The sequence below is a fragment of the Pseudophryne corroboree genome, chromosome 4 (assembly GCF_028390025.1).
Source record: "Pseudophryne corroboree isolate aPseCor3 chromosome 4, aPseCor3.hap2, whole genome shotgun sequence".
Taxonomy (NCBI): Eukaryota; Metazoa; Chordata; class Amphibia; order Anura; family Myobatrachidae; genus Pseudophryne; species Pseudophryne corroboree.
The window spans coordinates 232,842,171-232,914,259 of NC_086447.1; the positions used below are offsets into that span (position 1 = coordinate 232,842,171).

Below are 72,089 nucleotides of genomic sequence, written 5' to 3' on the forward strand. Positions count from 1 at the left end.
TGCCTTCTTTTCTAAAAGAAAGCAATCATCTATCTATCTATCTATCTATCTATCTATCTATCTATCTATCTATCTATCTATCTATCTATCTATCTATCTATCTATCTATCATCTCCATCTATTTATCTGTAACTTTTTTAATAACTCCACCCCACTTTGGACCCTATGTGCACACACCTATGAGCTCTATAGAAGCAGGGAAGTGATGCAACAGAGAAATCTCCGCTAGTACCAAGGAAAGTAGGGGAGAGGGGAGGGGTGTAAAGTGAATGGAAGAAGGTGAGGAGTGGGAGGGAGGAATGAATCATGGAGCTGATCCACAGCTCAGCATTTACCATACAATGTCTAATCGAGTGGAAATGCCATTACACTGATCATTACATTTGTCGGTCTGTGTGCAACTGCGTTTGAATCTGCGTAGGCAGGACTCTGTTGCAAGTCGAGTTCCAATGTGTTTAATCTGCTACTTTGTACATGTGTAAAACCAATTCCTGTGTGGTTGATGTCACAGCCTATGAGAAATTATTCTGCGATGCGCATGATATGCAAAATGTACAATTAAGTACAATACGCTACTGATCTTGGACCATGTCAGTCACGTCGAGTGTATGTATTCTGGCCAAGCCCAAACACCTCAGTCTCTTCTGATGTTTTTGGAAGTGTGAGGGGAATGGCACACCTCTCCCCTCAATGGACGCAGCCAGGGGTTAAAGTGAGACGGAACAGGGCTGAACTGCGTTCCGTCAGTTCCACTTGGAGATGAAATGCATTTCTGCCATCTTCTGCTCACCTAACCCGATGTGTGCCGGCTCCGCATGGAGATGCTGGGCGCCCGCTGAGATTGTGTTATCAGCGGCGCCCGACTCTCCCTGCACAGCCGGCGGCAGGAGCTCACTACGGAGCTCCTGCTTCCGGCTCCCGGCTCAGTGCGCGCTATGAAGAGAGACGCCATGAGGTCTCTCTCATAGTGCTTGGGAGCGGAGTGAAGCGGACGCCAGGAGGATCACAGCGGGAGCGGGGATTGGTAAGCATGTTTTTTTTTAAACGTGTGACTACTACTGGGGGCATAACTACAAGGGGGGTAACTATAAGGGGGCAAGCTACTGGGGGCATTACTGCTTGGGGCAAACTACTGGGGGCAAACTACATGGGGCAAACCTACAGGGGCGCATTACTACTGAGGGCATAACTACAGGGGCACATTACTAGTGGGGTCATTACTACAGGGGCGCATTACTACTGGGGGTATAACTACAGGGGCATTACTACTGGGGGCATAATTACTGGGGCTAAACTACTGGGGGCATAACTACAGGGGCTAAACTACTGGGGGCATTACTACTTTGGTCAAGCTACTGGGGGAAAACTACATGGGGAAAACCTACAGGGGCGCATTACTACTGAGGGCATAACTACAGGGGCACATTACTACCGGGGGCATAACTACTGGGGCACATTACTACTGGGGGTATAACTACAAGGGCATTACTACTGGGGGCATAACTACAGGGTCTAAACTACTGGGGGCATTACTACTTTGCGCAATCTACATGGGGCTAAACTACAGGGGCGCATTACTACAGGGGCGCCTTACTACTGGGGGCATAACTACAGGGGCATTACTAGGGGCAAACTACTGGGGGCAAACTACATGGGGCTAAACTACAGGGGCGCATTACTACTGGGGGCATAACTACAGGGGTGCATTACTACTGGTGGCATTACTACTTGGGGCAAACTTCATGGGGCAAACTACATGGGCTAAACGGCTGGGGGCATCACTGCAGGCGACATTACTACTGAAAGCAATACTACACAGGGGCAATTCCTATTAGGGCATTGCTAATGGGGGCACTACTAATAAGGGCATTGTAAAGGGGGCACTTCATAAGGGGCATCACTCCAGGGGACATAACGGGCACTACTACTGGGGGCATTGCATAAGGGGCACCACTACTATGGGCTCTATATAAGGGGCACTACCACTGTGGGCACTACCAGTACAGTGGACATTGCATAAGGAGCACTACTACTGTGGGCATTGAAAAAGGGGCGCTACTGCTGTGGGCATTGTGTATTACGGGGTGCTACTACTGTTGGCATTATGTGTATTGGGGGTGCTACTACTGTGGTCATTATTACTATTGTGAGACCATGCCCCTTTCTTTTTAGACCATGCCCCCTTTTTGGGGCGCACGTGCAATACCTTTATTGCATGGGCGCCAGGGGGGGTGAGTTCCACCTCCTCTCTACAACCACTTTAAGCACTGGATGCAGCAGTACTTGACTAATGCATGACGTGCTCATGCTCTTGTAATCAGGGACATAGACAGCTCTGTTGGGCCCTGGTACTGAGAGTGGGCATGGCCAACGGGGGAGGTGTAACCAGCCTCCGCTGCTTCTAAAATATAAAAAAACAATGTCTCTGCGGCCACGAAGAGACACGCTGCACCAAGGATGGGGGTCGGAAGTCAGTGACAAAACCTGTGGGTGGCTGTGGGTGGGCGGTAGGCGCGATTGCACCCCTTCTTCATGACTGCTGCTGCAGCCACCTTTCTCCCCAGCACACTGCAGTGTGCACTGTGTGTTGGGCTGGGGAGAACGGTGCTGCAACATCTGTCAGTCCTCTCTCTCTGTCGGCAATGGGAAGGGTCAGGGCAGCAGGCCCCGTGCCCAGATAAACAGTACCACTGCATGTAATGAGACACATGCGTATGCTGGGAGACTGAGGCGTGGGTACTAATTACACTAATTACTTGAGCCCACGCTTGCCGGTGGGGCTCTGTTAGGGAGAAATTGCCCTCCTTTCCAACTCTGCTGAGGGAGACAAATGTCCCCATGCGTGGCCGCCCGCACCCCCTGTGCAGCCGCTAGTTCCACTTGTGTGGTTGCCACCACCAGATTAACAATTTGGCCATGGATTTTGCCATGCACCCCCCGCCCCTACCCCCGGCCCCCTGGCCTCTATCTGCTCCAAGTGGCCCTGTGCGTATACTTCATTTTGCAAACTCATACTGATTATTGTGCAAGCACTTGCATGTCATTATACAATTGTGGGTGTTAATCCAGTCCTGCGGTGTCCATTGAGGGAGGGGGGGTGGTCCTCTTACAGTTCCAAACATACACAAGCTCTTAACACTACCCCTTCCATCGCTGTCAGCACCCAGAGCCAGCCCCCACCCATTGGGGGGATAGATTATAAAGAGACGTAAATGGGGGGGATTGACAGGACATAGATGAAAGATGCAGACAGAGAGGTAGGACTGGGATGAGTGAGATTTTCAGTGGCTGATGGGAGAGAGAAATTGAGGCACAAAACAGATATATGAGGGTCGAAAGACATGGTGGGATAAAACTTTTTCCCTTCTTATACATATCAACAATAGTTTTTATTACATAGTTATATAGATCAGTAAATAAAGATTTTTTCTTATTACATTATCCAGAAGAATGATGGGAAAGAAAATGAAAGCCGCAAATGTAATACTCTGTACTCTCTTAATACAGGAAACATTTCACTGCTAATGGGAACGACTAGCTTGGATAATATTTTAGCTTAAAATCACTGCTCTTTAAAATAACTATTGACTACAACATAGGGAGCTTTTGTTTTCAGATTAATTTCCCACTATGTATTTTTTCCAATAAACACCTTCATGAAAACTTGACGTGTCTGCAGAATTACATAATGAAAAACGAAATGTATTACCACATTGTAGACTTTAATCACTATTATAAGGATGCAGTGTATATTTTTCCTTACAACTGTTTCCCTGTAAGCTTGCTAATGTATTAATACTGAATGTGGATGGATCATCAGAATCAAACAGTAAATAGAATTACCCATGAGTTCAAACACAGCTCCAGCATTACATGTTGTTTTGTTGTTAACTAGACGCCCTATTAGCCAAACTTGCTATTATGAGAGTCAAGCAATTTTGTTTGTTGGACTTCTTCCTATTAGTACACAAAATGAATACTTTTGGGGTAAAACTTAAAAGGGATCTTTCATTTCTATGTACGGTGTATAAATCAATTTTTGAAAATACATTTTGAAAATAAAAAAATATATACTTTGTTCAGTCTGTACTGTAGTACAAATTCAACCCTTATCTTTAAATCTAGACCATCATTTATAGTTGCATAAATCAACTCAAGAAATAAGCAATATACCCAATGTATACCTTTTATCAATGCATAATGTTTTTATATATAACTAAAATGTTGTTGTTGTTTTTTGTAAAATGTCCTGTAGTATTTTTGTAGCCTGGGCAACACATTTACTTTTGTTACCAGTTTACTTCTGGTTTCAATGGGATTGTATGAAGGTTTTTATTTCCTTTTTGCCATAATTCCTGCCAAATTTTTATCAGTATAATCAAGTCATAGCCAAAATGTTTTAGGGGTATATTCAATTAGGGTCAAAATGCATTTGTCGGAATCGATCCGACAAGGGCTATTCAAAACCCATCTCAATTTGACTTTAAAAAAGTCGAATTGAGATGAGGGGGGAGGAGGGGGGAGAGGCGCGGGCAGACGGGGGACAGCCGTGAGCAGACGGGGACAGCAGCGCTGCAGGAGGATGTGGCACAGCCGCCAAACCTCACGGCAGTGTTCACCCGGCTCCAGCAAGTGGGACCTCACTTGCTGGAGCCGGGTGGACACTGTCGTGAGCGGCGGCTATTACACATCCTCCTGCAGCGCTGTGCTGTAGCGCTGCTGTCCCCTGTCTGCTCGCTCCTCTCCCACGTCTGCCCGCGGCTCTCCCCCCTCTCCTCCTCTCAGATCCCTCATCTTAGTTCAACTTTTTTTTAAGTCGAACTGAGATGGTAGGAAACAGGACCAAAACCTGTTGAATTTGACCCCGTTTCCCTCAGAGGTACGCGAATCGGCAGATATACCACCGATTCACGTACTATTCGACAAGTCGAATCTCCCAACTTGTCGAATAAAAATGCTCAGGACTGAATAGGTCGGAAACCCTTCCAACATGAAAAAGTCGAAAACTGACGTCTTTTCGACAAGACGGCAGTTTCGACCTTAATTGAGTATACCCCTTAATCTCTATTTGCAAAATATAACAACCATAAATATAAAACAAACTTGTACATTTTTATATTTGGAGTGTCCATCTGGTTTGTTAGGTCTTGTTTATTTCTCCTAAGGAGAATATTTCCTTGGACTCCTCGACTGGCTCTTTATGCATATATTACACACTTTGTTGTCAATGTCACTCTGAAATAGATTACAAAGATCTAACCTTTAATATACATTTCTTACAGACTGTTTGTAATGTTGATTGCCTATAGAATTGGCAGTCATTGCACTGTCTGTGAGTCTGTAGTCATTTTCACTCATTAGTCTTTGATAAACTCTGTGATAAGGGGGCAGGGTAATTTTGGGGAAATAGAGTTTTGTAGATATAGTTCATGGAGTAGGAAGTGTTTTTATAGATTACAATTCCCAAATCCGAATATCCAATATACAAAATGTTCTGGGATACCAAATTCTTTGAACACGACTGAGATAATGTCACGTTGGCTTTCTGATGGTTCAATGTACATAAAGTTTGTTTCATGCACAAAATTAGTACAAATATTGTATACAGTGACCTTCATGCTATGTGTATAAGGTGTATATGAACATAAAATAATTTTGTGTATGTACAATTATCTTCAGGCAATGTGTATAAGGTGTATATGAATCAAATGCAATTTGTGTTTAGATTTGGGTCTCTTACCCCAACATGTCTCATTATGGTATGCAAATATTCCAAAATATGGAAAAATCCAAAATACTTCTCGTCTCAAGCATTTCGGATGTGAGAGACTTAAACTATAATGCTTGTAAAATGGCAGCTGTAAATTTTCATGTCTGCTTCTAGATGAATTTGCAAGACAGAAGGCATTTTATATACCTGGCAGAAATTAAACTACTAGATTATCAGAATACATTATGAGCAAGGGTTAAAAATGTAAGTGGTGTTCCTGTTTATGGTCTGATTTGTATAGTTCTATTACATTTAAGGGGTGAAGTTTTGGGGCTGAGCTGCTAGTTTATAGTGATGATTCCCACCTCCCTCCTGGTTATTGTGAATGCCAAATTTATTGTTTTGCATGAAAGATTAATAACAGTGGCTGTCTTGCTGTAGGTCTTGAGGTGCTCTCTCCACCAATACAAGGGTTTAGGCTGATTCTACTCTAATGGGTCAAGTGCTAGCACCAGTCCTGTTGGGCCTCTCTGTGTTATTGACAGAGGAGTTTGGATACCTTGAGTTGTTGGCCATGGCCTAGCAGTTTGCCCTATTTAAGCCTTGAGTTGTTGATGATGGGCTGGCAGTTGCCTCCTATTTACACTTTTTATTGGATTATCTGGAAAATGGTATTACTGTGTGCAGGTCCATTCTTTTTCCGCCAACATCTCTCCTTCAATAAATAAATAAAGTAAATAAATAAATTAATAAATAAATACAGCCAATGCTTTTCCCCATAAATATGTCTCTGTATCTTTATTATAGATATATTTTTCCCCCTCAATTCACCTCTTGTATAATTGTAGGCTGACATCAGTCAATAGGAAGTTTAATTATTAACCTGTATTATTATACTTTATTTTTAATGCAGAATAGTGTGCAATATGGGGAATTTGACAAAAATACATACAGTACATTAACATGAAGATAAAGATGGCAGTACCCAAATGATCTTACATTGTAAAAGTTGGGGGAACACCAAGGGCTCATGTCCAGTATATGTCCAAAAAAAACTCCAAAAAGCTGCATGTAAAAATAGCCTCGGGGTCCTCTAAAGATGCTTGTAGTTCAGATCAGGTTTTATTAGAACTTGTACCTGTTAGTACTCTACACTCAAATTGTTAAACTGAAATTGTTTTGTACACTAGTCCAGTGTGTCGAAGTCAAAAATATTACATACAGAAAACATACAAACCCCACACGGATGAGTCGCTATGCTTGCGAATACGCGCAGCGAGCACAGCAATACATCAGTAGTAGGGAAATTGATGGAAACGCTCTTAAAAGAAAGAGTTGTAGATTATCTCAAATCCGGCAATTTACAGGATCCCAAACAGCATGGATTCACTGGGGGGAGATCATGTCAAACAAATCTTATTGACTTTTTTGATTGTGTGACTAAAGTGATGGATAAAGGTGGAGCCATGGATATAGCTTATCTAGACTTTAGTAAGGCTTTTGACACTGTTCCACATCGCAGACTGCTAAATAAACTTGAAAGTTTTGGATTGGATATTAGGATTATTGAATGGATAAGATCTTGGTTGAAGGATAGAAAACAGAGAGTTGTGGTAAATGGAGTGCATTCACAGGAGGGAAATGTTACCAGTGGAGTACCCCAGGGATCTGTACTTGGACCAGTGCTTTTTAATATCTTTATTGGTGACATTGCAAATGGCATTAAAGGGAAAGCATGCCTTTTTGCAGATGACACAAAGGTATGCAACAGGGTAGACACACCAGGTGGGGTAAAACAAATGATTGAGGATCTAGGTAGACTAGAGGAATGGTCAAGAGTCTGGCAATTACAGTTTAATGCCAAAAAATGCAAAATCATGCACTTGGGTCTCAAAAATCCTAAAGCTAAATATAGTATTAATGGCACTATACTGGAAACTACTGAGGAGGAAAGGGATCTAGGAGTCACTATTTCAGATGACTTAAAGGCAGGTAAGCAATGTAACAAGGCAATGAGGAAGGCTAGTCAGATGCTTGGCTGCATTGGGAGAGGAATCAGCAGCAGAAAGAAAGAAGTAATAATGCCACTGTATAAGTCATTGGTACGGCCTCATCTAGAATACTGTATTCAGTTCTGGAGGCCATATCTTCAAAAGGATATTAATACATTAGAAACTGTACAAAGGAGGGCAACTAAAATGGTGCATGGCCTACATCACAAAACATACCCAGAAAGACTAAGAAATCTCAATATGTATAGTTTGGAGCAGAGAAGGGAAAGGGGGGACATGATAGAAACTTTCAAATATATCAAGGGTTTTAACAAAGTCCAGGAGGGAAACATTCTCCAAATGAAGAGAAGCAATAGGACACGAGGACATGCACTGAGGCTGGAGGGGGGGGAGGTTCAGGGGAAATTTGCGGAAAAATTATTTCACAGAAAGGGTAGTGGACAAGTGGAATAGCCTCCCATCAGAGGTGGTAGAGGCTAAGACAGTAGAGCAATTTAAACATGCATGGGATAGACATAAGGATATCCTTACAAAGAAATAAGGATTAAATAAGGTTAGAGATAAAAATAATGTAAAAAAAAAAAAGGGGCAGACTAGATGGGCCAAGTGGTTCTTATCTGCTGACAAATTCTATGTTTCTATGTTTCTATGGCAGAATATGCATTCACACAGACAAGCCACAAGGATATATTCAACACATATTTCATGCCACACATAAATCAAACATATCAAGCACTAGACATTATAATGTTTTAAATTATATAATGGAGTATAACGTCATGTATGTGTATTGTTGGAGCGGAGCAAGATGGACATGTCGTGCTTGGTGTCAAAATGATCGGAGGAATGTGTGGATTGGTTTGATACATGTGGTTACGTTGTAGCTCATTGCAATGATTAGTTATGATTAAATGTAGGAATATGAAGTCACTCTTATTGGAACAAAAGGACATTCCTGAAAAGAAGCATGTTGCCAGGAAGCCAGAGGCCAACCCCTATGATGTCATCTTCAAGGCTTGCATATGAACTGATCAATGACTCATCATGAATGAGAAAGTTCCCTCCCCTGGACCAATAACAGAAGACATGTACTCCCCCAACATACACAGTGTATAGCTGATCCCAGACACAAGAGTTTCTGTTTTGCTGGGTGCTGTTCGAGATGCTGTCTGTTCAGTTGCTGTTAGCTGGTGTTGAGGCAGATCCAGAGATGGAGGAAATGGCGTGAAGTGTGCATAGAGGGACAGGGAAATGGTAATTGTATGCTGTGGCTGTAACTGTAAGGATTCTTGCTTCCTATGTAATTGTAAATTTGTAACCATTTATATACTGTACATGTGATATATTGTATACATATCCTTTTAATATCAAATATATATATATCAATGAGCTTTGGAACTCATAAATGTGTCCGTGTACTTGTTTTCTCTTAAGGGATGTAGTATTTGCGATGTACAGCGCACTTTTAACGTATATGGTAATTATATGCGCCTTGCGTCCGCAACATATATTAGCGCTGGCATTTTAAATATTTATTAGACATTAATTTGAATCTAACAGTTGGGGGTTAGGTCCGCGATATCACGTACTTAATGATGCGCTGTACAGACATGCTGTGGTCTACCAGCTAAGGATGGAAGCATCTAGATGCTGCTAAATCACATGCGTTGGTTTTTTTTGTGTTATCAGTAATGCGCTGATATGAACCAAGGGACAATATATTTCTTTGTTGTGGGAGTGTGACATGCACAATATTTGAAAATGCTACAGCGTATTTTTATTGTTGCAAAACAAAGTTCAAATAAGTCATATTGTGTTTGATTCAGATTGGATTGTTTATCTGTTAAGTAAATTTAAAGAGCATTTAAAAGTTGGTGCATAGCTATGATATAGCTGTGTTAGCATGCTGAGTCCAATTCGCATACTGCAAATACAGGCATAAAGTAACTTCCGGTGCTTGTATAAATTGTGATTTCTTTGTGACAAAAGAGCTAACCACATGGTGTCCTCCATTTTGGTCAAGCACATGGCTGGGAATAAGGGGGAGGAGCAGTGGCCATTTTAGGAAGGTCACCCTATCCATCTTAGCTAACAGCTGACTTTCAGTGTGTTTAAAACAATCAGTTTCCTTTGTCACAAAAAACAACAACATATATGTACAAATCCAACACCATTTAAAGGCTACTAATGAATTTATTTAACCCATGCCATAGTCAATTACAAATAGTTTCAATTGGGCCTAGTGAGAGTTAATAGTGAAATGAATACTTGATGTAAGAATTACACACAGATATAAAGATGTTTTTTTTCTTTTTCCTCCAGGATTTAGTTAACTCTGTTTGCTAAAAGATAGTCATTGAAATGTTAATTAACTTGTTCAACCATTAGTACAGGCAGGCAAACATATTTGATATGCAAATTAGAGGCACTGAATGGGTGAAGGAGTTACATAGAAGTGCAGTAAATGGTGTATATATACACTGCTCAAAAAATAAAGGGAACACTTAAACAACACATTCTAGATCTGAATAAATGAAATATTCTTATTAAAGACTTTGTTCTTTACATAGTTGAATGTGCTGACAACAAAATCACACAAAAATTATCAATGGAAATCAAATTTATTAACCCATGGAGGTCTGGATTTGGAGTCACACTCAAAATTAAAGTGGAAAAACACACTACAGCCTGATCCAACTTTGATGTAATGTCCTTAAAACATGTAAAAATGAGGCTCAGTAGTGTGTGTGGCCTCCATGTGCCTGTATGACCTCCCTACAATACCTGGGCATGTTCCTGATGAGGTGGCGGATGTTCTCCTGAGGGATCTCCTCCCAGACCTGGACTAAAGCATTCGCCAACTCCTGGACAGTCTGTGGTGCAACGTGGCGTTGGTGGATGGAGCGAGACATGATGTCCCAGATGTGCTCAATTGGATTCAGGTCTGGGGAACGGGCAGACCAGTCCATAGCATCAATGCCTTCATCTTGCAGGAACTGCTGACACACTCCAGCCACATGAGGTATAGCATTGTCTTGCATTAGGAGAAACCGAGGGCCAACCGCACCAGCATATGGTCTCACAAGGGGTCTGAGGATCTCATCTCGGTACCTAATGGCAGTAAGGCTACCTCTGGTGAGCACATGGAGAGCTGTGCGGCCCCCCAAAGAAATGCCACCCCACACCATTACTGACCCACTGCCAAACTGGTCATGCTGAAGGATGTTGCAGGCAGCAGAACGTTCTCCTTGGCATCTCCAGACTCTGTTATGTCTGTCACATGTGCTCAGTGAGAACCTGCTTTCATCTGTGAAGAGCACAGGGCGCCAGTGGTGAATTTGCCAATCTTGGTGTTCTCTGTCAAATGCCAAACATCCTGCACGGTGTTGGGCTGTAAGCACAACCCCCACCTGTGGACATCGGGCCCTCATACCACCCTCATGGAGTCTGTTTCTGATCGTTTGAGTAGACACATGCACATTTGTGGCTTGCTGGAGGTCATTTTGCAGGACTCTGGCAGTGCTCCTCCTGTTCCTCCTTGCACAAAGGCCGAGGTAGCGGTCCTGCTGCTGGGTTGTTGCCCTCCTACGGCCTCCTCCATGTCTCCTGATGTACTGGCCTGTCTCCTGGTAGCGCCTCCATGCTCTGGACACTACGCTGACAGACACAGCGAATCTTCTTGCCACAGCTCGCATTGATGTGCCATCCTAGATGAGCTGCACTACCTGAGCCACATGTGTGGGTTGTAGACTCTGTCTCATACTACCACTAGAGTGAAAGCAACGCCAGCTTTCAAAAGTGACCAAAACATCAGCCAGAAAGCATAGGAGCTGAGAAGTGGTCTGTGGTCACCACCTGCAGAACAACTCCTTTATTGGGGGTGTCTTGCTAATTGCCTATAATTTCCACCTGTTGTCTATTCCATTTGCACAACAGCATGTGAAATTGATTGTGAATCAGTGTTGCTTCCTAAGTGGACAGTTTTATTTCACAGAAGTGTGATTGACTTGTAATAACATTGTGTTGTTTAAGTGTTCCCTTTATTTTTTTGAGCAGTGTATATTATATTATTATATAATATGTGTATATTTATATCAGTGTATGTTCTGCAAGATAGCTATCCAATCTGAATCATAGCATTTAAATTATAGTCAATAGTCATTATAGATCTGCATAAGAATCGGATACGTTTACTTGTTATATATTTGATATATTTTGTTAAGAGAGTAATTATAAAACATAAGACACAGTTCCGGCCTAAAAGTTTAGGTAAACACTCAAAGGAGGATTACCCTTGTGGGAGACTTCCAGCGGGTGTAAGGAACAAAAGTGGATTGTGTAGTGAGCAGCAGAATTTTTGCTTACATTGATCGTGATAAGTGTGATATATTGGGTTGCAAACGCACGGTGTACACTTGGTACAGTAGAAAGAAGTACGTGAGGTAAACGTATGAGAATGTGCACGGTTGCGTAAGCACGCAAGGTTGCGTGAAGTAGCGAGTGCAAGTTTAACCACACAATAGAAATAAATTTAAAAGTGGGATAGAAGACATCTTTATACAATTAACAAGTAACTATCCAATTTTAAAAACAGATTACTATAATATTTTGTTTAAAGTGTACTACCTCTGGGACAGGCTATCAGTCAAAGGGAGTGATATTTTTCTGTACAGAAAACCTGTGTATTAGTGTAGGTTGAAAACAAGTGTGAATGCATTGAACTCCATGACCAATTCGGGATCCCGTAGAAGACTCTAAGTTAGCAGAGGCTCAGTGGCGTGAAGGCTAGCGACCTTACGTTTTAGAGAAATACACAAGTAGTGAGGAAACTTACGGAGGAGCGTGATAGAGTATAGATTGTGAAGTATTGAAGTTAAGGTTTTTGATGTTACGCTCCAGCTGTGGAGCGCAGCTAGTTGAATTCAACTCCTGTGATCGTAGGGCATATAGATAACAAGTATCTATAGGCCGTGCGATTGGACCGCATGTCTGTGTATGTGATACGCGGCGCAACGTGATACCATTTGCGTTCTTTTCTAATTGCGTCATCATACGCGCTGTGAGGAGCATACGCAGACGTGATTTCTGTAAAGTAGATGAAATTTTTCGCTGACTCTCTCTCAGGAATATTCCGGGTGGAAGTACATAGGATGGCTTGGTGATGTTTCCCAGGCAGAATTACTGTGGAAAGAAACCACAAAGATCAGGCTGATTTTTAACCTCCATTGAAAAAGGCGGCGTATTGATTATTGCGGTTAATACATCAATACTTACAGTGCAGAGGGGCCTGGTAGGGATCCTCACTGGGTACGCGAAGGTCACTATTGGAGTGAGTCGTGATACTGCCAGCAGAGAAGGAGCAGGTGAAAAGTGCTCAGAGGACTTTTCACCGTTTGCTCGCATTGTTCACTTGGTGATCATGTAAAAGAAAGCCCACGATGGGAGCCAAGTGCACAAGCGAGAAGCGAAAAGCGGCCAGGGTTCAGGCTGATGAGCAGAGACCAAGTGGGTCTGCTCAGGTGATAATGTGTGGGAAATATGGTCCACATGCAGAGGCTTTCTGTGATGAATGGGTGAGAATGACAGTGGATGATAGGACATCATTTCCTAGGGTTGGTGGGTTTTGATCCTGAGGTATTGCAGGTAATATAAAAACAAATATGTTTAACCAAAGTCTTATAAGAAAGAAAACACAATAACCGTTTGAACTTGTAGCAACAATAAATAAGTAGAAAAAAGATAGAAAGCAAGTACACCGCCATATGTAGATGTGGAAGCAGTTACAGCCAGCATACAAACTATAGAAAATAATAAAAATAAAAATATGAAACATATGAATGTAACCTATATATGTACTAATGAATGTCAAAGTTTTATTTAGGAGGAGAAGGCGACCTCACTGGTTTCAGCCATTTCTCATGCACCCAGAGGAGTATCCAACCATTAAAAGAGGAGCAGTAGCCTGCAGGGGAAGTGGCTGAGACCAGTGGAACTGGTGAGTATGGAGTCATTCGAGACCATATATAGTAAAAAACAAAAATAAAATAAAATCAAGAAAGTAACATCATAAATGGAGAATATCCTGTCCGCACATTAGTATGTACCAGTAGGAAAGTGGACAGAGATAGGGTAACCCCAGGGTATTTCTTTTTAATTACCACATAAGGTTTGGAGAGAAAAAAGAAACAGAAGAATCTGTAATATTGACGCACTTACTAGAACTATTATTAAAATATAACCTTTATTCGATATTCAGTAAATGAGATTTGTATTGTGAATAATTGATCCAGACTACAGCGAAACATAGAATTAAAAAATAACAAGGACTAACATATATGTGAATTAAAGAAATGAAGAAATGTGAATAAAGATTTAAAAAGTGTGTCCACGTGTGTGTTTCAATATGAGATCTTATCAGATAGCTGTGTGGGCATATGTATTGCCAATATCTGTAATTTTTATTATCCCAAATGATCTATCCCCACTGAGTCTCTATTTAAATGCGTATATCACAAATCGCTGGGAAAGGATCCCCATTTATTGGGGAGATTCCTTCTATTGCGGTTTGTCTAAGATGAAAGTTATGGTCCTGACATTGGAGTGATGTTCCCTCAATTTAAGCTGATAAAGTTGTTTTTAGGATGTTTATTAAGGATTAAGGCAGTTCCTGTTTTCAAATTTCACAGCCCACATTTATATCGATGTTTGGCCAATATTCAATTAGGCTGGAGATATCAACAATGTATATTGCTTTCATTAGGGGTGTACCAACCCCAATTTCGTTAGAAAGCCTCCTATCTGTTAGCACAGATTTTCTTCTAGTTCGAATAATATCACTAGAGAAAGGGTTTGCATACGCCAAAACATCAAAACATCACTTACATTACTCACATTATCGAAATTGGGGTTGGTACACCCCTAATGAAAGCAATATACATTGTTGATATCTCCAGCCTAATTGAATATTGGCCAAACATCGATATAAATGTGGGCTGTGAGATTTGAAAACAGGAACTGCCTTAATCCTTAATAAACATCCTTAAAACAACTTTATCAGCTTAAATTGAGGGAACATCACTCCAATGTCAGGACCATAACTTTCATCTTAGACAAACCGCAATAGAAGGAATCTCCCCAATAAATGGGGATCCTTTCCCAGCGATTTGTGATATATGCATTTAAATAGAGACTCAGTGGGGATAGATCATTTGGGATAATAAAAATTACAGATATTGGCAATACATATGCCCACACAGCTATCTGATAAGATCTCATATTGAAACACACACGTGGACACACTTTTTAAATCTTTATTCACATTTCTTCATTTCTTTAATTCACATATATGTTAGTCCTTGTTATTTTTTAATTCTATGTTTCGCTGTAGTCTGGATCAATTATTCACAATACAAATCTCATTTACTGAATATCGAATAAAGGTTATATTTTAATAATAGTTCTAGTAAGTGCGTCAATATTACAGCTTCTTCTGTTTCTTTTTTCTCTCCAAACCTCAGTGAATACATACTGTAGTTGACAGCACCCCCTGTAAATATAGGATATTATCCAAAAAAGAGGGGTTTTCTCCCAATGGATGTGTGGTGATGAATCTCACACACCTATAAAATCTTGATATTGCATTGAGTGTGCAGATACCAAATCTGTGTAATTACCACATAAGAAGTATTCATTTCTAGTAATGCCTCTACTCAAGATAAGCTCGGAAATGTTTGTTGGACCATGTACAGACCCTTAATACGGGATGAGGATTGAATGAATACTTCGCATGACCTAGAAGCTTGTTTTTTTTTTTTTTTTGCAGAACTAGAAAATTCTTCATCAAGATAAGATCACTGGTAAACACTAATTCGGCAAATGGGAGGAACGAGAGAAGTGCAACATTACCCTTTGACAAAACCTGCAGAAGTTACGATTGGGCCTCTATGATGCTAAACCCTTTCATCTTTTTTCCTAGCAGCAGTGGCCCCTGACTAACTTAATCAACAGATATTTTGTTATGTAAATTGAAATGTGAAATACATATATTGTACTCCCGCTCAGGAAGTACAAGGTATGTTAGATACCCTCAAAGACTAATGTTGCATTCCACTGTTCTAGATTCATGCCCATCACAGGTAGAGGAAATTATCTCACAGATACTGGGTTCCCTATGAACTTAGGATGGACAGGACACTGGATTGATGGCTGAGGTAGTCCCAGTAGTGACACAGCAAGCACAAGATTTAAGGGGGTAGACCAAGTAGTTAATCGATTCCCCGTAGTGCCCAATCCAGTTGTAATTTTAATAAAATCCTCTCCACCGCTACAAACTTATGTGTCACCAACCTCTATTCTGTTTTTCTTCACAGTTTCCTCTTCATCTTTTGCGTTCACACAGGGGGTAAAATACATGGACCCAATTCTTTCAAGATTTCAAGTGACAGCCTGAGTATTGTCTCCCAAGCCCTGCATGACTGTTTACAGTCCTTTCAGTCTGAGAATGGGTCGGTGCTGATACAATATGTTGATGACTAGCAGATGCGAAGCAGTTTCTGTTTCATCTTTTCCAGACAGGACATCAGGTCTCAAGGGATAAACCGCAGTTGAGTAGGACAAGGGTCAAATACCTGGGACGTAGTACTGGTACATGATTTGACAGTTCATACACCACATGTCGTATTGGTCCTTCAAAGTTCTGCCTGAACCCAGTATGTCTCATAAGCACGATGGCACCAGTATATTACTGCAGTGTGCCTTGTCATGCACAAAGGGTGGAGGATGAGAATACTGGTGAAGGGAAATTTTGTATAGACACTGATATGCATGATGGTATGGAATGTCTGAATCAGACCTTTACTACAAGATCAGACATAAGTGACAGCCCGTTGGCGAGCGCAGACCTGATATTTTCTTCTTCTTTTTCTCTCCTCTAGAGATGTTTTTTGTCTCCTTTTTTTTGAGTGATGCTCATGGTACTCTACATTGCGAACACACAACAGTTAAATTAAGATGCAAATTTGTGTTCCCTACAGGAAAAGGTAACACAAATCGACTTCGTACAGTTAACATGCTGTAGGATTTGAATTTTGTATTGGTGTGCACTGATATTTTCTCAAACTGGGTAGAAGCATTTCCTGCCGCCACAAATATTGCCGTGTTTACCGCAAAGAAAATTGTGCAGAAATTTATGTGTAGATATGGTAGCCTTTGGAGTAGGAGCAAAGTGATAACTTGAAACTAGATTATTGTGGTCATAGACACTACCACTACTGTTATATAGCATTGGAACCATTCCCAGATCCCCACTTAACGAATCACCCTCTTTGAAATTTTTTTTTGGAAGACATCCTAATGTCATGATCGATCCACACAATGAACAGAAATACACCAATGAGGTGACAGTACAGTACCTTATTGAGATGAGCCAGCATTTGAGAACTTGACAAAAGAACTTGAAACTGTTGATTCCTGGTATGCCAAATACTAACTGTCTTACTTGTGAACCAAGAGACTATGTGATTGTTCTTACGCTCAGGTTGCCTAATAGACAGGTGGGAAGGACCATACCAAGTTTTGTTGACAGCACGATCCCAGTGAAAGTAGCCAAGAGAGAGACTTGGGTCCACGACTCCCATCGCAGGAAAGTCGGTAATCCGGAAGGAACTCGTAAATGGAGTGAGATCAGAGAAGTATCACCAGAGAGTCTGTTCCGTGAAGACTGAGAGGTGGCACTGTTGAACACTACCTGAGCGTACTAAAGGATTACAGAAAGACCAGTCATTGTAATTGATTTGCTATGGACAAGATTTGTTTTGTTCTTTCTTTCTTTTTTCCTGTTGACAAACATTTTTTTCAGTACATTCAATTTTTGTGAGGTTTTTTCATGAGGAGTCGAGTGTGGGACTGGAACTGGTTCTGGAGGAAGGAGTGATGTCTTTATAGGATCCCTGGATCAGCCTATCACTTTGTTAAAGCCAGAGAAAATTAAAGGTCTAGTAGTTACAGAGTTCGGAGGTAACGCAATAGGCTATTGTCTGAGGAATACTGTATTTTGTAGTTATTGTGACCCCATAATTGAAGATGAGTGCATGCAGAGATGTCAGTCTAGCAATAAGGCAGCATTTGACAGACATCCATTGAGTGATTACCACTCACTAGTGGGTAAGGTCTTAAACCAAATGGAATGTTGGATGTGCTCACAGGTATCTCTAAGACAAAATGATGCAGGATTAGTGCCATATTTTTTTAGAGTTAGCTGAGGTACTTGAATAACACAGAAAGAGGGGGGACCGGTGGACAAGGAATAGAATATAACCAGACCCCCTAGTCTTAAGATCCACCAGTACCATAGAAAAATCCCTGGTATGTTTAAATCTCACCAATTTCAGGACATCAGGAAAATGGGAGGTAATCAGGAACAATCAGACAATGGCTATTCACACATAGCAGATAAAGAGCTCATTAATATATGTGGAAGAAAAGTTTATGAGTGGCTCTCCCCGAACTCCGAAGGTTCATGTTATCTAGGAAGGACACAACCTGAAATAATAACCCTTGTTCAGTGATGAAACAGACCTAGCATACGTTCCAGAAATGGAAACAATATTCAGAGAGTGATAGGAATAGATACCATGAAAATTTTATATATGTCTCTTTCACGATTTGTTTGTGTTTTCTCCCTCTACCCAGCAAAACCTCTATTGAAATCTGAACATCAGTGTGCAAAGACGTATGTGCATGTACGTGTGACACGTTTGTTCAAATCAGACATCATAGGCCATAGCACTGTCCCAGCATACTCTATAGGTTGAATGTTGTCCCACACCCAACCAGTGGTCCCGTGACCACCGAGTGCATATAGAGGGTGTCTCGTCCTCCTCCCTGTCTTCCCCAAATATAGTTAATGTCTGATTTGTGAAATGAATACATATGTGTGTCTAGGTCACCGATTATGTGTTTGAAATATTTTTCATCTGTTAATTTATGGCAGTTATTGTTTACTGCCAAAGGGTGGACTGTCGAAGTAAAAAATATTACATACAGAAAAAATACAAACCCCACACGGATGAGTCGCTATGCTAGTTAATATGCGCAGCGAGCGCAGCAATATATGGTAGCATTCACACAGACAAGCCACAAGGATATATTCAACACATATTTCATGCCACACATAAATCAAACATATCAAGCACTAGACATTATAATGTTTTAAATTATATAACAGAGGATAACGTCATGTATGTGTATTGTTGGAGCGGAGCAAGATGGACATGTCATGCTTGGTGTCAAAATGATCGGAGGAATGTGTGGATTGGTTTGATACCTGTGGTTAAGTTGTAGCTCATTGCAATGATTAAATGTAGGAAAATGAAGTCACTCTTTTTGGAACAAAAGGACATTCCTGAAAGGAAGCATGTGGCCAGGAAGCCAGAGGCCAACCCCTATGATGTCATCTTCAAGGCTTGCATATGAACTGACCAATGACTCATCATGAATGAGAAAGTTCCCTCCCCTTGACCAATAACAGAAGACATGTACTCCCCCAACATACACAGTGTATTGCTGATCCCAGACACAAGAGTTTCTGTTTTGCTGGGTGCTGTTCGAGATGCTGTCTGTTCAGTTGCTGTTAGCTGGTGTTGAGGCAGATCCAGAGATGGAGGAAATGGCGCGAAGTGTGCATAGAGGGACAGGGAAATGGTAATTGTACGCTGTGGCTGTAACTGTATGGATTCTTGCTTCCTATGTAATTGTAAATTTGTAACCATATATATACTGTACTAGTATATTTACAGGTAAAGTCTAGACTGTCCAGCAAGGTGACAAGTATAATTATGCAGAGTGCCCACTATATGTGTTTGTTGCGTCCCCTTCCTTTTTTCCTGGGCTAGTCACAATACCTGCTGCAAACCAATGCAGAATTTCACTTGTATTTACACTGTGTGAACATAAGTGGTAGAATGGGGTGATTGAGGCCCTAGGGCTTGTAATGGTCATTCATTCATATGGTTAAGATCATTGCCCCTCCGATTGATGTGTACTGATGTAGAAAATATACACCCTCTAATCTGATATTCTTTCTTTCTTAGGGTGGAATTCAATAGAGGGCAGGAAAGTGAAAAACACCTGCGGTGCAGGATTTTTCCAGCAACCACATTGTTTTTCTTCTCAATTAGAGGACAGTAAAAGAGATACTTCTCGTACCTCGCAGAGCACGTCTGATTTTTCCTAAATTCTTTATTTTTAGGAATAATCACCAGGATTTCCTCTGGCACCCTGGGAGCACCTCTCTGATGAGTAATTAAGCAATTGGAAGTTTCCATTTAGCTTAATGAGTCATTAATTACTCACCATGCAAAGTGGTGTCTTCTCCTCCAGTGTTGGGATTCGGACTCCCGCAGCAGTGGTGAGTGCTGTAATGTGTGTGAGTGTGTGTACGTGAAAGTGTGTGCATCAGTGTATGTGAGTGTCTTTGTGACCCCTTTGTGTGTGTGTGTGTGTGTGTGTGTGTGACCCACTCTTTTCATGTGTATGATCCCCACTGGAGGCAGCAGCCCCCAATAACCCCCTCCCCAGTGCAAAGTTGAAGGGGAGACCACCAGATGAGTATCTTTTTTTTTTTACTCTCATGCTGCAGGGTCTTCAGCTTATTTTTTTAAATTGGATACTGTGGGTATCGAGAGCATGTAAAGTTTTTTTGCTCAATAAACCTCATGCCCAATTGAATTCGCCCTTAGTTTCCTTGATGCCATTAGTGAGCCTTGTTGACACCTCCCCAAGAGAGCTGTCAGGCACTTACTGTTGATGAGTGTAGCCTGTTTCCATTTATCTACTTTTGTCACAAGTACTGACATCACCATGCAGTTCTGTTTCCGTTCCATTACACAAACATGCATTTACTGTACTTACTATGAAATTGCACATTGGCCCTTTCCCCCATTGTGCCTCTCCAGGGGTAAGGACGTAAATGTGTATTTTTTGTGGGTGTGGCCAGTACAAATGTATGTATTTTATTCTAAACAAATGAGCATATATCCCACTCAGCATGAGCCCCTTCATGCATTAGGTATTTGAATAACAATTGTACAATTGTTATTTTTTTATTTTTGTAAATCTTGTGTGCACTCAGGGACCGCATTAATAATATAAGCGCTGTTTAGGTCATAGTGTGAAGTTGTTGTCATTTGTTTAAAGCCAGAAAAAAACGTTGTTTTTTGTAAAACTTGAGTGTGTTCAGGGCCAGACAGTGGCACTCTGTAACAATAATGCTCACTAGGTGCTGTGACAATATGTTAATAATATAAGTGGTGTGAGTCGATATGGATCTTAATTGGTCAATGGATTGAGTAGGAGCACTAAGCAAGTACTAGTGCTGTGGCTGCTGCCAGTCATGATAGTACTACAACATCTACTAGGTGGTACAGGGGGACAAAGTTTAAAAAAGGTGCACCTGAAATCGAAATATTTCACAATGTTAAAAAAGAGGTAGAGGTGTCACTTTTAAAACTGACAAATCAGTGTCCAAAAAAAGAACACTAAGACAAACTGTGTTTCACACATCCCTGAAGAGAGTCTAGGAGTGTCCATGTTAGCTATGTGTGAGTTTGACATTTCTCACACTGTGCTCATAGTGAAGCCTCCTTCCACCATTACTGCACCCTCTACAAATGTAGGGATGAGCGGTACAAGTAAAGATGGTGATAATGACAATAGAAATTGGGTATGCCAGTGTGGAAATGCAACAGGATGAGAGGGATATTTGTGTAGTATTTGTGTAGTATCTGATGCTAATGAGGATATGGATGATGAGGGTATTGATGATGTTGTTTGTGTAAGTCAGCAAGTGAGAAAAAGAAAGTCATTGTCATGCCTGGGCATAATACCAAAAAAGGCACCTCCTCCATGTTATGTCATTTGCAGCGAGTTCATGAAATTTATTTTACAAAATTATAATCATTTTAAAAATAATAGCAATCAGTCCAGTATCAGCTAAAATTAGTTTGTGGGGGCCCAAACATGCCAAGCACTTCAGCCACAAAAGTGGCAGTCCCTGTCGCTGAAGTTCTTGGTTTGTTAAATTGTGCATTATCTTTTTAATATACAAAATAAGGACGGGAGTGGGGTGATTGAGGCCCTAGGGCTCATCTTGCACCACTTTTCTTTCCATAATGGGCTGTATTTTTGGGGGCATTGGGAATGTTATTTTTTTTGCATAGACATTTTTATTGGTTACTGCTCTCATACTGTACATTACTATTTTTCGCCACATTTTTAAACAAATAACACACGTGTCTTTGTGCTGCTGCTCTATTGCTTAGTTTAGCCATCCAGTCTTTGGCCAATATTGGGGAAGAATATTGTGAGCTGTGAGGTAGCATAATTGACTGAAAATTACTGGAAATGAATGTTATTGTAGTTAATAACACTGTGGAAACAAAAACATTGCCAGATTATATGATTTTAGCTGTTTGTAGCATTTAAAAAAAAAAATCCAGATCCAAAACTAAAACTCGGGGGTCGGCGCACAGCTGTAGAAGTTGGTGGGTTCCAGGTGGGTAGTCAGAAAGTCTCTCAGAAATTCTGGGAGAATAGGAAAGTACTGTGTGAGTTCAATAGCTATGCCCCAATAACACAAGATCTGTCAGAGATCAACTGGTGATCACTCAGGTTATTGCCTCAACCCGGGTTGAGGTGCAGTGAGAAAGTGCCTAAATGAATAACCTGGGTCGAGCAACCCGGCATTTCAACCCGGGTTAAAAGAAGGGTTAAACACTGGTCAGACTTGGGTCGTTGTGCAGTGTGAAGGCCTCTGACCCGGGATATTCAACCTGGGTCTCAGAAAAAGGTGCTGACTGGCTTTTAATGTATCTGTTCAGTGCAGTCCTAAGCCCTTCCTTTTATTTCCTTTGAAACCTCATCAATGTGGCCAGAAAAGTCCATTTTAAATCACATAACAGTGTTTAACATGGGTGACCCGAGTTCAGTGTAAAGGCACCAACCCAGGAATAACCCGAGTCGAAACTACAATGTGAAAGGGTCCGACCCAGGTTCAAAAGTCGAGTCCAACTTGGGTTTGCGATCTGAAAGCGGTAATACTGAGGACATTACTTATATTTATATATAAGATATGTCTTGGTTGCCTAAAAATATATTGTGTTTACCATTACAGGTATCTGAAACATAGTAGAGTATTTACATTATATTTATTTTATTTGTGTTTTATCTTGTTTTCTACATCAGTGGCATTGAAAGAGGAATCTCAGGTGTGGTATGTTTTGCAAAGAATATTATGAATGATTAAGGTTGTATTAAAAAAAAATCCTAGCAGATTTAGTCAATGTCAGGTGCATTTTCATGCTCCCCCTTAGCTATGTACTGTACATGAATGTTGTCGACTTTTGTTAGAAAAGGTCAATTTTGAGTAATTTGTTAATGGCATAATTAAGCCTAATTACAAACTAGTTCATGTAAAGTGCACCATTATGAAAATTACCTTATTTTATACAGAGCAGAAATTTGGATTTGTTTTTTTTTTTGAAGTGTAGTAATTTATTATAACTTTATAGAAGAAAAAAAGTAAAATATTAATCTTATTTTGGTAGTACTGTATGATATTTCATGGTCACATGCACAAATTCTAGTACAGCAGCAACTAAACAATAACCTGTAACAGTTTCTACTTATTCTAGGGTTTCATAAAATAGTTTCAGGGTTATTTTATAGTTTTTAAAATTGTGTTTTCTTCACTGTGGGCCTGATCTATTATGGGATGCAATATTAGTGAATTATAGTATTGATACATTTAATTATTTTATATACACCTGTAAAGCTGCTATAGAAGCCAATTTGACACTCATTTGCGGGATTTGTGTGGCATTGGATAACCCAGTGGTGGAGAGTTGTGTACATTGGACATCCCAGTGGTGGAGAGTTATGTGGTATTGGACAGGCCAGTAGTGGATAGACTGGGTTCTGGCTAAAACTGGGCATACACTATACAATTATCTGGCAGATCATCATGGAATGAAAATATGGTAATGGATGAGAGCAAATAACATTCAACCATTTGCTATCAAACACTGGAAAATGGACAAAATCTGTCATTCAGACCAATTGGTTAAATCACAGATTTTGTTCATATGCATGGCAAGCAGCTCCCCTTTAGAAAGAATGGGAGCACGTGCGTCTCCTATTTACTTCAGTTTATAGCATAGTGTATGCAATGCAAACATTACACTATGCCGGGCACATCTGTAGTTGCATCTGGCACACATCTATTTGACAGTCTGGCCCCAGTGTGCTGACTTTTGGCTGATTAATGGCAAACCTGGGCACTTATATTTGACAGTTATGAACATTACAATTCGAAACGCCTTTTGGTGGATGCAGTTTTTCAAACATGGAATTAAACCTTAATGTAGCTGCTGCTATACGCAGTGGTCTCGGTGGAACCAGGTTCTCTGGATACACAGGTATTAATGAGACACACAAGGAGGCATTAGTGCCAATAAATGCAGTTGATTGAGAAAATTACTTAGCTTGGTGTAATATAACAGTTTGGTATAGCAAAGAGTCCCATCACTTTCTTCAGTGTCTGGAATTAGTTATATATGGTCACACAGTTGCATGCTATCTCAGGTCCGAAATGAAGCTGCTGTTAACTTCCAAATAGCTTATGGGCCTAATTCAGAGTTGATCAGAAAAGCTAAATCTTTCTCTAATGGGTAAAACTATGTGCACTGCAGGTGGGGCAGATATAACATGTGCACACAGAGTTAGATTTGGGTTGGATATGTTCAAACTGAAATCTAAATTGCAGTGTAAAAATAAAGCAGCCAGTATTTACCCTACACAGAAACAATATAACCCACCCAAATCTAACTCTCTCTGCACATTTTATACTTGCCCTGCACCTGCAGTGCACATGGTTTTGCCCGTTAGAGGAAGATGTTGCTATTTCGATCAACCCTGAATCAGGCCCTATATACCCTGCTCTCTGGAATAACTCCTGAATAAGAATTTTAAAATATACAAAGTTCAACTAGAAAATATACATGAATACTAACAGACAGTAGGGGGCAGTGCTGCATCAATTACTATAAACAATAATACAAACAATAGTTGGGATCAAATTAAAGTAAATTTTTTGTTGACATATCCCAATTAAAATATGTTCTTGAATTTTTTTTGTATCATTAAACTAAAGTTAGTATGGTGGTGGAGAACAAAAGGTATGGCGAAATACAACAATAACGTGTATGCAAATCATTCATTGGTATACAACTCTCCTGAAAAAGCACAACCAGACAGGCTGTGTTATTTTCTAGCAGGGACTGATTGGCCTATAACTGAATAATGCAGAGCGCACCCAGCTAAAACATCTAACTAATCAACTAAAAACTTCCATTCTTTCTGCCACAATACAAGCAACCACTCAAACCAAAAGGATTGGAGGGATTTTCAGAGGAGAAGCTGCAACACAGTACCAGACACTTAGAGGCCCCCTTATCAATGAGGGATAACTGTTTTTGTGAATAATAAAACTTGTTGCGTATGATAAATGGTGATTCAGCCAATTAGCTCTCAACTGTAATTTTTCAAACACATGACAGTTGGGAGTTGAACACATGACAGTTAGGAGCTTAATGACTGGAGCACATTTTATCGTATGCAAAGTTTTATCATCAACAACACGTTTTAACACTCTTTGATAAATGAGCCCCATAATATAAAAAAGAAACATGCCACTAGATACCCTATATGTTTAAATCAATTCAGTGCAAAATACACTCATGAAGGGGGTTAATATAACTCTTAATGGGCCACTGCTCCTCCAACTTTAGGGTTTAGCCCGGCTTATGCATAATACAGTAAATATGCCTTGCCCTACTCTTAAATTCAAAGTATCAGGAGAAAAAAAATGGTGGCTGAGAAATACACGGCAAATTTCAACTACTTCCTCAAATCAAACCATCAGGGGACTTATTTACTAAACACAGTTGGCACCTCCTGTCGTTTTACTTGTCCTTGCACCTCCAGGGTCATCAAATTCTCAGTGTAGTTTACAATGTGGCCACTGATTGCTCTCACATTCACCACCTGTAATGTTGACTGTTGATAACCCAATACAAAGCACAGCTCTAATCCAATTCAGTTGAAGGCCGCTACCTCAGGGATTAATTCCTCTCATGCCTATTCTGCATTCAGTTCTTCCTCACTCAAGTGCCAGGAAGATCATATTAACTGTCATATTTGAAGCCTTGATTGATTTTACTTTCATGTACCAGTTCCATTGTGACTAGATGTCTCACTTTGGCATTTTTAACACAAATTACTAGTACTTCTTTGATCCAGTATTTAGCATGCAAAATAACCACACTTCCCTTTCAAATCCATATATAGCTTTATACAAAATAAATTAGCTGCTTTATGACAGAGAACACTCAAAGAATTTTATAATAAAAACAAAACAAAACTGTCACATATGTTAAACTGTCACAAATATATCATATTCTAGAAGTGAATGTGGGCTAGCCAAAGTGTTTATTCCAGGCCTGATCTATTCTAATAGTATTTTTTACTCCAGTAGTTGCTTTAATAAAAGGTGAAAAATCTGTAGGTATCTTATTGGGAGATATAGTTAACATACCGGCTATTGGGATCCCGGCATTCAGGATTCCAACAGCCGGTAAAATGCCGGCATATGGAATACTGGCCGCCCCCCCCCCCCCCCCCCCCCGTATTTCCACTTGGGTGGTGGGTCCACGCCACCGCCCGAGGGAGAATAGCACTGGCATCCCGTCAGCCTGCATATAATATCTGACCCCTTATTTTGGACCCCTGATTGTCAGATAATGTAATGCATTTTATTGCCTCTTTTGGAGATCTAAAAAATGTACCAGGGTGGCTTCAGGTAAAACCACAGCAAGTTAACTTAAAACCACATTCTAGTTACATTGAGCGCCTTATGATTTTTAAAATATCTTTATTGTTTTATCATGTTTTAAGAGTTTTACCACACTTTGTACAGTACTTAAAACTGATAGACTGTGCACAGTCAATGGCAGAACTAGAGCCGGTGCAGCTGGTACATTGCACCAAAGCTCGCTGCAGTAAAGGCATTACAGTGAGTCACACTGATGCGATGTGCCTGCTGCCAGTGTCCCAGAGTCTCTGTGCATTAACGGAGTGCAGCTGCTAACAGAACCTAGAAGGCACAATCTCTCAATCAGTGTTTGGGTCCTAACCGGAGCGGAAAGTAGGGGTCGCTCTCCCCTCTCCTCTCAGGCTCAGCTTCTCCCCCAAGTAGCACTGCCTGTGCCTTATATAGTTCTTCCTCTATTGCTGATGTGGATGGCCTAGCCGGTGGGGGAGGAGGGTCTCACTCAGCTCCTCCCCTTTCCTGTTTATATTCTTGACCCCTCTCAGAGGCTGTTTGTGGGCACTGGGGATCTGTTATTGGAGCCTTATGGGAGGGAAGGAGGATCAGATGTACTGATAGCCATTATCTGTGCAACACCCCCTGGTAGGGAAAAAAACAACACACTATTTCAGATGTTTTTATCCTTACATCTGTGTTTCGCTGCATATGTATCTATATAAAATTCAGTCTCTATTACTAGGGCCATCTTAATAGCAGTTTAGGCACCTGGTCAAAGCAATGAACTGGGGCTCCTACCCAGAGGCATCACAACTGGGGTGTGGTCCGCACCTGAGTGTCACCCGCCGAGGAGTGACACCAAAGTGCCAACGCCTCTTCAGTGAAATGAGCTGGATGCTGCACTGTGACATTACATGCAGCACTCAGCTCCTGTCACTGTGTAGGAGCCAGCACCGCACACACACTAGTCCCTGGGTGCAGCCCACATCTCTGGGACCCCCAGAGTAATGAAGAGGGCCACAACACCCTTTTACCTGCGCACTGCCCCCCCCCCCCCCCCTTGCTCTGGTTGTCACCACTGGCAATGGTACCCTACCCATCCAAGTAAAAATGTAAACAGTCAATAAAATGAAAACTCCAGCATTTGGGAGGTGGTGTGCTACTTTCTGCTGCATCAGCCTCCAGCGGGGAGTGCTAGTGTCCGCTACCGAAGACTTCAGTGGGGAGAGTGTCCACAGCGGCAGTCTTCAGGGGGGAGGGTGCTAGTGTCCGTGGCTACAGTCTCCATTGCTAATGTCCGCGACTGCGAAGAATCAAGCGTGTGTGTGTGTGTATGTGTGCGTGCGCTTGTATCCGCAGCAGCAGCCTCCAGTGGGGGTATGCTAGTGTCCATGGCTGAAGCCTCAAGCAGGTGTGTATGTGTGTGTGGGGGGGGGGGGTGCGTGACCGATGCCTTCAGTGAGGGGTGTAGGAGAGGGTGCCAGTGTCCACGGTGGCAGCCTCCAAGGGGGGAGGTGTGCTTTGAAACAATAGAGAGAGCGAAATGGGTAAAAGCGAGATTGGAGAGTACAAGAGAGAGATAGGTGATGATAAGAGAGAGGCAAGGACAAAAGAGACAAGGAGAGGTAAAGACAAGAGAGAGAAAGGATGGAAGAGAGAGATGTGAAGATTAGAGAGAGAGGAGAGAGAGAAAGGTGAGGATTAAAGAGAGAGAGGCACTGCTTTCAATATACAAGCACCAACAATCACCTGTCTAGCATCTGTTCCTCTATTTATAAAGTCTAGTGGCAGTCTATTAACCACATAACTAAACAATTTTCTTCCCCAAAAACCGCTTAGAAATTGTTGGGGGTTTTATGAGTGAATTAGGTGAAGAACATGAATTTAACGCTATCCCAAATGATTTTAGTAAGAAAAAATAAAAAAAAATTATTTTGTTTTTAATTTTTCAAACATTGAAACATCAATCAGTAACATCGTGATCATCGGAACAGCGGTAACATCGCGACCATCGCGACTTTAGTTTTTAGAACCCGGACAGCTACCAGGTACACTGGAGGGGGGATCTGGGGGTGGCTTGAGGGTGATGGTTTACACTTACCAGCAGCTGCTATTGTCTGCAGCCACTGGGGGTGGGGAATCCTGCCGTGCTGTCCGATCAGCAATGATCGTCAGCACGACAACAGTGGGGGCTGGGTTCTGGAAGGCAGAGGGACCGGACAGCTGCAGCGGATGGAACTTTTCCTTCCCTGCGCTGCTAACACAGTTTATCTGACTGGTCGCATCCTGTGTGACCAGGTCAGATAGAGCACTTGCAGGCATGGTCGCATCTGATCCGACTATGCCAGGCAAGTGGTTAAGTTACACAACTGATTATACAAAACAAGAGCAGGCAGCAGTTACGTGTTGGAGAAGTGCAGGCAGGGTGCAAGGAGAACAATACGATAGAGGGGGAGCAGGGCAGAGGGAATTTACAGAACAGCAGAGATTGCTCTGTCCTATCTGCAGATGCTCAGCTCTATAAATGCACAGGAGATCAGAAAGACAGCAAACGAGGTGCTAGAGAATCAGGTAATTTAATGTTAATAACAAAATACACTAATACCAGCTGGATCAAAAGTGAGAAAACTTTTATTTGCATTAGGTATGACAGTGCAGCAACGCAGCAGAACAATTAAATAAAAGCAAACACTATGGCATTGTATTAGCAGCTTGTTAGTAAATATCAAACTTAAGGGCCCTACACATATCACGATGCGCCGCCGAGGTGCCCGACGGCCGATACGGCCGACGAGCGACCCGGCGGCGGGGGGCAGTGACAGGGGGAGTGAAGTTTCTTCACTCCCCCCCGTCACGCGGCTGCATTGAAGTGCAGGCAAATATGGACGAGATCGTCCATATTGGCCTGCATGCACAGCCGACGGGAGACCAGCGATGAACGAGCGCGGGGCCGCGCATCGTTCATCGCTGGAGTCTCCACATTGAAAGATATGAACGAGTTCTCGTTCATTTATGAACGAGATCGTTCATATCTTTCAGAAAATCGGCCAGTGTGTAGGGCCTATTAGATTAGTGAATCTGAATCAGTCACTTAGAGCAGGTAAAGTTTGTTTTAACTCCTCAATACAGCATGCAGAGTAATTTTGCATTTGCATAATTGAACTCCTAAAGCTCCACAACAGTTTTTATAAGCTTTCCAAGTGCTTGATATAATAAAATAAATTAAATGAAAGTTAAATTGGCTTGTATTTACCGCCTTTGAAATAGATTCCTGGCCAGGTAATGCATTATAGCAGCTGCATATGTGTGCACTATTGAGAAGATTGGGCCCTGTTATTGTCAATCAAGCAGACAGTGCTGGATGCAAAAATGGCGACTCCCGGCTGCTGGTACTCGGCCAATGGGGGTAATTCCAAGTTGATCGCAGCAGGATATTTTTTAGCAGTTGGGCAAAACCATGTGCACTGCAGAGGGGGGGGGGGGGGGGGGGGGGCAGATATAACATTTGCAGAGAGAGTTAGATTTGGGTGGGTTATTTTGTTTCTGTGCAGGGTAAATACTGGCTGCTTTATTTTTACACTGCAATTTAGATTGCAGATTGAACTCACCACACCGAAAATCTATCTCTTTCTGCACATGTTATATCTGCCCCACCTGCAGTGCACATGGTTTTGCCCAACTGCTAAAAAATTTCCTGCTGCGATCAACTTGGAATTACCCCCCAATATTGCAGCCTTCCTCTCAGAAGCCGTTAAGACTACCAAAAGGCGGGGGAATGCATTAAGGATACTCTGAGGACATTGGGGGTTATTCAGTCTTGTTAGCAAACCAACAAAGTTAGCAATTGGGCAAAACCATGTTGTACTGCAGGTAGGGCATATGTAACATGTGCAGAGAGAGTTAGATTTGGGTGGGTTATTTTGTTTCTGTGTATGGTGAATGCTGACTGCTTTATTTGTACACTGCAATTTAAATTTCAGTTTGAACACACCCCATCCAAAATAGGATTTTAAATACCTTACGGTAAATCCTTTTCTAGTAGTCCATAAGGGATATTGGGGACAGATTAGTACGATGAGTATAGATGGGTCCAAAGGAGCCAGTGCACTTTAAATTTCTTCCACTGGGTGTACTGGCTCCTCCCCTCTATGCCTTCTCCTACAGCTCAGTTATAGGTAAACAGTGCCCAAAGGAGAGTGACATACTTGAGAGAAGGAACATAACAACAAAAAGTGTGGTGAGAATTTCACACCAGCACACCAATATATAACTTAGCCAGCAACATCTGTCAACATTGACAGCAACAGCTGAACTGGAACACATAACAGAGAACCTACCGAAAGTCACCGCACAGAGGCAGGCGCCCAATATCCCTTATGGACTACGAGAAAAGGATTTACCAGTAGGTATTTAAAATCCTATTTTATCTAGCATCGATAAGGGATATTGGGGACAGATTAGTAAGATGGGGATGTCCCAAAGCTTCCAGAATGGGTGGGAACATGCGGAGACATCTGCAGCACCGCCTGCCAAAACTGGGTATCCTCTTTGGTCAGGGTATCAAACTTGTAGAACTTCACAAAGGTGTACTTCCCTGACCAGGTAGCAGCTCAGCATAGTTGCAGGGCCAAGACTCCATGTACAGCCGCCCAGGAAGAGCCCACCGATCTTGTAGAGTGGGCCTTCAGAGACTGTGGAACCGATAAGGCTGCTGACACATAGGCCTGTTGGATAGTAAGCCTAATCCAAAGAGCAGTGGACTGCTTAGAAGCAGGGCAACCCTTTTTCTGTGCATCATAGAGCATGAACGAAGAATCCTTCTTTCTGATCTGAGCAGTCCTTGTGATACAAATTTTCAAGGCTCGCACAGCATCCAATGCCTCCAGAGAAACAGAAGTGTCAGAACTGGACGGAATCATGATAGTTTGATTCAAATGAAATGCGGAGACCACCTTCGGCAGGAACTGCTGTCTAATCCTGAGCTCCGATCTGTTCTCGTAAAAGGCCAAGTATGAACTTTTGCACGACAAGACCCCCAATTCTGAGACACGCCTAGCATAAGCCAGGGCCAGTAACATCACCATTTTCCACGTGAGGTACTTATCTTCTACTGTCATCAGAGGTTCAAACCAGGAGGACTGTAGAAAACGTAACACTACATCCAGATCCCAAGGTGCCGTAGGCGGCACGAATGGAGGTTTTATGTGAAGCACCCCTTGCAAGAAGGTCTGAACTTCAGGCAAGAGAGCCAACGTCTTCTGGAAAAAGATGGAAACAGCTGAAATCTGGACCTTAATGGATCCCAGACGTAAGCCTTTATCCACTCCAGACTGCAGGAATCATAGGAACCTTCCCAAGTTGAATTCTGCAGAGGGATATGTGCGTTCCTCGCACCAAGAGACATATCTCCGTCAGATATGATGATAGTGTATTGACGTCACAGGTTTTCTGGCTTGTACCATAGTGGCAATGACCTTTTTGGAAAGCCCTTTGTGAGCTAGGATGTTCCGCTCAACTTCCATGCCATCAAATGTAGCCGCCGTAAGTTCGGGTAGACGAACGGTCCTTGTTGAAGAAGATCCCTTCTTAGCTGTAGAGGCCAAGGGTCCTCTATGGACATGTCCAGAAGAGCCATATAACATGGTCTTCGGGGCCAATCCGGGGCAATCAAGATTGTTTCCACTCTTTGATGTCTGATCCACTTGAGCACCCTTGGGATAAGCGGAATTGGGGGAAACAGGTAGGCCAGCTGGTAAGGCCAAGGTGATGTCAGCACATCCACTGCGTTTGCCTGAGGGTCCCTGGTTCGTGAGCAATAGCAGCTAAGCTTCTTTTTGAAATGAGATGTCATCAAGTCAATCTGTGGGCATCCCCACCTGTCGATGATTTGCTGAAACACCTGAGGGTGTAGTCCCCACTCCTCCGGATGGAGGACTTAGGAAGTCCGCTTTCCAATTGTCAACCCCCGGAATTGCATTTCTTTCTGGCAAGAGTAGTATTCTTGACACTTCTCGCATGCAGGCCTTGCTTTTTGTCCCTCCTTGTTGATTGAAGTACGCCACCGCCGTGGCGTTGTCCAACTGCACCTGGATCACCTTATTCCCAGAGTAGAGGGGATGTCTGAATCAGAGCATTGTAGATAGCCCAAAGTTCCAGAATGTTGATTAGAAGCAGGGCCTCATGGGCAGACCAGCTGCCCTGGAACTGCACCCCCTGGGTGACAGCCCCCCATCCTCGCAGACTCACATTCGTTGTGAGGAGGATCCAATCCTGAAACCCAAAGCGTCGACCTTCCAGCAGGTTGGAAGACTGTAGCCACCACAGGAGAGAGATCCTGGCCTGGGGTGACAGCCTAATCATCCGGTGCATCTGAAGATGGGAACCGGACCACTTGTTCAGGATGTCCAATTGGAACGGTCTGGTATTAAACCTTCCAAATTGAAGTGCCTCGTACGAGGCCACCATCGGTCCCAACAATTTTATGCATAGACGAATGGAGACTTAAGCAGGTCGGAGCACCATGCTAACCATTTCTTGAAGTGTTCTTACTTTTTCCTCTGTGAGGAACACTTTCTGAGCTAAAGTATCCAGTAGCATCCCCAGAAACCGGAGCCATTGAGACGGTTCCAGATGGGACTTCTGCAGATTGAGGATCCACCCATGGTGTGACAGAAGATGGATAGTGCGATCTATATGGAGCAACAGAAGCTCCCTGAAGCTTGCTTTTATCAGGAGATCATCCAGGTATGGAATTATATTGATCCCCTGGACCCTGAGTTGAAACATAATTTCCGCCATCACCTTCGTGAATACCCTTGGAGCTGTAGACAGGCTGAAGCACAACGCTTGATACTGGTAGTGATCGTTCAGCAGAGCAAACCTCAGATAGGCCTGATGAGGAGGCCAGATTGAGATATGTGGGTAAGCGTCCTTGGTATCCAGGGACACTAGGAATTCCTGTTGTTCCAGGCCTGTGACCACCACTCTCAAAGATTCCATCTTGATTTGAAAACCTTCAGGTAAGGATTCAAGGACTTTATATTCAGAATGAGTCTCACAGACCAGTCTGGTTTTGGTACTAAGAACAGACTAGAGTAGTAACCTTGTCCTTGTTGTAGAAGGGGTACTGGAACAATGACCTGGGACTGGACCAACTTGTTTATGGCCAGGAGTATCGTACCATGCATATTTTCTAAAGCTGGTAAGCTGGATTTGAAAATTTGTTGGGGAGGAGTACCGTCGAACTCCAGCTTGTAACCCTGAGAGATAAGGTCCCTTGCCCAAGCATCTTGGCAGGAACTGTCCCAGATGTGGCTGTAGTGATGTAACCAAGCTCCCACCACAAGATCCTCTCGGGGTGGGTAGGCACCGTCATGCTGAAGTCTTTGCTGAAGCAGAACTGGTGTACTGGTCCTGAGATCCGGCAATGGCTGGTTTCTTAGGTTTACCTCTGGAGCCTTTAGCTACGTTGGAGGCCCCTCTGGCCCTAGATCGAAATCTGGAGGACCGAAAGGACTGAGTAGATGGTCCTGGGTAGGTACGTCTAGCAGGCGGAGCCCCCGAAGGGAGAAACGTGGATTTTCCAGCAGTAGCTTTGGAAATCCATGCGTCCAATACACCTCCAAAGAGCTATTCACCAGTGAAGGGAAGAGATTCCACATTACGTTTGGAGTCAGCATCTGCAATCTACTGACGCAACCATATGGCTCTGCGTGCAGACACAGCCTTAGCCATGGTACTAGCATTAATATTGCCAATCTCTTCAAGGGAGTCACAGAGGACTCTTGCCATGTCCTGAATGTGATTCAGAAAAGTAACAGTATTAACTATGGTCATATCACCCTAAAAAGACCTTCCTTAATTTGATTAGCCCAGGAATGAATTGCATGTGTCATCCAGCAACCTGCAATGACCGGCCTTTGAGCAACACCTGATACACTAGATTTCAGAGTGGTCTCAATTTTCCTATCTGCCGGGTCCTTTACCGTAAAGGAGCCCGGAGCAGGGAGTACTGCCTTTTTAGAAAGGCAGGAGACTGAGATGTCCATTGCTGGAGACTCTTCCCAGAATTTCCTGCCTTCAAGGGTAAAGGGAAATGTTTGCAAAAACCATTTTGACACCTGATATTTCTTATCTGGATTCTTCCAGGCTATTTTAAATATGTCATCCAATTCCATGGAATCAGGAAATGTGGCTGTCAGTTTGTCTTGCGGGAGGAAAAATAACTGCTGAGTAGTTGCATCCTCCAGAGGGCACTTTAACACATCCCTAATAGCCAATATGAGGGGTTCAATACCCTGGGTAGGGGTGGAATCCCCAGTTATGGGGTCCACATCATCCCCATCATCCAGTATATCATCATCAGTATCTGATAGGAGTGCAGGTAGAGCACGTTTTTGTGCACCTGTAGTAGACAGAGGGGGATGTTTAGCAGTTAGACTTGACACTGCTTGTTGCAGTTCCTGCGTCTTCTTTGCAGTGAGCTGAGATGGCATATCAGACATCATACTTTTGATAGCCCCCAACCAGGAGGGCTCTGGACTCTCCCCCACATTGATAGCAGTATTCTGAGATGGCTGACTACACTGCTCACATGATGTGGAGCTAGATGAACTAGGAGAGAATTACACACACTGCATAACTTCTGTTTTACCATATTGAAGCAGTAAACAGTAAGAATACACACACAAAACAGTCTTTTATATATATATATATATATATATATATATATATATACAGGTTGAGTATCCCATATCCAAATATCCGAAATACGGAATATTCCAAAATACGGACTTTTTTGAGTGAGACTGAGATAGTGAAACCTTTGTTTTCTGATGGCTCAATGTACACAAACCTTGTTTAATACACAAAGTTATTAAAAATATTGTATTAAATGACCTTCAGGCTGTGTGTATAAGGTGTATAAGAAACATAAATGAATTGTGTGAATGTACACACACTTTGTTTAATGCACAAAGTTATAAAAAAATATTGGCTAAAATTACCTTCAGGCTGTGTGTATAAGGTGTATATGAAACATAAATACATTCTGTGCTTAGACTTGGGTCCCATCACCATGATATCTCATTATGGTATGCAATTATTCCAAAATACGGAAAAATCCCATATCCAAAATACCTCTGGTCCCAAGCATTTTGGATAAGGGATACTCAACCTGTATATATATATATATATATATATATATATAGAAGCCTGCCCTATTGCATGTGAGAGGAGACACAGGAGAGAGGACCCTAGCGCACCCAGCCCTGTGCAGCCCCAGTGAGGCTGTCAGTGTTTTTTGTGTAAACAACAGTGGGACTGTAATATGAGAAATCCCTCAGAGGGATGTTACTTGTGCACAGATATAGCGGCTCTCCCCTTCTACACCCGGAACCAGTGATCCAGGGACTTATATGGAGGAGCTGTGAGGCTGCTGCTGCTGCTGCTGCTATGCAGAGGAATGCGCCAAAATGCCACTGAGATCGCTCTTGTGTAGCCAGTCTCATGCAGGGGCTACAGCGGGTACCCCCCAGGAGGAACCCGTATGCCTCACTCCCGCTTCTGCCGCACAGTGAACCGGGGGACTCACCACTGAGGATCACCTTCAGGCAGCATTAGGGGTGTGCGGCATACTGGGGCTGCGACAGCCAAGGCACCATGCTCCGCTGAACAAACAGCCCCTCAGGATGGTGGTCCTGCAGCGGGGAAGCGGCTCTGCACATCAAGAGGTCGGTGACCCCCCCATAACTCCCATGGTGCAGGTATGCTGTTGCCCAAACAGCATACCGAAAGACATAAAACTTGAAAATAAATTGAATAAAAACTCTGTAGCTTGCCGAGTGTGCATCCTCTCCTGAGGGCTCTTTTTTCTAAACTGAGCTGTAGGAGGAGGCATAGAGGGGAGGAGCCAGCACACCCAGTTGAAGAAATTTAAAGTGCACTGGCTCCTTTGGACCCATTTATAACCATCGTACTAATCTATCCCCAATATCCCTTATGGATGCTGGAGAAATATCTCTCTCTGTGCACATGTTACATCACCCCCACCTGCAGTGCACATGGTTTTGCCCAATTGCTAACTTTGTTGGTTTGCTAACAACTCTGAATAAACCCCATTATACCATAATACCAGCTGAAACCTACTGATGTCACTTATCATCTGCATATAGTACCTATGACATAGACACTCCATAAGAGGCAGCAATATTGGCCGAGTATAAACCTTCTGTACTTTTATTTGCAATTCCCTCCTCCTCCTACCTCTGCATGTCACTTCTCCTTACCATTCAGTGGAGAGGCTACAGATAGCCCTCGGTCTGGTTGAGTCCTGTGGCTATGGCTAGTAGGTATCACATCTAATGTCTCACTGCATCTTTGGACCCGCACATGAGTGGTTCCTCTTGTCAGTGGCAGCCATCAAGCGGCCTGTTCTCTACAAGTAGGAGCGTGGTTCAATAAGGGATACGATTGTTAGGTCGACACAGCTTAGGTAGACAGTCATTAGGTTGACCACTGAAGGTCGATGTGCATTAGGTCAACATGGTCATTAGGTCGACATGTACTAGATCGACAGGTCAAAAGGTCGATATGAGTTTTTTGAAAAAAAAAAAATATTTTTATATACTTGACGATCCACGTGGACTACGATTGCAATGGCAACCTGTGCCGAGCGAAGCGATAGCGGAGTGAGGCACCTTGCCCGAAGCATGGCGAGCAAAGCAAGCCATGCGAGGGGACACGGTGCACTAATTGGGGTTCCCTGTCACTTTCAGGGCTGTCTTTTCGTATGGGCTCAGTGGGCTCTTGCCCAAGGGCCCCAGGAATATAAGGACCCTAGGCTTATAGCTGAGGGTCCCCTCTTTCCAGGGGTACCAGATTTTTGAAAATCGGCCCTGCAGAACCGGAGATATCCAACTTGAAAGCAGTGGTCCCTATCCAAGACTGTTAATTGCTGTTCCAAGCCAGATATCTCAGGTTCTGTCTGACTTACAGTTTTTCTGAGGATATACTCCAAAATCTCCCCCTTTAAGTGGACACTGGCAACTTGTCTCTACTGTGCTCAGAACCAGAGATATCAGCCTTCAAGAAGCTGGTCCCTGCTCCAGCTCCACACGCCCGGTATGCAGTTTTATATTTTCGTCCATGGATTGCTCTGGCTCCTGAACTCTGATCCCCAAGTCCCTCCCCAGTACCTACTGAAAGGTGCGACTCTCTTGTTTTTGTCCCAATCAAAGCTAAGAAATCTATTTTCAGGAACTTTAGATATTGCCAATCAAGCTGCCCTCCCACTGGAAAATAATAAATATTAAGCCCACTCCCCTACATATTAAACACCCCCTACCACCCTGGAAGTCATACCAGAGATTCTTCATTCAGCCCAATGCCCCATCTGTGCAGTAAAGGAGTAATTAGCAGAAATGACTGCTTCAGGTCCTACATGCTGAGCGGAAGAGAGAACACCCCCTACTGCTCGCGAGACATCAAAGCTGCCGCTGATGGCACCCCTCACCCCCACCACTGGAGGATGGGTAGGGGGCCCAGTGCATTGCTGTGCCCAAGGGCCTACAAAGCTGTTAAGACGGCCCTGGTCACTTTACGAAGAATATGACACAAAAAAAGTTAAAAAAAACTCATGTCGACCTTTTCACCTGTTGACCTAGTAAATGTCGACCTAATGCCCATGTTGACCTAGTGCATGTCAACCTAATGCCCATGTCGACCTTCAGTGGTCGACCTAATGACTGTCGACCTAAGTTGAGTCATAACATAGTTTCTGAGGTTGAAAAAAGACAACTTGTCCATTGAGTTCAACTTGTTTATGGTTTGTGGAGTCTTTGCTTTCAGTGTGCAGCAGCCATCTTCCTAAAGTTGTCACTGGGAAGATAACGCTGTCCTGCACCGGCCAGGAGCAAGTATATTTAGGAAGGGGGTAGGCGGTCACTGGCCCCTGTCAGACCCCTCCAGCAGCCCGGGACCGGGTAATTAGTATCTGCCCGTCCCTCAAGGCGCCACATCATCATGTTTTTTTTATTTTTTATAGTCTTTCATACAGTCTTTTCATGTATTGCAGAAATAGTATTATTTACTAGAACTGTTCATATGTAGGTATGCTTATCTGACTTCTATGCTATGAGCAACTTCACCATCAGAAGTTGCTGTTCTGCACTTGCTGTACATTGACTAAGGACATTAATGACTGCTTCTCAGAAACTAAGAGGTGAATTTACAAAGTGTAAGTTTTGCCATCAATTCCAAACCAATGGACATTGCCTCTGGTAGGGGTCATCCCCAAGAAGGCCCCAGCAAGGTCTGCTTCTCCTACCCACCATGTCAGTCCATCAATGATGCCATTCCACCAGGCTTGCTAAGGGTTTTTAATCAGTCTTTTGTTCATTTATTTTGGGTAGGGCCACTCTTGGGTAAAGTGGATATGGAATCTGCCTTTTTGACTCTTCACCCACTAGTGCCCATGAGGTGTTCCATGTCCTCTGTATTCTTTTATTGTTTTATTTCCTTCCTGCATTGGTTCTTATGCGTTGTAGAGTACGGTGCTGCTCACTACCGGTCACAACTGAGGGCTGAGGCTGACTGAGGGAAGCCTCAGTTGTAGGGGCTGGCGTGTAGGTGAACCTTGGAGGTGAGATTAGGTTCCTAGACATGCAGTATGATTATATCACCATGAGCCCACAGGCGTGACCACAACAACGGAGTAAAATTATAGTCAGTTTATTGAACACACAGTATAACTCTTGGCAAAGAGATAGCGTCAACAGTGAGTGCAGAATAAAAATGCAGTACAGTTCCTGAGTATGCAATTGGTATTTGAGACTGTGGCTATGCAGAACAAGATCACAAAGTCCTTTGCTAGAATACAGATTTGGAAAGTCCGTGGCCACAGCTAACCACTGCAAAGAGGAACAACAAGTACTGCACAGTAGATGGTAAACAGGAGACTGAAATAGGCACTGATACACTGTGGTTGAAATATTGTAGACAGAATTGCCAGAGACTACCGGACGGAACCGGTGTGAGGAAAGATGTGCTGAACTCACCACTAGAGCAACAGTTCGATGGTGAGCATCGATGGATACTGTGGTCCGATGTTGTGTGGTATGGTATGCAGGGCGATATATGAATATCGCTGGTGATGAGATGAAGCACCGCTGAAGACAGATGGTAACACCCAGCACTGCTGGAAGCTGGAAGCGATGGAATGCTGGAAGCTGGAAGCCAGTGGCAAATGTACCTTGTAGCAAGAGAGCAATGCAGTAGTGCAGAGCGATATAGGAATACCGCTGAGGACAGAGGGTAACACCCAACACTGCTGGAAGCTGGAAGCGATGGAACGCTGGAAGCTGGAAGCCAGTGACGAATGTACCTTGAAGCTTGTGAGCGATGCAATAGTGCAGAGCGATATGGGAATACCGCTGAAGGTGGTATGAAGCAACACTGTAGGCAGATGGTAAGATCAATCACTGCTGGAAGCTGAAAGCGATGTGGATGACACGCTGAAGCTGGAAGCCAGTGACACTTTACCACGGGAGCTAGAGTGCGATGCTGTAGATAACTGGAAACAATAATGATGCCAGGATACCGCTGGAAACTGGAGGCAGAATAGAACCTGTGCTGGAAGACGATATCAGGATCGCAGTAGAAAGCCAGGAAGCAGGGCTGGAACACTGCAGGAGTCAGGCTGCACCGCAGGATGGTAATTGGTGCCGGTCTCTTGGAGAAGCTGAATCACAGGAGCTGGAATACCTGGAAAGTCAAGCTGAGAATTCACCAAACAGGAGAGACATGTATGCAGGATTGACAACCAAAGGACTGATGATTATCCAGCCCTGGAGCAGGATATTTATCCCAGCTGGTGAGCAGGGATTGGCTGGATAATTACACAGAGTCCAGACTGCAACAGATAGGCTGAGAACAACATGTGATGCAAAACAAACATGGCTGCGCCCATGTTTGAAACTGGAGGGAAAGTCTGTTTGTATTCCACATGTGAGAATCGGCAGTAACGGCAGCGGAGGCCGCAGAGGGCAGGAGATGCCATACTTTAAACTGATGGATGTTTACTGTAATGTTGCCATGTCAGCGCTGCAGCGATGACAGAGGAGCACCTTGAGATACAGATATGCAGCACGCTGCCTGCAGACAGCGCAGGTGGAATCCGGGCCTAGAACGCCGGGCCAGACTCAGAAGGCACTTAGCAGGTAAATAATGGGGGCTAATAACCCGGATCGTGACACTACCTCAATGACTTTATGTGTTAGGCTGACTGGCTCTTTCCTATGTGCGGAGCTACTGTTTTTGCTGTTTGTGACTTGTTTGCAGAGTTCGGTTTACCCATTGCTTTGGAAAAGTATGAGGTACCCTAAAAGTCCTTAAACTATCTCAGCATTACTTTATAGCAGAGTCAGTCCTTATTTGTCTGTTCATTTTGCTCGTCGCTTGATACCCATGGGCAGGACTTTGACGCAATCTGTAGTGAGCTACGGCTGGTGTTGTTAGGCTGCACCATTTCATTCGGCTTTTTGGGGAAATCTGAAAAAAACTTCAGGTCTAGGATGCTTTCTCGTAGACTATATTGAGGTTTTCATTTGGTCCTCTGCTCCCAATTCAAAATCTCAGATGCACCTGTATACCATGCAGTGGGTTCCACAGGTTTTTGGGTTTACTGGGATGGCTCTTGGTGTGCTTCAGTAAGACTGGCTGGTTGGTTGCCGAATATCTTACCAAGATTCTCTTGCTTTTGGAACTCTTCCACATCATTGTTACACTGGAGCTTTGGGGAGAGTGTTTACATGTTAAGAGTATAGTGTTTTGGTGCTGTAATTTGAGGATGGTGCATGCAACTAATCGGCAGAGTTCCACCTCATTGTCGGAGTTCCAATTGTCCACTCACCTAGTCCTGCATTGTCTGGCCTGTAATATTATACTCTTTGCACACCATGCCCCAAGTGTTGAAAACTCAATAGCGCTCTATCGGTTTTGGTGTGCTTGCTTTCAGGCCTTGGTGCTGTCACTTCTGCAGTGGGTGGTTCATGTCCTTCTCATTGTTGGCAGGTGATCAGCCCAGATTGGAGAGGCTACTGTCTCATGCTGTGGCCCCAGGGACATTCAGGGCACATTAGTCCCAGTAGACCCAGTTGGTGGTGTTTCTTCTGCACAAGTATGCCCCCGGTAAGATTAGTCACAACTTGCTTTATTTTTTTATTTGGGGCCAGTTCATTGTGGCAAAGTCGTAAGCAGTGGTACTAAGATGCTCGCCCACATTTCTATTTTTTTGTGACTGTGTTCTCTTTAGGATATCACTAAGAGAAATTTCATCAAGGGCCCCCTTGAGGGCTGGGACCAGTTGACATAGACATCTGATGAACACAGTTGTCCTATTTACAGTATGTTGAGCTGCTTGTTTGTTTCCTTTCCATGGTGGGTTTGGTCTGTTAATCTCACTATTACACTCTTCTCTTCTGGCTCGCTTTTGTGATAGCTTTTCACAGGGTCTTTAGCACCATCAAGTTGGGTTCCCCCTCTCATTCTGTCTGCGAAGTCTTGATAGTTCGGCCTATGCTCTACCATATTTGTTGTTCTAAGACCGATCAGCTGTGGTCACTGGGATACACTGCCTCACTTTTTGGACAATAGTATCTGTCCTTTGCATCTGCTTATTTACAGCACTGGCCTTGGTTGGATCGGGCCTGGCTTCCAGTGACTGCTTTTCAGTTTTGGTGGGTCTTTCAGCACTGTCTTTTGGGTTTTCAGGAGTACTGCACTCATTCTTTTAAGACTGATGGCACTACTACCATGTCATCCTTGGTTTTCATGACCCAGGATATTAAGTAATTCAGTCACTGGCAATCTGAGGTAAACAAACGATATGTGCATTAACTCACTCTGCTTTCTGCTTGTCTAGTTCTGCAGACTCTCTTGTTTCAGTATGTTGTTTTTATTTTTTGGCATTTTTGTGCTGTGGCTGCTCGTCACCATCCCTGAAGGGGGCCTCGAGGGATTATGCCTGTTTTACCCTGAACCATGGAACCTGAATGGCTATTGGTCTCTAGGTGGGTATTTCAGATTTTCACCTCAGGCCAAGTTATCTTTTCCCTTTTCTCTGTTCCCGAGTGTGTGAGGTTTTTCATTCCCCATATTGTACCGTATTTCTCATTTTCTGGTTTTACTGACTTGTGTTTATTCAGTGTTGGATATGCAACCGATTTGATTGATCTTGCATTTCTGGACATCTCAGTCCCCCATGGCCTCTGACCATATGCTCTTTGTAGCAACTCATTGTATTAATTGGTTAGATTATGTGGGTGTGCAATGGGAAGCTCTCTTTCCATGCCTTCTGCAGTTGGTCCCCCAGGGGACCTGTTTATTCAGCTAGGGTGTCCTGTTTATTCAGCTAGAGTGTAGTGATCTTGTGTTCCCAGTCTCCACTCAACCTCAGGTTCACCACTGTGTGTATATTTGAGTTTTTGCTCAGTCCTGGTCGCAATGTTCTTTTATCAGGTCCTGCATTATTCTCCTGTTATGGAATGGGCACGAATGAAGATGAATGCCCTGGTCGTTCAAAGAGCTCTAGAAGGATTGGTGTTGTCCCATCTGCTAATTTGTTTCCAGTATTCCCACATTTATAGGCCAGACAAGGGTCACTGTTTTATTCTTGGAAAGTATTTTTAGGTTTGCAGGTAGTTTAGTTAAGGTTGTCCTGTATGGTGGCTGCTTGGTTCTTTACTGAGAGCCTTGCATGGTGGGGAATACACGCAGTCCAGTGGCTATCTTGCAAGCTGTGGTAATATCTCAATTTGCATTAAGTTGAGTAGCTATTAATTAACTGGCGATACTTTCCTTCGCCACTATACTTCATGTTTTTAATAAAAAGCTAAGCTTTATAAATGGCATATACTGTTTTCTGTGTTTTTATTTTGTAGATACGTTACATTATTAAGTGGTTATTTTCCTGCACTGCATGAGTGATATCTGCCAATAGTTTAAATAATTTATTGTTCTGTGTTTCACTTATTTGTTCTGTGTTTTGTGTTATTATTAAGGATGATAGGAGAGATAATGGTGAGGAGAGGAAGGAGCCAGAAGGGGAGGATGAGTCACAGGGATCCGGTCAGCAGGGCCAAAACTAGGATTTATGGCACCCGGGGCAAGGCAGTAATTTGGCGCCCCCCATGCGCGCACACACTCTTTCTAACTGTGTCAAAAACACACCAATAAACAGTTGGCAAAGTGACAACTAGCACCGTCAGGGTGCATCCAGCACACATTCCCTAGAAAAATGGATAGGAACATAAGAAAATTAACATGCACCTCAGATACAGTATTATGGGAGACTCTGACTGGCCAACCGCTGTAGGAATACAAAGCCCATTCTGCCAGTCAGGGCCTAGGATCAATTAAAGAGGAGGAGTACCAACTTTATGGGGACACACACACAATGTGGATTATCCTAGCTGCAGGGAGGAGTGGCTAGTGTTATATACCTGATATTAGCCATGCAATCACTGTATCCCACACTGGGGACTCCAACTGCTGTAGGACTACAAAGCCCTGCATGCAAGTTGGGACCTAGGACCACACTTTAGGAGGCAGCAGCTGTCCTGGCATATAGAGAACTCACCCCAGTGCCCACACTAATTATCATCTGCTGCTGCTTCCTCTCGCCTTGTCCTCCTCTGGTGGAGCTGCCGTGCAGGAAGGGGGAGACCCTGATGTACAGGGCCAGGGGCAGACATAGTTTACACAGGCACAGGAGAGTGTGAACGACCACCCCCGCCACATTCATAAGAGATATAGTTGCCAGGGGAGGGGGGTTTGGTTTCCCAGGCATCCATATTGGTGGTACTCGGGAGCAGGGTTCTGCTGCGAGGGTTCTGGGACCCGGCAGTAGGTAGCCCCTTAGGGCCCTGTCCTCCTCTGGTGGAGCTGCGTGTAGGAAGTGGGAGGCGCTGGGGAACAGGCCTGGGGGCAGACATTGCTTACACAGGCACAGGAGTGTGTGTGAGCGGCCATGGACCAGCGCTTTGGAAATGAAAGGGGGCAGCTGGAGAGTCCTTGGTCACCGCCTCTGCTTCCATTCATTAGCGTTCCAGTTGTCGGAGATGGGGGAGTTTCATTGGTGGTGCTGGTACCAGCAGTGAGGGTTATTGGAGCCGGCAGAAGGAAGCCCCTTAGGACTGAGAGGAAGGAGGGAAGGCAGAGAACCCATCTCTGCTCTCTCTCAGATTCTGCACCCGGGGCGCATGCCACGGCCGTAACTAGGGGGGGGGGGGCTAAGGGGTCACGTGCCCCGGGCGCATGAGTTCAGGGTGCGCGGCAAATGCTGCCTGGCTCCTACGAACGCTGCTCCTTAACTCCCACCCCCTGCGATTGCTCTCTCACCCAGTTGTTCCTCCCCACCTCCCCGCCGCGATCACCTCCTGCAGCGGCAGCCGCGTATGACACTGTTCCCGCCGCTGCTGTTACATCTCCCTCTGCATGTGTGGCCGCCGGACTCCGGAGCCTCTCTCTGCCCTCCTGCTTGTCAGCACCTCTGCACATTCTCCTGCCCGGCTGTCTGACTCCTCCGGAGGGAAGCTGGAGAGCAAAGAGCCAGGAACAAGTGAATCGCTTCCCCCACTTTGTGCTGAGGTAAGTGGGCATTGTGAGGAGGGGTGGGCAGGAAGGGCAGTAGGCTTTACAGTATATGTATATATAGTATATGTGTGTATATGTGTATGTATATATATATATATATATATATATATATATATATATATATATATAAAACGTCCTCCAACAAGCAGCAGCACTCTGAGACTTGATTTGTCATACTATGAATCACAATAAAGTGCATTTAATAAATCATCCTGTGAGCCAACGTTTCGGGGCCAATAACACCCCTTTGTCAAGGTGTCATCACCTTGACAAAGGGGCGAAATTGGCACCAAAACGTTGGCTCACAGGATGATTTATTAAATGCACTTTATTGTGATTGATTGACAAATCAAGTCTCAGAGTGCTGCTGTTTGTTGGAGGACTTTTGTTTATAACTACATTTTCCAGATGGCACCTGAGCATTGCTGACTGATATAGGAGGAGTGCCGATCCTTCCACCTCGTGTGTATATATATCTATATACCTATATACCTATATATATATATATATATATAATTTTTAATTTTTTACATATATATGTATTTCAATTTTATTTTAATATTTTTATTTAATTTTTTTTTTATTTCTTTAGTATAATTCTGTATATATATATATATATATATATATATATATATTTTGGGAGGGGGGGGCGCTACATTACCGCCTTGCCCCGGGTGCCGAAAATCCTAGTTTCGGCCCTGCGCATGCCCCCTTAGCCCCCCTAGTTGCGGCCATGCGGTCAAGATCCCGATGAATGGGATCCCGGCAGTTGAAATACTGATGCCGGAACCCCAACACTGCTTGGAATGCTTGTGCTGGCATCCCCGAATGAGATCACAATCCCGGCACCAGCATCTCGACAGCTGGGTTCCCAAATGACTGACTGCTGACCAGCCGGAGAGGTAAGCCACGCAGCGGGGGGGGGGGGGGCGGGGGGGGGGGGGTTGGGAGGTTTAGGCTGCGGGGGAGGTTTAGGGTTAGGCTGTGAAAAGGGGGAATTAGGTTTAGACTGCAGGAAAGGGGGGGGGGGCAGTGGTGGGATTCAGCCGGTTCGCACCGGTTCTACAGAACCGATACCTAATGTACTATCGGTTTTGCAGAACCGTTTGCTGGCCTGCTGAATTCCACCACTGACCCACTGATACAACCCGGGCGCCTGCTGTTAATTTTTATTACTTTTTTTGTCCACTGCAGCTTGCCCTGGCCGGGACAATGATTATAAATTAATATAATGGCTGCTTGCCTGGCTCTGCTCTTCTGGGCTGGGCAGGGCTGGCCAGGCTGTCAGTCAGCCTGTGTAAGCTCCACCCTGCCTCCCTTGTTGTTGGCAAGGATTGGATCCCCCTGCACACGTGTTTTGAACTTCTGTGCAGACTGTGCAGAGGAGAGGACTCAGAGGCGGAGCAACCATCAGCCATCACGCGGCAGCGGACGGTGCGCAGAAGGGCAGCCTGGAAGACAACAACTTACAACAAGTCGGTACGGAGTCGTGACTCGGGATTGCCAGAGCGGGGACAGACAGACTCACGGCACGGGCACAACACTGTTCAGCCAGTTCCTATTGGCCCGGCGGCCGCGTCCGTGACATCACATCAGCGTCTGAGGCGGAGACTGCGGCGCAGACAGAAGAGCAGAGCAGAGACAGGCAGCCCGGGAGTACGGACAGTACTGGGTCACCGACCGTCGGCATCTGGGTGAGTTATGCTGCTGTGCTAAGCCTGTCAATGCAGTGTTTAATGTGGCAAGGGAGGGGCCGGGCAGGCCCACTGGGGGCATCAAAATGGCGCAGTTATGCTTGCAGTATGATGAACGAGGGGAGGGAGGCTGCTGCTAGCTTGCCGAGGATGAGTAGCTCAGGGGCTGCCAGGCAGCAGCACAATGCTGTTGGGGAGAGACTGAGAGAGTAGCCAGTATGGCTGGACTCGGTTGCTGGGCTGGCTGTGGGCTGGCCAGAGAGGAGAGGAGCCATTATTAGCCTGCAGTGGTGGAGGAGGGCATCAAAATGGCGCAGTATGAAGGAGGGAAGACTGCCAGGAAGGGCCCCTGACTGAGGTGCTGAGGGAGATGGGAGTGGTCAGAGAGGCTGCATTTTGGTAATGGCACTTTACAGAGAATATTTGAGCATTCACATTGGGGCAGATTGATGTATTAAGCCTGGTGAAGAGATAAAGTGGACAAAAAGTGAGATAAAATGGAAGTAGATAAAGCACCAGCCAATCAGCTCCCAACTGTCATTTTTCAAACACAGCTGATTAGCTGTTGAATTATCTCCTTACACTTTATCACCACTTTATCTCATCACCGTGCTTAATACATCTGCCACATTGTTTGTATCCTTGTTGTATGGATGTACAATACCATTCTTCATGCTGCCATGGGACCATGATTTCTGTACTTAGGGTGAGACTGAGATGTATGCTTCTACTTACATGTCCATAAATAAATGTTATAATTATATTTTAAAAGATTTTTTTTTACCTAGCCCTTGAAACTAAGGATGAAAAGGCAACACAGTTTGACAGTTTTTTTCAATAAGAAAACAAAGTCAGATTCTTCTGTTGTATCAGAATTGGCCTTGGAAGGTTCAACACAGTCACTAGCACAACCAATCCAGCCTGAAGAAAGCAGCACGTCAATTGAAATAGAAAATCACATCAACTCCAATATTGTAAATAGTCTTCCTGAATGCTGGTCAGTGCAACAATATAAAAATTTTAAAGTAAAATATGAAGGACTGGGAATTTCTAACAAAAAGTTAGGTTGTGAGTATTGTGCAAAATATGATTTCATAAAAGAGAAAAGTGTTCATACGTCAAAAGAGTGGAAAGGTTTTCAGATTGAGGCATCAGGGAAAAACAGAGTGGTACAACAAGCTTCTCTAAGGAAAAAAATGAAAGAACATTTTTCATCAAAGGCTCATAACATTTGTAAAGACAACTTCAAAATACGTGAGCAGGATACTATAACAAACGTAGTAGATACAATGAATAAAAAATATTTCAGTACTACTTGTAGAGTATTTAATACAGTTTACAGCCTGTCAAAAAGATGTAAACCATTTTCAGACATAGAAGATGAGATTGAACTGCAAATGAAAAATGGATTAGATATGGGAATAGGATTGCATTCACGTAAAACTGCTGTGAAAATAGTTGATTTTATTGCAAAGGAAATTAAAAAAGAAATATTTACTAAAATTACTGAAAATGATAAGAAAATATGTTTGATTATTGACGAAGCTTCAACGATATCTTGCAAACCAGTTATTATACTTTTCTTAAAAGTTGAGGACTCAGTTTCATCTCCAACAATTTTTGTTGAGCTAGTTGAATTGGAAAAACAAGATGCAGAGACAATATGTTCTTCAGTTATGGAAAGTTTAAATAAAGTTGGGCTTACTAAGAACTACTTACAAAAACATTTAATAGGATTTTGCTCTGATGGTGCAAGTGTTATGCTTGGGAGAAAATCTGGAGTGAGCACTAGGATAGCAAAAGACTTTCCAAACATAATAATATGGCACTGTTTAAACCATCGCCTCCAACTTGTTTTAGATCACTCAATAAAGGAAATAAAGCAAGTAAATCATTTCAAAATATTCATTGATAAGATATATACTATTTTTCATCAATCCAATAAGAACCAGATTGAATTTACCAAAATATCCGAACAACTCGGAATTGAAATTATAAAGATTGGTAGAGTTTTGGGACCAAGATGGGCTGCCTGTAGTTTAAGGTCAACCCTAGCTGTGTGGCGCGCTTATCCTGCGCTACATCACTATTTTTCTTCAAATGCAAAGTACTTGGGTATGGCTACCCGTCTTAAAAATATTTTTTTTTTCACTGATTTGGCATTGATGATTGATATTTTAAACGAAATTTCTCTACTTTCCAATGCACTGCAAGCAAGAAATACAGACATAATAAAGGCTGAAAAACTTGTGATACGATCTATTAAAGCATTTAAAATGCTTGAAAAAGAAAAGGGTCCATACGAAAAAAAAGTTAATGAATTAATTACTTCAGAAAGCTACAAAAATATAGATTTTGTAGAAAATCATCGATTTGTTGGCCTTCCTCGGGAAACACTTTTAGAAGGCATTGTAACGAATTTGAAAAAAAGATTAATGGATTGTGGACATTTAAAAGCAAGTTGTAGCCAATTTAATGATAGTAATACATTTAAATTTCTCACTTTTTTGGAGCCAGATTACTGGAATATTGAAGAAGTAATAGTTCCATGGAAAGCAGCTGAAGAGCAATTGCATGTATTTAATACATATTTCAATTACCAAATTGATATTAATGAGTATCGAGATTTTGTGGAAAATGTTTTAAAAAACTACCAGAACTATTCAATTCCTGAAAGTGTTCAAAGAGCTAAAAATATTGTCAGAACAATTGCTGTAAGTTCAGCAGAAGCAGAAAGGGGTTTTTCAAAGATGAACATTATATGTTCTGAGAAGAGAAGTCGCCTAACTGTTTCCAATATATCAAACATAATGATTATCAGTCTAATCGGCCTACCGCTAAAGGAATGGAATCCTACTCCTACCGTGCAAAGATGGTTAAGGGTAAATCACACAGCTGATGATGCTCGGATAAAAGCAAAGAAAATTGCAAGTGAGGACGCCAATCAAACAGCAATATGGAAATATCTTCAATAACTGTTTGTCAGGTATTTAATATTAAAAATCTTCCTTTAAACATAATCTAGTTGTCTGTACCTCTTTTACTGTTCTTATTGCAGTATTTAATGCGTGAATTATTAAACTACCTTTCTGTATATCTTTTGGTATAGTTAAAATGGTCATTAGGACATAGAACCTGTTGTTAATTTATTTGAATCCCACCACTGGGGGGGGGGGTAGTTTTAGACACAACCTGGGAAGGTTAGTGTTAGGCTGCTGGGGGGAAGGGGAGGGTTAGGTTTAGGCTGCGGCAAGGGAGGAACAGGGTTTGGGGATTAGGTGGTTAGGGTTAGCACACTTGGCAAACCCCTGTCAGGATTCTAACTATCGGGATGCTGCGGTCAGTATTCTGACCGCTGTCATCCCGAACCCCAGCATTTCAGTCCCAACCCGAATCACATGAGGTAGAACAGGAGGCAGGAGAGGATAATCAGGGAGTCGGGACAGCAACTCAGATTTTCTTATGAGGAATACAATATGTTGAACTAGTCATACCCATCTTTCCCTTCTATTACTTAACATTGTGAAATTTGGCATCCAAACTACCAACTAGGTGTATGTAACAGCGTGGGATGACCACGTTTTAAGAGAAGATATTTATACCTGGGACTGTTTTCTATGCGTTTCCAGTGGGAAGATGGCTATATCCAAGGGCGTAGCTATCATTTGCGCAGTCAGTGCAGCTGATGTGAGGCACAGAGCTGAGAGGGGCCCACTTTCTCTATCAAAGTTACATGTGTTATATACATTTTTTGCCATTGGATGGTACTGTATGTAGGAGTCATTTCAAACTTTTTCCTTGGGGTCTGCAATATATCTAGGTATGTCCCTGGGCCTGATTATTGTAGTGTGGTATAAAATGAACTGGAGGGCATTTTAATGTTATATACTATGAATCGGGGTACTATGATGAGGCACAATATGAACGGGGAGCACTATATATCATAATGTGAATTGGGAGTACTGTGCGGCATAATGTGTACTGGCAGCTCTGAAATGTGACATAGGGTGAACTTAAGCACTACTGCGATTCATAAAAGAAACTAGGGCACTACTATGGGGCATAACATTAAATACGGCTCTACTATGGTTCAGAAAATGAACTAGGGCACTATTATTAGTGATGTGCACCGGACATTTTTCGGGTTTTGTGTTTTGGTTTTGGATTCGGTTCTGCGGCCGTGTTTTGGATTCAGAAGCGTTTTGCCAAAACCTCCCTGAAAATTTTTTGTCGGATTCTGGTGTGTTTTGGATTCTGTTTTTTTTTACAAAAAACCCTAAAAAACAGCTTAAATCATAGAATTTGGGGGTCATTTTGATACCATAGTATTATTAACCTCAATAACCATAATTTACACTCATTTTCAGTCTATTCTGAACACCTCACACCGCACAATATTATTTTTAGTCCTAAAATTTGCACCGAGGTCGCTGGATGGCTAAGCTAAGCGACACAAGTGGCCAACACAAACACCTGACCCATCTAGGAGTGGCACTGCAGTGTCAGGCAGGATGGCACTTCAAAAAAATTGTCCCCAAACAGCACATGATGCAAAGAAAAAAAGAGGCGCACCAAGGTCGCTGTGTGACTAAGCTAAGCGACCCAAGTGGCCGACACAAACACCTGGCCCATCTAGGAGTGGCACTGCAGTGTCAGACAGGATGGCAGATTAAAAAAATTGTCCCCAAACAGCACATGATGCAAAGAAAATAAGAGGCGCAATGAGGTAGCTGTGTGACTAAGCTAAGCGACCCAAGTGGCCGACACAAACACCTGGCCCATCTAGGAGTGGCACTGCAGTGTCAGACATGATGGCAGATTAAAAAAATTGTCCCCAAACAGCACATGATGCAAAGAAAAAAAGAGGTGCAATGAGGTAGCTGTGTGACTAAGCTAAGCGACCCAAGTGGCCGACACAAACACCTGGCCCATCTAGGAGTGGCATTGCAGTGTCAGACAGGATGGCACTTAAAAAAAATAGTCCCCAAACAGCACATGATGCAAAGAAAAAAAGAGGCGCACCAAGGTCGCTGTGTGACTAAGCTAAGCGACACAGGTGGCCGAAACAAACACCTGGCCCATCTAGGATTGGCCCTGCAGTGTCAGGCAGGATGGCACTTCAAAAAAATAGTCCCCAAACAGCACATGATGCAAAGAAAAAAAGAGGCGCACCAAGGTCGCTGTGTGACTAAGCTAAGCGACACAAGTGGCCGACACAAACACCTGGCCCATCTAGGAGTGGCACTGCAGTTTCAGGCAGGATGGCACATCAAAAAAATTGTCCCCAAACAGCACATGATGCAAAGAAAAATGAAAGAAAAAAGAGGTGCAAGATGAAATTGTCCTTGGGCCCTCCCACCCACCCTTATGTTGTATAAACAGGACATGCACACTTTAACGAACCCATCATTTCAGCGACAGGGTCTGCCACACGACTGTGACTGAAATGACTGGTTGGTTTGGGCCCCCACCAAACAAAGAAGCAATCAATTTCTCCTTGCACAAACTGGCTCTACAGAGGCAAGATGTCCACCTCATCATCATCCTCCGATTCCTCACCCCTTTCACTGTGTACATCCCCCTCCTCACAGATTATTAATTCGTCCCCACTGGAATCCACCATCTCAGGTCCCTGTGTACTTTGTGGAGGCAATTGCTGCTGGTGAATGTCTCCACATTTTCTGGAAGTAACCTCGTACGCCGATTGCTGACAAGGTGAGCGGCTGCACTAAACACTCTTTCGGAGTACACACTAGAGGGAGGGCAACTTAGGTAGAATAAAGCCAGTTTGTGCAAGGGCCTCCAAATTGGCTCTTTTTCCTGCCAGTATAAGTACGGACTGTCTGACGTGCCTACTTGGATGCGGTCACTCATATAATCCTCCACCATTCTTTCAATGGTGAGAGAATCATATGCAGTGACAGTAGACGACATGTCAGTAATCGTTGGAAGTAGAGATGAGCGGGTTCGGTTTCTTTGAATCCGAACCCGCACGAACTTCACTTTTTTTTTCACGGGTCCGAGCGACTCGGATCTTCCCGCCTTGCTCGGTTAACCCGAGCGCGCCCGAACGTCATCATGACGCTGTCGGATTCTCGCGAGACTCGGATTCTATATAAGGAGCCGCGCGTCGCCGCCATTTTCACACGTGCATTGAGATTGATAGGGAGAGGACGTGGCTGGCGTCCTCTCCATTAGAATAGATTAGAAGAGAGAGAGAGAGAGAGATTGTGCAGACAGAGTTTACCACAGTGACCAGTGCAGTTGTTGTTAAGTTAACTTTTATTTAATATATCCGTTCTCTGCTATATCCGTTCTCTGCCTGAAAAAAACGATACACAGCAGTCACACAGTGTGACTCAGTCTGTGTGCACTCAGCTCAGCCCAGTGTGCTGCACATCAATGTATAAAAGCTTATAATAATTGTGGGGGAGACTGGGGAGCACTGCAGGTTGTTATAGCAGGAGCCAGGAGTACATAATATTATATTAATTTAAAATTAAACAGTGCACACTTTTGCTGCAGGAGTGCCACTGCCAGTGTGACTAGTGGTGACCAGTGCCTGACCACCAGTATAGTAGTATATTGTTGTATACTATCTCTTTATCAACCAGTCTATATTAGCAGCAGACACAGTACAGTGCGGTAGTTCACGGCTGTGGCTACCTCTGTGTCGGCAGTCGGCACTCGGCAGGCAGTCCGTCCATCCATAATTGTATAATTATATACCACCTAACCGTGGTATTTTTTTTTCTTTCTTTATACCGTCGTCATAGTCATACTAGTTGTTACGAGTATACTACTATCTCTTTATCAACCAGTGTACAGTGCGGTAGTTCACGGCTGTGGCTACCTCTGTGTCGGCAGTCGGCAGGCAGTCCGTCCATCCATAATTGTATTATTATAATATATACCACCTAACCGTGGTTTTTTTTTCATTCTTTATACCGTCATAGTGTCATACTAGTTGTTACGAGTATACTACTATCTCTTTATCAACCAGTGTACAGTGCGGTAGTTCACGGCTGTGGCTACCTCTGTGTCGGCAGTCGGCAGGCAGTCCGTCCATCCATAATTGTATTATAATATATACCACCTAACCGTGGTTTTTTTTTCATTCTTTATACCGTCATAGTGTCATACTAGTTGTTACGAGTATACTACTATCTCTTTATCAACCAGTGTACAGTGCGGTAGTTCACGGCTGTGGCTACCTCTGTGTCGGCAGTCGGCAGGCAGTCCGTCCATCCATAATTGTATTATAATATATACCACCTAACCGTGGTTTTTTTTTTCATTCTTTATACCGTCATAGTCAGTCATACTAGTTGTTACGAGTATACTACTATCTCTTTATCAACCAGTGTACAGTGCGGTAGTTCACGGCTGTGGCTACCTCTGTGTCGGCACTCGGCAGGCAGTCCGTCCATCCATAATTGTATTATAATATATACCACCTAACCGTGGTTTTTTTTTTCATTCTTTATACCGTCATTGTCAGTCATACTAGTTGTTACGAGTATACTACTATCTCTTTATCAACCAGTGTACAGTGCGGTAGTTCACGGCTGTGGCTACCTCTGTGTCGGCAGTCGGCAGGCAGTCCGTCCATCCATAATTGTATTATAATATATACCACCTAACCGTGGTTTTTTTTTCATTCTTTATACCGTCATAGTGTCATACTAGTTGTTACGAGTATACTACTATCTCTTTATCAACCAGTGTACAGTGCGGTAGTTCACGGCTGTGGCTACCTCTGTGTCGGCAGTCGGCAGGCAGTCCGTCCATCCATAATTGTATTATAATATATACCACCTAACCGTGGTTTTTTTTTCATTCTTTATACCGTCATAGTCAGTCATACTAGTTGTTACGAGTATACTACTATCTCTTTATCAACCAGTGTACAGTGCGGTAGTTCACGGCTGTGGCTACCTCTGTGTCGGCACTCGGCAGGCAGTCCGTCCATCCATAATTGTATTATAATATATGCCACCTAACCGTGGTTTTTTTTTCATTCTTTATACCGTCATAGTCAGTCATACTAGTTGTTACGAGTATACTACTATCTCTTTATCAACCAGTGTACAGTGCGGTAGTTCACGGCTGTGGCTACCTCTGTGTCGGAACTCGGCAGGCAGTCCGTCCATCCATAATTGTATTATTATAATATATACCACCTAACCGTGGTTTTTTTTTCATTCTTTATACCGTCATAGTCAGTCATACTAGTTGTTACGAGTATACTACTATCTCTTTATCAACCAGTGTACAGTGCGGTAGTTCACGGCTGTGGCTACCTCTGTGTCGGCACTCGGCAGGCAGTCCGTCCATCCATAATTGTATTATAATATATACCACCTAACCGTGGTTTTTTTTTCATTCTTTATACCGTCATAGTCAGTCATACTAGTTGTTACGAGTATACTACTATCTCTTTATCAACCAGTGTACAGTGCGGTAGTTCACGGCTGTGGCTACCTCTGTGTCGGAACTCGGCAGGCAGTCCGTCCATCCATAATTGTATTATTATAATATATACCACCTAACCGTGGTTTTTTTTTCATTCTTTATACCGTCATAGTCAGTCATACTAGTTGTTACGAGTATACTACTATCTCTTTATCAACCAGTGTACAGTGCGGTAGTTCACGGCTGTGGCTACCTCTGTGTCGGCAGTCGGCAGGCAGTCCGTCCATCCATAATTGTATTATAATATATACCACCTAACCGTGGTTTTTTTTTCATTCTTTATACCGTCATAGTCAGTCATACTAGTTGTTACGAGTATACTACTATCTCTTTATCAACCAGTGTACAGTGCGGTAGTTCACGGCTGTGGCTACCTCTGTGTCGGAACTTGGCAGGCAGTCCGTCCATCCATAATTGTATTACAATATATACCACCTAACCGTGGTTTTTTTTTCATTCTTTATACCGTCATAGTCAGTCATACTAGTTGTTACGAGTATACTACTATCTCTTTATCAACCAGTGTACAGTGCGGTAGTTCACGGCTGTGGCTACCTCTGTGTCGGCACTCGGCAGGCAGTCCGTCCATCCATAATTGTATTACAATATATACCACCTAACCGTGGTTTTTTTATACCACCTAACCGTGGCAGTCCGTCCATAATTGTATACTAGTATCCAATCCATCCATCTCCATTGTTTACCTGAGGTGCCTTTTAGTTCTGCCTATAAAATATGGAGAACAAAAAAGTTGAGGTTCCAAAATTAGGGAAAGATCAAGATCCACTTCCACCTCGTGCTGAAGCTGCTGCCACTAGTCATGGCCGAGACGATGAAATGCCAGCAACGTCGTCTGCCAAGGCCGATGCCCAATGTCATAGTACAGAGCATGTCAAATCCAAAACACCAAATATCAGAAAAAAAAGGACTCTAAAACCTAAAATAAAATTGTCGGAGGAGAAGCGTAAACTTGCCAATATGCCATTTACCACACGGAGTGGCAAGGAACGGCTGAGGCCCTGGCCTATGTTCATGGCTAGTGGTTCAGCTTCACATGAGGATGGAAGCACTCAGCCTCTCGCTAGAAAACTGAAAAGACTCAAGCTGGCAAAAGCACCGCAAAGAACTGTGCGTTCTTTGAAATCCCAAATCCACAAGGAGAGTCCAATTGTGTCGGTTGCGATGCCTGACCTTCCCAACACTGGACGTGAAGAGCATGCGCCTTCCACTATTTGCATGCCCCCTGCAAGTGCTGGAAGGAGCACCCGCAGTCCAGTTCCTGATAGTCAGATTGAAGATGTCAGTGTTGAAGTACACCAGGATGAGGAGGATATGGGTGTTGCTGGCGCTGGGGAGGAAATTGACCAGAAGGATTCTGATGGTGAGGTGGTTTGTTTAAGTCAGGCACCCGGGGAGACACCTGTTGTCCGTGGGAGGAATATGGCCGTTGACATGCCAGGTGAAAATACCAAAAAAATCAGCTCTTCGGTGTGGAGGTATTTCACCAGAAATGCGGACAACAGGTGTCAAGCCGTGTGTTCCCTTTGTCAAGCTGTAATAAGTAGGGGTAAGGACGTTAACCACCTCGGAACATCCTCCCTTATACGTCACCTGCAGCGCATTCATAATAAGTCAGTGACAAGTTCAAAAACTTTGGGTGACAGCGGAAGCAGTCCACTGACCAGTAAATCCCTTCCTCTTGTAACCAAGCTCACGCAAACCACCCCACCAACTCCCTCAGTGTCAATTTCCTCCTTCCCCAGGAATGCCAATAGTCCTGCAGGCCATGTCACTGGCAAGTCTGACGAGTCCTCTCCTGCCTGGGATTCCTCCGATGCATCCTTGCGTGTAACGCCTACTGCTGCTGGCGCTGCTGTTGTTGCCGCTGGGAGTCGATGGTCATCCCAGAGGGGAAGTCGTAAGCCCACTTGTACTACTTCCAGTAAGCAATTGACTGTTCAACAGTCCTTTGCGAGGAAGATGAAATATCACAGCAGTCATCCTACTGCAAAGCGGATAACTGAGTCCTTGACAACTATGTTGGTGTTAGACGTGCGTCCGGTATCCGCCGTTAGTTCACAGGGAACTAGACAATTTATTGAGGCAGTGTGCCCCCGTTACCAAATACCATCTAGGTTCCACTTCTCTAGGCAGGCGATACCGAGAATGTACACGGACGTCAGAAAAAGACTCACCAGTGTCCTAAAAAATGCAGTTGTACCCAATGTCCACTTAACCACGGACATGTGGACAAGTGGAGCAGGGCAGGGTCAGGACTATATGACTGTGACAGCCCACTGGGTAGATGTATGGACTCCCGCCGCAAGAACAGCTGCGGCGGCACCAGTAGCAGCATCTCGCAAACGCCAACTCTTTCCTAGGCAGGCTACGCTTTGTATCACCGCTTTCCAGAATACGCACACAGCTGAAAACCTCTTACGGCAACTGAGGAAGATCATCGCGGAATGGCTTACCCCAATTGGACTCTCCTGTGGATTTGTGGCATCGGACAACGCCAGCAATATTGTGTGTGCATTAAATATGGGCAAATTCCAGCACGTCCCATGTTTTGCACATACCTTGAATTTGGTGGTGCAGAATTTTTTTAAAAACGACAGGGGCGTGCAAGAGATGCTGTCGGTGGCCAGAAAAATTGCGGGACACTTTCGGCGTACAGGCACCACGTACAGAAGACTGGAGCACCACCAAAAACTACTGAACCTGCCCTGCCATCATCTGAAGCAAGAAGTGGTAACGAGGTGGAATTCAACCCTCTATATGCTTCAGAGGTTGGAGGAGCAGCAAAAGGCCATTCAAGCCTATACAATTGAGCACGATATAGGAGATGGAATGCACCTGTCTCAAGTGCAGTGGAGAATGATTTCAACGTTGTGCAAGGTTCTGATGCCCTTTGAACTTGCCACACGTGAAGTCAGTTCAGACACTGCCAGCCTGAGTCAGGTCATTCCCCTCATCAGGCTTTTGCAGAAGAAGCTGGAGGCATTGAAGAAGGAGCTAACACGGAGCGATTCCGCTAGGCATGTGGGACTTGTGGATGCAGCCCTTAATTCGCTTAACAAGGATTCACGGGTGGTCAATCTGTTGAAATCAGAGCACTACATTTTGGCCACCGTGCTCGATCCTAGATTTAAAGCCTACCTTGGATCTCTCTTTCCGGCAGACACAGGTCTGCTGGGGTTGAAAGACCTGCTGGTGACAAAATTGTCAAGTCAAGCGGAACGCGACCTGTCAACATCTCCTCCTTCACATTCTCCCGCAACTGGGGGTGCGAGGAAAAGGCTCAGAATTCCGAGCCCACCCGCTGGCGGTGATGCAGGGCAGTCTGGAGCGACTGCTGATGCTGACATCTGGTCCGGACTGAAGGACCTGACAACGATTACGGACATGTCGTCTACTGTCACTGCATATGATTCTCTCAACATTGATAGAATGGTGGAGGATTATATGAGTGACCGCATCCAAGTAGGCACGTCACACAGTCCGTACTTATACTGGCAGGAAAAAGAGGCAATTTGGAGGCCCTTGCACAAACTGGCTTTATTCTACCTAAGTTGCCCTCCCACAAGTGTGTACTCCGAAAGAGTGTTTAGTGCCGCCGCTCACCTTGTCAGCAATCGGCGTACGAGGTTACATCCAGAAAATGTGGAGAAGATGATGTTCATTAAAATGAATTATAATCAATTCCTCCGCGGAGACATTGACCAGCAGCAATTGCCTCCACAAAGTACACAGGGAGCTGAGATGGTGGATTCCAGTGGGGACGAATTGATAATCTGTGAGGAGGGGGATGTACACGGTGATATATCGGAGGGTGAAGATGAGGTGGACATCTTGCCTCTGTAGAGCCAGTTTGTGCAAGGAGAGATTAATTGCTTCTTTTTTGGGGGGGGTCCAAACCAACCCGTCATATCAGTCACAGTCGTGTGGCAGACCCTGTCACTGAAATGATGGGTTGGTTAAAGTGTGCATGTCCTGTTTTGTTTATACAACATAAGGGTGGGTGGGAGGGCCCAAGGATAATTCCATCTTGCACCTCTTTTTTCTTTTCTTTTTCTTTGCATCATGTGCTGATTGGGGAGGGTTTTTTGGAAGGGACATCCTGCGTGACACTGCAGTGCCACTCCTAGATGGGCCCGGTGTTTGTGTCGGCCACTAGGGTCGCTAATCTTACTCACACAGCTACCTCATTGCGCCTCTTTTTTTCTTTGCGTCATGTGCTGTTTGGGGAGGGTTTTTTGGAAGGGACATCCTGCGTGACACTGCAGTGCCACTCCTAGATGTGCCCGGTGTTTGTGTCGGCCACTAGGGTCGCTAATCTTACTCACACAGTCAGCTACCTCATTGCGCCTCTTTTTTTCTTTGCGTCATGTGCTGTTTGGGGAGGGTTTTTTGGAAGGGACATCCTGCGTGACACTGCAGTGCCACTCCTAGATGGGCCCGGTGTTTGTGTCGGCCACTAGGGTCGCTTATCTTACTCACACAGCGACCTCGGTGCAAATTTTAGGACTAAAAATAATATTGTGAGGTGTGAGGTATTCAGAATAGACTGAAAATGAGTGTAAATTATGGTTTTTGAGGTTAATAATACTTTGGGATCAAAATGACCCCCAAATTCTATGATTTAAGCTGTTTTTTAGTGTTTTTGGAAAAAAACACCCGAATCCAAAACACACCCGAATCCGACAAAAATAATTCGGTGAGGTTTTGCCAAAACGCGTTCGAACCCAAAACACGGCCGCGGAACCGAACCCAAAACCAAAACACAAAACCCGAAAAATTTCAGGCGCTCATCTCTAGTTGGAAGGTCCTTCAGTCGGACCAGATGTCAGCACTCGCTCCAGACTGCTCTGCATCACCGCCAGCGGGTGGGCTCGGAATTCTTAGCCTTTTCCTCGCACCTCCAGTTGCGGGAGAATGTGAAGGAGGAAATGTTGACGGGTCACGTTCCGCTTGACTTGACAATTTTCTCACCAGCAGGTCTTTGAACCTCTGCAGACTTGTGTTTGCCGGAAAGAGAGATTCAACGTAGGTTTTAAATCTAGGATCGAGCACGGTGGCCAAAATGTAGTGCTCTGATTTCAACAGATTGACCACCCGTAAATCCTGGTTAAGCGAATGAAGGGCTCCATCCACAAGTCCCACATGCCTAGCGGAATCGCTCTGTTTTAGCTCCTCCTTCAATGTCTCCAGCTTCTTCTGCAAAAGCCTGATGAGGGTAATGACCTGACTCGGGCTGGCAGTGTCTGAACTGACTTCACGTGTGGCAAGTTCAAAGGGTTGCAGAACCTTGCACAACGTTGAAATCATTCTCCACTGCGCTTGAGTCAGGTGCATTCCCCCTCCTTTGCCTATATCGTGGGCAGATGTATAGGCTAGAATGGCCTTTTGCTGCTCCTCCATCCTCTGAAGCATATAGGGGGTTGAATTTCACCTCGTTACCACCTCTTGCTTCAGATGATGGCAGGGCAGGTTTAGGAATGTTTGGTGGTGCTCCAGTCTTCGGCACGCGGTGGCTGAATGCCGAAAGTGGCCCGCAATTCTTCGGGCCACCGACAGCATCTCTTGCACGCCCCTGTCGTTTTTTAAATAATTCTGCACCACCAAATTCAATGTATGTGCAAAACATGGGAAGTGCTATAATTTGCCCAGATGTAAAGCACGCACAATATTGCTGGCGTTGTCCGATGTCACAAATCCCCAGGAGAGTCCAATTGGGGTAAGCCATTCTGCGATGATCTTCCTCAGTTTCTGTAAGAGGTTGTCAGCTGTGTGCCTCTTCTGGAAAGCGGTGATACAAAGCGTAGCCTGCCTAGGAACGAGTTGGCGTTTGCGGGATGCTGCTACTGGTGCCGCCGCTGCTGTTCTTGCTGCGGGAGGCAATACATCTACCCAGTGGGCTGTCACAGTCATATAGTCCTGAGTCTACCCGGCTCCACTTGTCCACTTGTCCACATGTCCGTGGTTAAGTGGACATTGGGTACAACTGCATTTTTTAGGACACTGGTGACTCTTTTTCTGAGGTCTGTGTACATTTTCGGTATCGCCTGCCTAGAGAAATGGAACCTAGATAGTATTTGGTACCGGGGACACAGTACCTCAATCAAGTCTCTAGTTGCCTCTGAATTAACGGTGGATACCGGAACCACGTTTCTCACCGCCCAGGCTGCCAAGGCCTGAGTTATCTGCTTTGCAGCAGGATGACTGCTGTGATATTTCATCTTCCTCGCAAAGGACTGTTGGACAGTCAATTGCTTACTGGAAGTAGTACAAGTGGTCTGCCGACTTCCCCTCTGGGATGACGATCGACTCCCAGCAGCAACAACAGCAGCGCCAGCAGCAGTAGGCGTTACACTCAAGGATGCATCGGAGGAATCCCAGGCAGGAGAGGACTCGTCAGACTTGCCAGTGACATGGCCTGCAGGACTATTGGCTTTCCTGGGTAAGGAGGAAATTGACACTGAGGGAGTTGGTGGTGTGGTTTGCAGGAGCTTGGTTACAAGAGGAAGGGATTTAGTGGTCAGTGGACTGCTTCCGCTGTCATCCAAAGTTTTTGAACTTGTCACTGACTTATGATGAATGTGCTGCAGGTGACGTATAAGGGAGGATGTTCCGAGGTGGTTAACGTCCTTACCCCTACTTATTACAGCTTGACAAAGGCAACACACAGCTTGACACCTGTTGTCCGCATTTGTGTTGAAATAATTCCACACCGAAGAGCTGATTTTTTTTGTATTTTGATCAGGCATGTCAATGGTCATATTCGTCTCATGGACAACAGGTGTCTCTCCGGGTTCCTCACTTAAACAAACCACCTCACCATCAGAATCCTCCTTGTCAATTTCCTCCCCACCGCCAGCAACACCCATATCCTCATCCTGGTGTACTTCAACAGCGACATCTTCAATTTGACTATCAGGAACTGGACTGCGGGTGCTCCTTCCAGCACTTGCAGGGGGCGTGCAAATGGTGGAAGGCGCAAGCTCTTCCCGTCCAGTGTTGGGAAGGTCAGGCATCGCAACCGACACAATTAGACTCTCCTTGGGGATTTGTGATTTAGAAGAACGCACAGTTCTTTGCTGTGCTTTTGCCAGCTTAAGTCTTTTCATTTTTCTAGCGAGAGGATGAGTGCTACCATCCTCATGTGAATCTGAACCACTAGCCATGAACATAGGCCAGGGCCTCAGCCGTTCCTTGCCACTCCGTGTCGTAAATGGCATATTGGCAAGTTTACGCTTCTCATCAGACGCTTTCAATTTTGATTTTTGGGTCATTTTACTGAACTTTTGTTTTTTGGATTTTACATACTCTCTAATATGACATTGGGCATCGGCCTTGGCAGATGACGTTGATGGCATTTCATCGTCTCGGCCATGACTAGTGGCAGCAGCTTCAGCACAAGGTGGAAGTGGATCTTGATCTTTCCCTATTTTAACCTCCACATTTTTGTTCTCCATTTATTAATGTGTGGAATTATATGCCAGTATCAATAGCAATGGCCTACTACTATATATACTGCGCACAACTGAAATGCACCACAGGTATAGAATCTAGATGGATAGTATACTTGACGACACAGAGGTAGGTACAGCAGTGGCCTACCGTACCGTACTGCTATATATACTGGTGGTCACTGTCAGCAAACTGCAAAACTAAAATGCACCACAGGTATAGAATGTAGATGGATAGTATACTTGACGACACAGAGGAAGGTACAGCAGTGGCCTTCCGTACCGTACTGCTATATATACTGGTGGTCACTGTCCGCAAACTGCAAAACTAAAATGCACCACAGGTATAGAATGTAGATGGATAGTATACTTGATGACACAGAGGTAGGTACAGCAGTGGCCTTCCGTGCCGTACTGCTATATATACTGGTGGTCACTGTGTCAGCAAACTGCACAACTGAAATGCACCACAGGTATAGAATCTAGATGGATAGTATACTTGACAACACAGAGGTAGGTACAGCAGTGGCCTACCGTACCGTACTGCTATATATACTGGTGGTCACTGTCAGCAAACTGCAAAACTAAAATGCACCACAGGTATAGAATCTAGATGGATAGTATACTTGACGACACAGAGGTACGTACAGCAGTGGCCTTCCGTACCGTTTTGCTATATATACTGGTGGTCACTGTCAGCAAACTGCAAAACTAAAATGCACCACAGGTATAGAATCTAGATGGATAGTATACTTGACGACACAGAGGTAGGTACAGCAGTGGCCTTCCGTACCGTACTGCAATATATACTGGTGGTCACTGTGTCAGCAAACTGCAAAACTAAAATGCACCACAGGTATAGAATGTAGATGGATAGTATACTTGACGACACAGAGGTAGGTACAGCTGTGGCCTACCGTACAGTACTGCTATATATACTGGTAGTCACTGTGTCAGCAAACTGCAAAACTAAAATGCACCACAGGTATAGAATGTAGATGGATAGTATACTTGACGACACAGAGGTAGGTACAGCAGTGGCCTTTCCGTACCGTACTGCTATATATACTGGTGGTCACTGTGTCAGCAAACTGCACAACTAAAATGCACCACAGGTATAGAATCTAGATGGATAGTATACTTGACAACACAGAGGTAGGTACAGCAGTGGCCTACCGTACCGTTCTGCTATATATACTGGTGGTCACTGTCAGCAAACTGCAAAACTAAAATGCACCACAGGTATAGAATGTAGATGGATAGTATACTTGACAACACAGAGGTAGGTACAGCAGTGGCCTTCCGTGCCGTACTGCTATAAAAACTGGTGGTCACTGTGTCAGCAAACTGCAAAACTAAAATGCACCACAGGTATAGAATGTAGATGGATAGTATACTTGACGACACAGAGGTAGGTACAGCTGTGGCCTTCCGTACCGTACTGCTATATATACTGGTGGTCACTGTGTCAGCAAACTGCAAAACTAAAATGCACCACAGGTATAGAATGTAGATGGATAGTATACTTGACAACACAGAGGTAGGTACAGCAGTGGCCTTCCGTGCCGTACTGCTATATAAACTGGTGGTCACTGTGTCAGCAAACTGCAAAACTAAAATGCACAACAGGTATAGAATCTAGATGGATAGTATACTTGACGACACAGAGGTAGGTACAGCAGTGGCCTTCCGTACCATACTGCTATATATACTGGTAGTCACTGTGTCAGCAAACTGCAAAACTAAAATGCACCACAGGTATAGAATGTAGATGGATAGTATACTTGACGACACAGAGGTAGGTACAGCAGTGGCCTTCCGTACCGTACTGCTATATATACTGGTGGTCACTGTGTCAGCAAACTGCACAACTGAAATGCACCACAGGTATAGAATCTAGATGGATAGTATACTTGACGACACAGAGGTAGGTACAGCAGTGGCCTTCCGTACCGTATTGCTATATATAATGGTGGTCACTGTGTCAGCAAACTGCAAAACTAAAATGCACCACAGGTATAGAATGTAGATGGATAGTATACTTGATGACACAGAGGTAGGTACAGCAGTAGCCTACTGTACCGTAATGCTATATATTATATACTGGTGGTCAGCAAACTGTGCAAAACTGAAATGCACCACAGGTATGGATGGATAGTATACTTGACGACACAGAGGTAGCTACAGCAGTGGCCTACTGTACCGTAATGCTATATATTATATACTGGTGGTCAGCAAACTGTGCAAAACTGAAATGCACCACAGGTATGGATGGATAGTATACTTGACGACACAGAGGTAGGTACAGCAGTGGCCTTCTGTACCGTACTCCTATATATTATATACTGGTGGTCAGCAAAATTATGCACTGTACTCCTACTATATACTGTCTACAATGCAGCACAGATATGGAGTGTTTTTCAGGCAGACAACGTATACTGGTGGTCACTGGTCAGCAAAACTCTGCACTGTACTCCTCCTATATAATATTATACTGGTGGTCCCCAGTCCCCACAATAAAGCAGCACACTGAGCACAGATATGGAGTGTTTTTCAGGCAGACAACGTATACTGGTGGTCACTGTCAGCAAAACTCTGTACTGTACTACTGCTATATAATACAGCTGCTCCCCAGTCCCCACAATTAAGCAGTGTGAGCACAGATATATGCAGCACACTGAGCACAGATAAGGAGCGTTTTTTTCATGCAGAGAACGGATAAAACTGGTGGTCACTGATCAGCAAAACTCTGCACTGTACTCCTCCTATATTAATATACAGCTGCTCCCCAGTCCCCACAATTAAGCAATAAGTAAAGCAAGCACAAATATTTGCATCAACAATACACGGAGAGGACGCCAGCCACGTCCTCTCCCTAACATTTCCAATGCACGAGTGAAAATGGCGGCGACGCGCGGCTGCTTATATAGAATCCGAATCTCGCGAGAATCCGACAGTGGGATGATGACGATCGGGCGCGCTCGGGTTAACCGAGCCATACGGGAGAATCCGAGTATGCCTCGGACCCGTGTAAAAAGGGTGAAGTTCGGGGGGGTTCGGTTTCCGAGAAACCGAACCCGCTCATCACTAACTATTATAGGGCATAAAATTAACAACTGCTGCAGAGAAGTGTCTCTCTAGAAGTATTGGGATGGGGGCCCCTTCAAAATGTTGCTGTGGCGCTCACAAAGTTCGGCTACGCTTCTGGCTATATGTTTTTTAATTACGTGGGATGATAACATTTTAAGCGTAGATATCTATACCTGGGACTGTTTTCTATGTGTTTCCAGTAGGGAGATGGCTATATCTTTTTTATTTAATTTCACACAGCAAGCAGGAAAATTTTCCTAAAGCACCACAAGACACAGTGCCCAGGAAGAGGTACAGTCATAGACGAAACTAGGGGGTGGTCCGCGGGTGCACCGGACCACCCATTAGCCCACACTCAATTTATTAATTCATTCGTTTAATTAGTGTCCTCCCGGTCAGGAATGTATTTTCTGACCAGGAGGATGATACTTGTGCTGCAGCTCCCTGGCTCCGCCCCCCCATGTGTGTAACCAATTTAATTCTATTGCTGCGTGACGTGATGATGTCACACACTCAACCGCCCAGATGCCACAGCCTCTCAGGCGGAGCTGCCTTGATTGAAGTCTGGTGGCGCCCATCTGATTGCGGGGCGCGGGCTGCAGCAGTAGTGTAGATACTGGCAGGTGGCCGCCCAGGCCAGGAGTCCAGGACCAGTTCAGTGTTGCCATCCGGCAGCCAGTGACTCTGTGTCTGAGACAGGTGAAAAGCTGTGTGGGAGCCTGCATTGTCGCTGTGTTTCCTTTTATTTTATATTTTTTTTAAGGGTTGTTTGATATATGCAGCCTATGGTGCAAGGGTATAATGTGGGGCATAATATGGTGTAGGGGACATTACTGTGTGGGGCATAATATGGTGCCAGGAGCTTTACTGTGTTTACAGACTCCTCCTCTCTCTACTCATTACTCCTACCACTTCCAGTCCTGTCCCTCCCATTTTTTAGACTGTGATGTCATCCCCCGGAGGCAAGAGCAGTGCCGCCTCACCTGTAGCTCCCAGTCAGGAGTAGGCTGAGAGAGAAAGGCCCTGGGAGGAGCAGGGCATGCTGAACTTATGTGGGGCTCAGGCCAAGCGGGCCTGCCAGCCTGTACCCACCGGGATGGCCTGGGCCTATTGCCCAGCACCACCTTTATTCACCTTGGGGGGGGGGGGGGACACACTGTCTATTTGCTGGGCCTAGTGCCCCCTAGCTGCACCCAGGCCAGAGGCCTGACTTTACCCTCGTGCCTAGCGCCCAGGGCCACCTTATATCCCTAGCGGCCGCCTAGCTGAACTAGGGCCTAATGCCCTCTAATTGGTGCACATGCCTATTGCCTGATATTGCCCCTCAGGCCTAATGCCCGCCTACTGGTGCCACAGGCCTGTGGCCTGACTATTCCTATGGGCCTAGTGCCCAAACTGTGCCCCCAGGCCTAGCACCTGCCTAATAGGGCCACGGGCCAAGTGCCCGGTTAATAGGGCCGCAGGCCAGGAGCCCGACTATATGTGACCACGGGCCGAGAGGGCCCGATTCTTTGCCCACAGGCCGGGAGGGCCTGACTGTACCTACGGGACTAAGTCTTGAACACCCGGTGGTCTAGGGAGGAGAGGGGGGGGGCATCTTACAAAGGTCTACCTTGGTGGAGAAGGCTGTAGTGGGGAACTGCACAGCTCCATTGCTTCCCACCACTGCAGCGCTTCTCAGGCCTGGATGGGCTCTTCTGCCGCTGGCCTGTCCTCGCCAGCGCCACCGCTCCTCCGCGTCCAGCCGACGCTGGACATCTTCCTCCGGGATGCAGGCGTCTTCTGGCCTCTTCCGTGGCCACCGGAGCTCTTCCCATTATGTCTTCTTCTTCCTGGCGCCACCCGACTCTTCACTGCTCTTCGGCGCGGCTTCTTCTTGCTTTGGCTCCCGCCCGGCATCTGACGTCACACGCCGGTGATGGGGCCTATGACGCGGCGAGCGCTGATTGGCTCGCCGCGCCCGTCTCTGATTGGCCAGCGCCCCGCGAGCCATTTAGCTCACAGACGGCGACGGATTTGAAATCACGCAGGCGGCGCTTTTCATTGGCGGCCAGATAGGCGCCAAGTTAAAAGCGCCGCTGCCGCCGCGCTGCCCGGCGCCGCTGACAGTCTGGTGCAGGGAAACGTCTGATCCCTGCACTGGACACCCGCCGCTGCCACACTGACAGGCGCTGGTGACAGACACACTGTCCCAGCGCTGTCATACATGTTTTCCGGCGGGGGATCTGTATACCCTGCGGGAAAACATGCATGAGAGCGCTGGGACAGTGTTGCTGCTGGGATGTGTCCTGGGGTACAGGGCACATCTCCACACTTGGGTACGGCGTACCGTTAAGACTGTGGCCACCGGTACACCATCCCCCCCGCTCACACTATAGCCGCCGTTAGCGGCTATTATATGCCGGCAAGCAAGTCCCAGGAGGCAGCAGGTCTCCCTGTTTCAGCACTGCTGGGAGCGCAGCATCACAGCCTACTGCTTCCTCCTGCTGCACGCCTGCCTGGCTTGATGTTCTCCATCTACCGCATCTGGAGCCAGGAGGGTGAGTGAGAGAAACACAGAATGAAGGAGGGGGGGGGGGGACGCAGGCTGAGAGACACAGAATGAAGGGGGGGAACGCAGGCTGAGAGACACAGAATGAAGGACGGGGGAACGCAGGCTGAGAGACACAGAATAAAGAAGGGAGGGGCACAGATTGAGAGACACAGAATGAATGAGGAAGGGATGCAGGCTGGGAGACATGGAATGAAGGAGGAGGGGGTGCGCAGGCTGAGAGACACAGTGAAGGAGGGTGGCAGGCTGAGAGACACAGAGTGAAGGGGGGGCGCAGGCTGAGAGATACAGAGTGAAGGAGGCTGAGTGCATCCTTCTTTAGCTTAGAGGTGCAAAAAATGACAATTGTGTAAGTGTAATGTTGACAATTTCTTTGTCGACCGCATTTGGCTCCAAGGAGGGTGGGGGTGAGGGGTAGGATGAAGGGGGAGCTGAGGTGAAGAGAAGTGAAGTGGGAGGTGAGAAGGGCACAGGGCTGGTCCCAGTGGAGAGGCCAGCCCACAGTAACTAGCCACACACTGTAAAGGCTGGAGCTGGGTGCAGGGGGAGGAGGGCCCTGGAGATGGGTGGAGAAGGGCTATGGTGTAGAAGAGGTAGAGCAGCCACAATAGGGGATTATCTCCGCACTAACACTGCACTTGGTAACACTAGATGGTGCCCCACCCCCGTGACCCGGTACAGTGACTGGCGCCTCTCAAATGTTTGGGGGTAGGATGAGCCACCCCTTCCCCCTTCACATTCCGACACCTATGCTATCTTACTAGCAATATTTAGTTGCCCACTTTATTACTGTATATATTAGAGATGAGCGCCTGAAATTTTTCGGGTTTTGTGTTTTGGTTTTGGGTTCGGTTCCGCGGCCGTGTTTTGGGTTCGAACGCGTTTTGGCAAAACCTCACCGAATTTTTTTTGTCGGATTCGGGTGTGTTTTGGATTCGGGTGTTTTTTTCAAAAAGCACTAAAAAACAGCTTAAATCATAGAATTTGGGGGTCATTTTGATCCCAAAGTATTATTAACCTCAAAAACCATAATTTACACTCATTTTCAGTCTATTCTGAATACCTCACACCTCACAATATTATTTTTAGTCCTAAAATTTGCACCGAGGTCGCTGTGTGAGTAAGATAAGCGACCCTAGTGGCCGACACAAACACCGGGCCGATCTAGGAGTGGCACTGCAGTGTCACGCAGGATGTCCCTTCCAAAAAACCCTCCCCAAACAGCACATGACGCAAAGAAAAAAAGAGGCGCAATGAGGTAGCTGTGTGAGTAAGATTAGCGACCCTAGTGGCCGACACAAACACCGGACCCATCTAGGAGTGGCACTGCAGTGTCACGCAGGATGGCCCTTCCAAAAAACCCTCCCCAAACAGCACATGACGCAAAGAAAAAAAGAGGCGCAATGAGGTAGCTGTGTGAGTAAGATTAGCGACCCTAGTGGCCGACACAAACACCGGGCCCATCTAGGAGTGGCACTGCAGTGTCACGCAGGATGTCCCTTCCAAAAAACCCTCCCCAAACAGCACATGACGCAAAGAAAAAAAGAGGCGCAATGAGGTAGCTGTGTGAGTAAGATTAGCGACCCTAGTGGCCGACACAAACACCGGGCCCATCTAGGAGTGGCACTGCAGTGTCACGCAGGATGTCCCTTCCAAAAAACCCTCCCCAAACAGCACATGACGCAAAGAAAAAAAGAGGCGAAATGAGGTAGCTGACTGTGTGAGTAAGATTAGCGACCCTAGTGGCCGACACAAACACCGGGCCCATTTAGGAGTGGCACTGCAGTGTCACGCAGGATGTCCCTTCCAAAAAACCCTCCCCAATCAGCACATGATGCAAAGAAAAAGAAAAGAAAAAAGAGGTGCAAGATGGAATTGTCCTTGGGCCCTCCCACCCACCCTTATGTTGTATAAACAAAACAGGACATGCACACTTTAACCAACCCATCATTTCAGTGACAGGGTCTGCCACACGACTGTGACTGATATGACGGGTTGGTTTGGACCCCCCCAAAAAAAGAAGCAATTAATCTCTCCTAGCACAAACTGGCTCTACAGAGGCAAGATGTCCACCTCATCATCACCCTCCGATATATCACCGTGTACATCCCCCTCCTCACAGATTATCAATTCGTCCCCACTGGAATCCACCATCTCAGCTCCCTGTGTACTTTGTGGAGGCAATTGCTGCTGGTCAATGTCTCCGCGGAGGAATTGATTATAATTCATTTTAATGAACATCATCTTCTCCACATTTTCTGGATGTAACCTCGTACGCCGATTGCTGACAAGGTGAGCGGCGGCACTAAACACTCTTTCGGAGTACACACTTGTGGGAGGGCAACTTAGGTAGAATAAAGCCAGTTTGTGCAAGGGCCTCCAAATTGCCTCTTTTTCCTGCCAGTATAAGTACGGACTGTGTGACGTGCCTACTTGGATGCGGTCACTCATATAATCCTCCACCATTCTATCAATGTTGAGAGAATCATATGCAGTGACAGTAGACGACATGTCCGTAATCGTTGTCAGGTCCTTCAGTCCGGACCAGATGTCAGCATCAGCAGTCGCTCCAGACTGCCCTGCATCACCGCCAGCGGGTGGGCTCGGAATTCTGAGCCTTTTCCTCGCACCCCCAGTTGCGGGAGAATGTGAAGGAGGAGATGTTGACAGGTCGCGTTCCGCTTGACTTGACAATTTTGTCACCAGCAGGTCTTTCAACCCCAGCAGACTTGTGTCTGCCGGAAAGAGAGATCCAAGGTAGGCTTTAAATCTAGGATCGAGCACGGTGGCCAAAATGTAGTGCTCTGATTTCAACAGATTGACCACCCGTGAATCCTTGTTAAGCGAATTAAGGGCTCCATCCACAAGTCCCACATGCCTAGCGGAATCGCTCCGTGTTAGCTCCTCCTTCAATGTCTCCAGCTTCTTCTGCAAAAGCCTGATGAGGGGAATGACCTGACTCAGGCTGGCAGTGTCTGAACTGACTTCACGTGTGGCAAGTTCAAAGGGCATCTGAACCTTGCACAACGTTGAAATCATTCTCCACTGCGCTTGAGACAGGTGCATTCCACCTACTATATCGTGCTCAATTGTATAGGCTTGAATGGCCTTTTGCTGCTCCTCCAACCTCTGAAGCATATAGAGGGTTGAATTTCAACCTCGTTACCACTTCTTGCTTCAGATGATGGCAGGGCAGGTTCAGTAGTTTTTGGTGGTGCTCCAGTCTTCTGTACGTGGTGCCTGTACGCCGAAAGTGTCCCGCAATTCTTCTGGCCACCGACAGCATCTCTTGCACGCCCCTGTCGTTTTTTTAAAAATTCTGCACCACCAAATTCAAGGTATGTGCAAAACATGGGACGTGCTGGAATTTGCCCATATTTAATGCACACACAATATTGCTGGCGTTGTCCGATGCCACAAATCCACAGGAGAGTCCAATTGGGGTAAGCCATTCCGCGATGATCTTCCTCAGTTGCCGTAAGAGGTTTTCAGCTGTGTGCGTATTCTGGAAAGCGGTGATACAAAGCGTAGCCTGCCTAGGAAAGAGTTGGCGTTTG

At 44.6% G+C, this 72,089-nt stretch overlaps 1 protein-coding gene across 1 annotated transcript; it reads left to right on the plus strand.

The window, feature by feature from the left end:
• The first annotated feature begins 13,160 nt into the window (after positions 1 to 13,160).
• On the plus strand, positions 13,161 to 49,922 carry LOC134910878 (E3 SUMO-protein ligase KIAA1586-like). The gene is made up of 4 exons (XM_063919264.1): positions 13,161 to 13,295; positions 26,753 to 26,848; positions 29,111 to 29,173; positions 47,736 to 49,922. Exons 1-4 carry the CDS (start codon positions 13,161 to 13,163, stop codon positions 49,920 to 49,922), a joined length of 2,481 nt encoding a protein of 826 aa, XP_063775334.1.
• Positions 49,923 to 72,089: the final 22,167 nt, after the last annotated feature.

Excerpts from the sequence above, each read along its gene's own strand:
- LOC134910878 (XM_063919264.1), top strand. The coding sequence starts at position 13,161 with ATGGGAGCCAAGTGCACAAGCGAGAAGCGAAAAGCGGCCAGGGTTCAG. Across the intron at positions 26,849-29,110 it reads GCTGCAGTAAAGGCATTACA|ATGCTCAGCTCTATAAATGC; the intron begins GTGAGTCACACT and ends TCCTATCTGCAG. Across the intron at positions 29,174-47,735 it reads ACGAGGTGCTAGAGAATCAG|CCCTTGAAACTAAGGATGAA; the intron begins GTAATTTAATGT and ends TTTTTTACCTAG.